This window comes from Protopterus annectens, chromosome 10.part0, assembly GCF_019279795.1.
Source record: "Protopterus annectens isolate FY-2018-M chromosome 10.part0, PAN1.0, whole genome shotgun sequence".
Taxonomy (NCBI): domain Eukaryota; kingdom Metazoa; phylum Chordata; order Ceratodontiformes; family Protopteridae; genus Protopterus; species Protopterus annectens.
Genome location: NC_056744.1, coordinates 319,499,722 through 319,571,810, shown reverse-complemented (window position 1 = coordinate 319,571,810; position 72,089 = coordinate 319,499,722). Strand labels below are relative to the sequence as shown.

Sequence of the window (72,089 nt, the reverse complement as noted above, 5' to 3'; positions counted from 1 at the left end):
GCTCATGAAAAGATCTTCCATGTGATATATTTGCATTATTTGTGGGTTCAAAGATATACATACCTGAATCATAAAGTAAGTAAACCCTATATTTTTTGTAATCTAGTTTCTTTAGACTGCATACCTCTGTTCTCTAACACCCTCCAGTTTTCCAATTTTGATTCTGTTCCCCTCTCAATGACTCAGAACTTCTCACCTCTGGTGTTTTCCTCATCTTGGTCAATTCAATAAATATATTTGAAAACAAAGATGGTTATCAGTATGTCCACCCTAATCTCTGTTATATTTTCTAACAGTGGGTTTTTTTCCATTTCTGCAACCAGTTTGTTCCACTCTCAGTGTGTTATATGCAAGACTTTATAAGCTACCGTTAATTACTCATTGTTATCATCAAAATCTGAACAACTTAAAATGAGTTAAAACACATTATGTATTTACTAACCCCTGCACTCTCCATCAATACTAGCACAGTCCAGTATATCGCTTTTTAACAAGTTATTATTACAGCTTTTGCTTCAGTCACTGCTGTATTGTCTCTGATCTTTCATACTTTTGCTTCCATACTTTTCTTACTTTATAGCAAATATTTAGTTGGACTGGGTGGGTGGCAGATGGTATAATGGTTAAGGTGTCTATCTCACAGTCAAGAGGTACAAGGTTTGATTCTCACTAAAAGCCTCCACAAGGGCAACTAGCATAGTACTTACCCATGAACTTATATGACTCATTCTTCATGAAGAAAGAAAGAAAAATAAAACAAAATGAGCATTTATCTTTGTTCAAAGTGAAAACTTTCTAGGGGAGGTTGCATAATGGTTAAAGTGTTTACCACACAGTTAAGAAGTACAGGGTTTGAATCTCACCAAGAGAAAATTAACTAGACTTAAAATGATCCACAAGAACAAGCAGCCTGGTACTTCCCTATAAAACTACAACTTCTTCTTCATAAAAAAAATGAAAGAAAAAAAAAATATAACAAAATCAGCACTATCCTTTGTTCAAAGTAAAAACTTGCCAGAATTCACTCAGCCCAAACCTTTCTCAACCCTACAATGATGTCATCTACCAAAATGTTGTTGTGTCTTACGGCTTTTCCTGGTTAGGGGTCGCCACAGCGGAACTCCAGTCCGCTAATGATTGGCAGTAGATTTTTACGTGCCGAGTTGCCAGCTCTGACGCACAACCTTCAACAAAGGCACGCCTATTCATGCATGTCTCCACACGCTTTAGCTGAGAATCGAACAGGACAAAGTCTTACTGGGAGGTGACAACGCTACTGCAGCACCACCACCAAATCTATGTCATAAATTAGGGATACTGCACAGAGATAAGGGTGCAGTGCGTAATAAACCCTAACCAGTAAAACAACAAATGCACAGATGTGAGACATGAAAGCGCTTAATGTTGTATGTTTTATTAAAAAGGAAGAGTTGTTTTTACAGCCTTTTGGGTGCATTTTTGTTTGTTTTACTGATACTGCTCAGAGATGACAAATGAAGTCTCTGAGAGATCACAAAACCATTACCTAGAAGACGGCATTATTTGTGATTGTGAAGAACCTGATTCCCTTCTGTCAAAAACTGCTGTGATTTGTGTTATCCCATCTTAGTAGGCACACAGTAACAAGGTCCACTCTTCATTTGCATCACATCTCGCTACTTAATTCCCTTCATGGACTTGTCTTTCCCAGCATTTCTTTCTTTAACATCTGTCAGTGTCTAGGAGGTTTTCACGGTTTTCTTTTTCTGAGGGTTTTTGTTGTTGCTCCCTAAATGTTGCATCTTCCCACAATCCCTCTGACATTGCACCAGCTACAACATTAGCACTTTAATGTGTCCCTTGCTGATACTGTAATTTGAACATCTTTCCATTCTATTTTATCATTCTATTTATCAAATAAATAAATGTCTGCAGCCAGAAGTTCTTTCTATTGTCTGGAAACAGAAAAAATTACAGGTTTCAAATGTAAAAGTGTTTAACTGTTTTATGACTTCCAGTTCTAGGCAAACTTCTGAGAGATAAGTAACCTCTCTTAGTGATAGATAGGAATATAGTAAGATTAGTAGATGTTTTGTGTATTTGAGACTGTCCTGCAATGTTGTAATTCTATTTCTCAGTATAAAGCAGTAATACTGTAACCTAGTAAATTATCTAACCTATCTCTCCTGCGAAGTCTCATATTGTACTCTTGTGTATATACATTCTGAAAGATATTTTAAGCAAATGTTTCCTTTTATCGCATAATTCTGTATATGTTTTCTTTAACTTGTTAAGTAGTAGTTAGTGGAGCTTTTCTCCTCGGGCCTCCACTGAAAATGGACATGTATCCAGTTGGACTAGCCCGGTTAACAAATGTAAAATAAAAAATAAATAAATATTTTTATGTCCTTGGCACTGAATCCCCATGCTTATCCATGGGAACTTTGATATTCCAAAAGTGTTAATGAGAGTCCTGGAACAGCAAGACTAAATGAGTGAAAATGCAGACTTGCACATACTAAGTCCAAGATTGCTCATTCTTGGAGTATTTCCTTTCCCCTGAGGTAGGGCAATATTGGAGTTAGTATATATAAGTTGTGGATGCGAGATTTGCCCCCACTGCAAAATACAACTTTAAAGGATGCCAGTAATGTTCAGCATTCACTGTTCTCCTGCATTTTCATACATTTTTGACAACATTGGATCCCGCACTTATAAGTCAGAGAATTATAATTGGCAGCCCCATACCACACCTCCCTGTTTTATTACCCCACTAAAGTGCACACATCTTTGATCACATGCTTACTTGTAGTGACCAGTTAGTGTCTTATTCTTATTTCCATAATGTATCAGAAGAAAAATTAATGCTCTTGCACAAAATATTGAATTGTCCTCTTGATAGCAGAATCGTGAAAATGTGTCAGACTTTTTCTAATATTTCTCCTGAGATTATTTCTGCTTCTTCTAGTGTTTAACTGGAAAGAACAAGTGACTATTCTAAAGTATTTATTCATTAATTTTCCAATAACTCCATTAATTCAGTGCAAGGTTGCAGAAGCGTCAGAACCTGTTCCAGCACTCAGTGGGTGCAACACACAGATATTCATGCTGAACAAGGGTAGATCCATGGCAGAATGCTAATACACAGACACACACACACACACACACACACACACACACACACACACACACACACACACACACACACACACAGACACACACACACACACACACACACACACACACACAGAGTTACAGGCACACAGTTATACATACACACACACATATATAAGCATGCACACAAATGCACACACGCACAGGGGCTCACACAGACACTTACAGACACACACACACACACACACACACACACACACAATGCAGACACAGACTTACATACACACACACGCATGCACACAGACACACATGCATACATACACACAGGCGCATGCACACAGACACAGACATACATAAACATACAAGTGTGCACACACATGCACACACACTCACAAGCTTGTGCATGCACACACAAATGCACATTTACAGACATACACAGATGCACATACACACACACACACACACACACTCTCTCTCACACACACACACACACACACACACACACACACACACACACACACACGCACAGACACAGACACACAGATGCACACGACAGATGCACTTGCACATACACACACACACACACACACACACACACACACACACACACACACACACACACACACACACACATACGCACATGTATGAGAGGATTGCCAGTTCACCTACAGCATGCCTTTGTGACATGTGTGAAAAGCACAAAAGTGGAGTGCTTATTTTAAAATTCAATGATAGAAACTGAAGTAAAAGTCTAGCCTTTTCTCCTGTTAAACCATGGAAACAAGAGAGAATAAGTTGTTTTAGTCTGGCATTCAAATAAGTGATCTCCATATTATGTCATAGCAGTTGCCCTGGGATATGTTTTTAACTGAATTTTATTTATTGTCTGTTAGTATAAAGTTATTCTCTCAGGTTTCCATCCACTCACTCTATTACAGTTACTTTCAACAGATACCACTCTATTTAGATTATGAAAATAAAACTGGTAGCTTTGAATTTCTGTTGTAGCGTGACATTTTTCCTCTGGGCCTATACTAATATACTTTTGCATTTAAAGACAAATTATAGAAATGGAGACATGCTCGACTGAAATGAATGAGCATGAAATATCATAGTTTGTTTGTTATAATTACCACAGAGAAATAATTATATAACTTGAAAGATCCTTTTATTCAAGAAACTGCATTTATTTTATTTATTTAACTGTAATAATAATATTTATTAATGCCCAGACTTTAACCTCCCCTATTTAAATAAATCCTCATATGTATATCCTTTACCAATACTGGCCTCATCTAAATCAGCACCAAATTAAGCATTACTTGTAAACATGCATCCCTTGGCAAAATTATTTGAAAAGATAAGTCACTCATAGATCACTGGTCTGTTGAGCATACTATTTTTTTATATCTTAACCAATACAGTTTTAAAACCTTTTGTCATACTCTGGTCACCAGCTACCTACTGCAGATATCTACGAAAACATGAAGAGAAGTTTATTAACTAATGTTATTGTTGGTGTATTAAACAAGACATGTGAGTCTGTAAATTATCCTAGGTTGCCAGTGAAACTGGAAGGTCTGTCTTTCAATGGCAAAATAGTTGCTGACTTACAGTTAACTAATGGATAGGACCATTAATGTCTTATCCAGAAATATCAAACCAGAAACATGCACCGTTAAAGCAAAGTCCCCCAGAGCTTGGTATTAAATCCCAATCTGGATTCATTATTTATTAATGACTTATGATTGGATCAGGCAGAATTGACAGTCACCATGTGTGCTGATGACCTTGTTTTCATGAGGTTAGGGGAGGAGCTAGAACCACATTACAGGTCCAAAAGAATTTGAAAAATAATGTAACTGAGTTACATCATCAGTTATGTTCCAGCAAACTGGCAGTAATACTAAAAATGGCTCCCATACATCTTGTGGAATTAATACTCGACAATAGTCAGTCAAACCTTCCATTCAAAACACATTTTTTAAAAAGCATTTTTTGCAGGGGTCAAGGTCCACTGTGCCATCCGTGTAGAGGGCACGCCTCCCATACACTCCCAAACTTATGTGCACCAATCCAGCAATCACACAGATATGGAGAAAAGGGAAAACAGACACCATGTTATGACTGGAGGTGTATAAATAGAAATCACATTGAAACTAATCTTAAATCGCAGACAGTCATTGAGTAGCATGAAGTCTATAAGTCTAAGTCAACATGTTGAATGCTTTTCCATTTGGAACTCATATTTAATGTGAATGAAATACATTTTTTTTTATTTTTATTTCTTCTCAGTCTTGTTCATCTACAATAATGTGCTTGCCCTAACAACTTAGGAATGTGTTTTTGTCTTGCTGACTACCAAAGAAAAGGAAATGCCTTTTGAATTGTGTAGGATTTGTAGACTTTGCTGACTTTTCTTGTTAATTTTACAAAATCAAATGAAAGACCAGGAAATGTCTTTGAGGTGTAATTGTTGCAGTGTCTGACAGACTTAATGGCCTGAACATCCCTAAAACACACAATGGCTAGAATCAAGACAAGGAAGCAGACTTGGAAATCTATTGCCAATTTCTGTTGCTGCAAAGCTGATGGGATTAAGCTTTTGTTCCTGAGAAACTTTATTATGACACATAGGAAACATTGTCTAACTACTCGGTTTCTATGGTCAAAAACAAGAACACGATGTCATGTGATGACCACTGGGGGCTGTGGAAAAACATTGTATATAACGTGTGCCATGCTAGGAAGAAGATGATAACCTGATTTGTATGAGTGGTGTTTCCATCTGAAAAAGGTATCTCCTTGAGGATTATTTCTTTATCTAACCGATGACAGGGACAGTATGTCTGCTGAGAGAGCTAACCACATGACTTAGTATTTGAATCTTATTTTTTCTGCATGCATTGTATATATTTTATTATCTATTATTTTATTTCTCGTTTTTTTCTCCTAGCCTTTTGAGTTTCCAATTGCATGATGGGAATGGACCCCATTCATAATTTAGAATATGATTAAAGTTCATGAAATTAGTATTATGTAAATCTTCGATCTTAGTCAAAATTTCTCTTCTCAACACCCACAATGTGCCCAGAACTGACTCCTGCAATTTGTGCAGAGTTGCATGTATCAGTAGCATATCTAAATATGACTGCAAATTCTTTTTTAAGAGATGTATTGCTCTTACTACCATTGTAACTACCGGGGTATCTTTCTTCGACACTGCTCACATTTCTACCCTCAAATCCTGAAATGACTTTGCTTCTCTCTGTACATAAGGCACTGTAATCACTGGATGTAACAATTTCAATGATCAATGCTACTTGTGTCTTCTTTTCACTTTTCATGGACTATGATATCTGGTTTTCTCGCATCTGATTTCTGAATTGCTGGTAATGTGTGATCCCATATAATATAAACATCATTTTGTATAATGACTTGTGGCTCATTTTCCCAATGCTTCTCAGCTATTTCAATATTATAATGTTAGCACAATCCCCAATGCAACAGTCTTGCCACTTCTCAGTATGGAGAACATCGATGTCTGTGCTGTGACATAAACCTGGTTCAAGGCTCCTGAGAGCACCCCAGCACTAGCAGGTTTCACCTCATATCATGCGTTCCGGCCCCAAAATCCGGACAACACCAAGAAAGGAGGGGGGGTGTCCATATTCATAAAGGACACCCACACCTCAAGGTTGGTGGCAACGCACGATGCATCAGAGACCATCCAGGTGCAATTAACCATAGGCAAGACTGCTCTGCAATTTGTAGCATGTTACAGGCCACCCTCTCAAACTCAGGAACCTCACATGGCCTTCCTGAAAACAATGGAGGGATAAATGTATCTCCAAACACCATCATACTAGGTGACTTCAACTACCCTAATATAGACTGGGAACACTACTCAAGCCCAAACACTCTAGCCCAAAGGTTCCTGGAGTTCATAAACTCAAATGCCATGGAACAACTAGTCACCATCCCCACAAGAGGAGAAAACATACTTGATCTCATCATCACGAACATGGGATCAAAATGTTCAACACCAGAAGTATACCCCTCACTGGTGAGATCAGATCATAAACTAATCTCGCTGGAGGTCCTCATCCCGCCCCCACCTGAAATAAAAAAGACAACAGTGAAAAACTTCTCAAAAGCCAACTTCACACTTCTAAAAACTAATGTGGTCTCCTTTAAGGCCCCTGAGCCAGTGGTAAACATTACTCAAACCACTGAATCACTTACAAATGCCTTCTACCAGCACCTACAGGACTGCATGGATCAGGCAATCCCAAACAAAACTAAGACTCTTTGTACCAAAGGCAAGCGTCCAGTCTGGTGGACCCCAGCCATAAACAAGCTCTACAACAAAAGGAGGAAGCTACTACAAGATAGAGCAAAATCCTTGAAAGGTAAGACACCTTTGATCATTATAAGTAAAAAACTAAGAGCTCTCATAAAATCATCCAAGGCAAATTTTGAGAGAAAAATCGCCAAGGACTCAAAAGACAATCATAAGGCCTTCTTTAGCTATGTTAGAAACCTAGGAGGAAACTCCCAGATATGCTCAGAATTAGTTCAAAATGATGTGAAGATTACTGAACCTACACACATTGCCAACATACTGGCTGACAGGTTCAGTGCAAACTTCTCCCCCCCCCCAATAGGAGAGATATCTATACCAGAGGATTGTAGCCCCCCAAACATCTCCAACACCCAGGTGAGAACTGCAAAGCAAAAAAACACAGCATCCATGGGACCGGATGGTGTCCCCGGCTGTGTGCTCCACGAACTCAATGAGGAATTAAACCCGCAGTTAGGACAGCTGTTTAATCTTAGCCTCACCTCAGGATACATACCCAAGGAGTGGCGCATGGCGACTGTGGTCCCACTTCACAAGGGCGGTGCCTCCACCGACCCTGGAAATTACCGTCCCATTAGCTTGACAAGCCTTATCTGCAAAGCCATGGAGAGGATCATAATGGAACTCATAAATAAAGACATAGGGAACTTGCAGACTTTGGATCCAACCCAGTTTGGCTTTGTCAAAGGCAGATCATGCCTTTTAAACTTGGTTGACTTTTTCGAGACAGTCACCAAGGCCATTGATGAGGGAAAGGCAGTCCATACAGCCTACCTTGACCTGGCAAAGGCCTTCGACACAATACCCCACTCAGGTATCATCGAAAAACTCATCAGCTTGAATGTAAACCCATACATCACAAGATGGGTTGCAAACTGGCTAAGTGACAGAACCCACAGGGTCAGAGTTGCTGGAGCCATGTCAGACTCAAAGCCTGTCACAAGTAGTGTCCCACAGGGATCAGTCCTGGGTCCACTCTTGTTCGGCATCTACTTTTCTGAAGTACAAGCAAACACAGGAGGGTTATGGCTGACAAAGTTTGCAGATGACTGCAAACTGGGCGCCATAGTCGAAAACACATCTGACACAGATATCCTTCAGAAGGGCCTCAGAGAAACGGATAACTGGTGCCAGAGCCATGGCCTAAAGTTAAATGCCAAGAAATGCATAGTCATACCCTTTGGGAAAAACAAGGTTACCCCTAGCTACCATATAGGTGGCAATCCACTGATCACAGAAGAAGTCATCAGGGATCTGGGGACCCAGGTTGACAGTAGCCTTCGCTTGACACTCATGTTGCTAAAGTAGTTAGGAAAACCTTCTACATTGCCCACCTGATCATGAAGGGATTCACATCTAGATCAAGGGAGGTCATCGTCCCCCTGTACTCATCACTCATTAGACCTATGATTGAGTACAATGCCCCATTCAGAATGTATCTGACCCGACACCTGCAGCAGCTGGAAAGGCCCCAAAAGTTCCTCACCAAAAGGATAAAGGGTCTCAAAAATATGTCTTATGCTGCCCAACTGAAAGAACTCCAGCTCTATTCAGTCTCATACCGCTTGCTCAGAGGTGACCTGTGCCTGACATATAAGGCCATGTCAAACCCTGATTTGATGAATATGCTTCACCTCAAAAAAATCTAGATCCCTCAGAACCACAAGGGCAGGAGACTTAAACCTTGACACGGTTATTAATAGAACGTGCTGGAGGGACAGATTCATCACCCAGAGACTCCCTATGCTGTGTAACAAAATCCCGGTACATGTGAGGCAGAGCACCTCGCTGGCCTTGTTCAAGAGGAATCTTGACCAATGGATGGGGGATCGCAGATATACTCCAGGGATTACTTCAGTGTCACTGCTTGACAGAGGCACAGCAAAATAATAGGCATAGTTTTATTCAAACTAAAGGGGTGGCGAAAGCCAAATAACTATGGGCTAGGCTTATAAATGCCCTTGGGCAGATAGCCTAGTACGAACCTATGAACCTATGAACCTATGATTATGCCTATCAGTATACAGGTCTTCTGCCATTAGTATATCACAACCAAAAACAAAATGCGTAACTGTTTCCAATTCTGTTTTATAAAACCTGCATTTTTCTGTTTTTGCCACATGTTCAATGGACTTTGTAAATCAATGTGTATGTAGTCCACTGTTCTGGACCATGCATTAAACTTTCATGTTATGGTTTAAATTCACCTGTCCTTAACCATTCCTGCGTCAGATCCTGATTGACATATACACATATGGGTCTACCTGATTACGCCGAATGCTGAGAAGAATGACAATGAGATAACCGACACTGGAAGATTGACAACAGAAAAGACGACAGTTGAGAATCCCAATGCTGAGAATACCAACATGTTAAGGTAAGTGTGCGATAGGGACGGACATTAGGTTTAGGGGTGTGTTAAGTGAGTTAGGGTTAGGGTGTGGGTAAGGTAAGTGTGCGATAGCGACAGTCTTAAAAGTTGGGGCTGATTAAGTGAGTTAGGATTAGGGTGCGGGTAAGGTAAGTGTGTGATAGTGACAGACCTTAGGGTTAGGGTTTGGGTTAAGGTTAGTGCATATATAGTTGTGTATGTAAGGTTTAGTGTAGGTTTGTAAGGTTTTTGGTGTGCTTGTGTTGTGTATGTGTTTTTCAGGAAAGTTATTTGTTTGGTTGATTGTCGGGATTGTGGTTTGTCGGGCATGTGAAGTTTCGTGTTTTTGAACTTTCGGTTTTGTCTTGTCTGTTATTTTGTTGTCGGTGTTTTGTCGCTTGGTGTTATGAGGTAGACCCATATATATATATATATATATATATATATATATATATATATATATATATATATATATATATATATATACATATATATTTATATACATTTTGCACATTTCTTGCCTTCTCATCTGATCCTTCTCCATATATTTATTCAGTTGCTGCCTGATTTTTATTAACTTCTGGTTTGATTTCTATTCATGCTTGACACTGATATGTTTCTGCCAAACTAAGCCAGTAGCCATCTTAGACTTATTCTCCTCATGTTAAAACTTTCACTACATTTGGGTCTTGTGAGGTCAGTAGATATGGATGCAGTCCCATAACTACAGATCTATACATGCAATCAATTTTGAGAAGGCATATGCCTCCTTCACAATGAGGGATATATAGTCCTGGTATGCACACACTGGTTTTTATATGCCATTTGATAAGTGTGAAGCATTTTTCTTGTTTTTCTGCCCATCTGATCCAGTACCTTTTGGGGTCCGTCAATCACACCAGAACTGTAACTTAAAACAGGAAGAGCAAATTGATTTATAGCTTGGACTTTGTTCCTAGATGTTAGGGCTGTTTTCAATATTAGCTTTAGTCTTCTGAAGCATTCCTTACTGAGTTTTATTGACATTTGTTTTATTACAGATCTTTTATCAATTCCCAAATATTTATACACTCCTTCAGCTCATGTTCCTTGATACCACATTCCTGTCCCAGGTTGATGTTTTCTTCCTGCTGGATTTTTCCTGCTTTATAGGCTGCTTTCACACATTTATTAAGACCAAATGACATTCTTATATAATCTGAGAAAGTTTTAACCACTTGCAGTTGTACTTTCAACTCCTCATCTGATGAACTATACAATTTTAAGTCATCCACAAAATGAAGATGAGAAGTGTTTACACTTGTATCTTTTCTGGGAGCCAAATTACAGCCAAGACCTAATCTGCTAACTAGAAAGCTTAATGGGTTTCAAAGAATCACCCTGCAATATCTTCTTCTTCTTCTTCTTCTTTCAGCTGCTCCTGTTAGGGGTCGCCACAGCAGATCAACTGTTTCCATTTCTTCCTGTCCTCTGCATCTTGCTCTGTCACACCAACCACCTGCATGCCCTCTCTCACCACATCCATAAACCTTATCTTAGGCCTTCCTCTTTTCCTGTTACCTGGCAGCTTCATCCTTAGCAACTTTTTCCCAATATACTCTGCATCCCTCCTCAGCACATGTCCAAACCAACGTAATCTTGCCTCTCTGGCTTTGTCTCCAAACCTTCCAACCTGGGCTGACCCTCTAATATACTTATTACTAATCCTGTCCATCCTCATCACACCCAGTGCAAATCTTAACATCTTCATCTCTGCCATGTCAAGCTCTGACTCCTGCCTTTTTGTCAATGCCACTGTCTCCAACCCGTATAACACAGCTGGTCTCACTACCCTCTTGTAGACCTTCCCTTTCACTCTTACTGGTACTTGTCTGTCACAAATCACTCCTGACACTCTTCTCCACCCACTACATCCTGCCTGTACTCTCTTCTTCACCTCTCTTCCACACTCACCATTCCTCTGAACTATTGACCCCAAGTACTTAAACTCATTCAGCTTTGCCACCTCTACTCCCTGCATCCTCACCATTCCTCTATCCTCCCTCTCATTCAGACACATATATTCTGTCTTAGTCCTTCTGACCTTAATTCCTCTTCTCTCTAGAGCATATCTCCACCTCTCCAGGGTCTCCTCCACCTGTTCCCTACTCTCACTACAGATCACAATGTCATCTGCAAATATCATAGTCCACAGGGACTCCTGTCTGATCTCGTCTGTCAACCTGTCCATCACCATTGCAAATAAGAAAGGTTTCAGAGCTGATGCTTGATGTAATCCCACCTCCACCTTAAACGCATCTGTCACTCCCACCGCAGAACTCACCGCTGTCACACTACCCTCATACATATCCTGTACCACTCTTACATACTTCTGTGACACTCCCAACTTCCTCATACAATACCACAACTCCTCTCTAGGCACCCTGTCATATGCTTTCTCTAAATCCACAAAGACACAATGCAACTCCTTCTGACATTCTCTGTACTTCTCCATCAACACTCAGAGCAAACATCGCATCTGTAGTGCTCTTCCCTGGCATGAAACCATACTGCTGATCACTAATCATCACCTCCTTTCTTAACCTAGCTTCCACTACTCTTTCCCATAATTTCATGCTGTGACTGATCAGTTTAATCCCTCTGTAGTTACTATAGCACTGCACATCACCCTTATTCTTAAAAATCGGTACCAAAACACTTTTTCTCCATTCCTCAGGCATCCTCTCACTTTCCAAGATTTCATTAAACAATCTAGTTAAAAACTCCACTGCCATTTCACCTAAACACCTATCCCCCTTTGAATTTTTATCCCTAAGATAATAATTTGCCTTTTGTCAAGACTTAATTGTAAAGTGGTTTGCCACGGTTTCATAGTCACTTTAATGTAATTGATCACTGTAGGGTGTATCTTATACATCTGTAAGCACTCCTTTATCCATGAATGTGGGATTTACATTGTCAGAAGGCAAGTTATTGGTCTATAATTTTTAGGAAGGCTTGCAGGTTCACCGTTCACTCTTAAGGAGGAGTATCATTTGTCCTGTTGTTAACCAGGTTTGTTTCTGCTCTGGATGTTCATATAAGTAGTTCTTACTCAAGGCTAAATCTTTGTGCAAAGATGTTTATACTTTAAGTCAGAGGTTAGGTACTCCATCTGGGCCTGGAGTTTTCCAGTTAGGAGTTTTTCTTAATTTTATTTCAATTTATCTGGCCATTACTTCATCCCATTTCATATCCTGTACATTTGAACTTCTTACTATTTCTTTTATTTCTATCCATTCACCATCTTTGTTAGGTTCCACAAGGTTTTCTTAGATATTTCTCCAAAATGTATCCATTTTTTTGTTGGTGTTTCTATTCCTTTTTGCTTTATTTCTCAGTTCTCTATGACATTTTTTGGGAGTTATCATTGAAATCCTTATTTTGTACTTTTCCTTTATACTTTTTATGACATTTTTTGGTGTTATCATTGAAATGCTTATTTTGTACTTTTCCTTTATACTTTTTATTACATTTTTTGGTGTTATCATTGAAATGCTTATTTTGTACTTTTCCTTTATACTTTTTATGACTTTTTGGGGGGTTATCATTGAAATGTTTATTTTGTACTTTTCCTTTATACTTTTTATGACATTTTTGGGGTTATCATTGAAATGCTTATTTTGTACTTTTCCTTTATACTTTTTATTACATTTTTGGGGTTATCATTGAAATGCTTATTTTGTACTTTTCCTTTTTATTACATTTTTGGGGTTATCATTGTAATGTTTATTTTGTACTTTTCCTTTATACTTTTTATGAAATTTTTGGGGTTATCATGGAAATGCTTATTTTATGCTTTTCCTTTATACTTTTTATGACTTTTTGGGGGGTTATCATTGAAATGCTTATTTTGTACTTTTCCTTTATACTTTTTATTACATTTTTGGGGTTATCATTGTAATGTTTATTTTGTACTTTTCCTTTATACTTTTTATGAAATTTTTGGGGTTATCATGGAAATGCTTATTTTATGCTTTTCCTTTATACTTTGTATGACTTTTTGGGGGGTTATCATTGAAATGCATATTTTGTACTTTTCCTTTATACTTTTTATGACATTTTTTGGGGTTATCATTGAAATGCTTATTTTGTACTTTTTCTTTATACTTTTCTCTATTTGACGCATCCATGATTGCATTTTATTTCTTGTCTTCCTTTCCCTTATTGCTCTGCATTTTTGTGGTAGGACTTTATCTGTTATTAATTTAGCTGTACAGTAATATATCCTGTTTACTTCTATTATATCACATGAATTTCTGTTAATAGTCTTGTTTACTGTGTTTATCTATTTTGTCAGACTTTTAAAATGTTGCATCTTATTGACTTTCTGTAATCTATTTATTTCATTAATCTTAATATGGCTATCCATTTCTATCAAATAAAGTAACTCTTCTATCAGATTATTTTTTTCTAAACTGAGGGCACATTCTTTGCTCTCTGTTTTCTGCTGGCATTTTACAGAAAGCTCCAGAATATCTTTCTGTGACACATCTTCTTCAGCTGTATCCTGTTTCATCCATTGCTCTTTTATATGGGAACTCATTGGCCTATCACTCCACAATATTGACTGTGTCAGAGTTGCCACTGTTCCCTGCTCCTTCCCTTACTGTGCAGCTCCAAATGTACTTTTGTACCGGTTTCCTACTGAAGGCTTCAGAGCATCTTCATGTGGCAAGTGATCCAATGCTTCCCATTCCACCTGTTTCTCCTTAATTTAGGGACTCATTACTCCATCATGCTGTGACATTACCCATGTTGGATTTTCTACACTAAATCCTTCACTTTATAGGCAATCCATTACTTCAGTTTCTATTTCTTTAACATCTCCATCTCTAATCCTCTTTTCTACTTCCCTTCTTTGTTTTCTTATTTTTGCTTAGGGAAATTTTCTATATCTGGGTGCCTTTGCCTGCAATTCTCTTCAAATATCTTTGGAGCAGCTTTTCCCTTGTATTTATTAGTTTGGTTTTCTGCTTTGCATAAATATTGTACCATATTAGATTGCTTTTTCTTTCTCATGTCCATGTTTCTTTTTTATACCTTTCAAAAATCTCTAGGTTACCAAGAATATCCTTTGATTGGCATATAAAAAGTTGGGATGAGAATGGGACTGGTTTTCCTAATTTTGAACTATATTCTAAGTCTACTATTATAAATATAGTGAGCCTTTGGCTAAATTCTTCATGTAGCTCAAATTGGACACTCTTGCATGAAACAATTTTAATTTCAAGTTCTATTCCAGAAATAAATTTAAATGTTCCATTAGACATTAATAAAATATATTGGGCCTTAAAAGATTATTGTATGAATACCAGAAATATATATGCATATACCCCTGGCATTACTTATATTCTCAATATATTTATGAACATTATGAATTTGGTCAAGCATTTATTATTTTGATGTTTCTTATAGATTATAATACTGGATGTCTAGATTATTTTGATATAAGTATAATAACTGATCTTGGAGAAAATGATTTAAAATTCTAGTTTCAATTTTTTAGATGGGAATAAAGTATATACTGCTGATCAACATTTGGCTGGATGTAATAAAAACAAAAGTAGTTGGTTAAGAATATAAACATTTAGGGAATTCATTAATAATAATATACAAATTCTACTAAATATGAACACTAAATCCATACCAAAAGTATAGAAATTTTTCTTCAGGATCAATAATGATGTGTTCAAAAATAAATCTTATGTATCAAAAATCTATAATATTTTAAAGTCTGAATTTGTAGGCTTTGATGTATCTCATTGGGATTATTCAACAAAAATTAACAATGAAACTTTTCAGAATCTAATAAACAGTTACATTTGAAATCTGTAAGTAACTCCACCTCATCTCTTTATTAGAGAATTTTTACTTGGAAGTTTTTATACAGAAGTTTTTTTTTATAACACCACATAGAGTAGCCCTATTTTATAAGAAAGAAAATTTAAAATGCTAGAGGTATAATGGCAGTATGGAGGTAAATAGGTATAATATGATTTTGGAGTGCCAAATCATTATTCCATTTCGGCTAGAATTTAAAACTTTACTAAAGCCTTATAGTCAGATAATTGTAATATTACAGATTCTTTGATTTTATTTAATGTTCCAGTTCCAGATCAAGTGTCTCTGCTATGATCCATCTTGGCTATTGCCAGAAAGGTCATCACAATGAATTGAAAAAATGAAAACATCTTCTCTTTTTCAGAGTTTATTTATCTAGCAAAAAGTGTATATAACAAGAAATTGCAAACTATGTATAACATAACTTCGAATATTACACATAAACAACTATATTGGCAAAAACTTAGAGATTTATTGGAAACATTTTAATGGTTTTGTTTAGAGTAAATATTTGCTTTGGATTCAGTATATAGTTCTATTTTTTTAATTGATGACTTTGTTTTTTAATTTTTTTATTCATGTTGATTTAAAATGCAATAAAAAGTTTTAAAAAATCTTTAGGTTTTGTTCTTTATATTTTTAAAGTTCCTGGGATATTTCTTTTTCCAAACAACCCAAAGTTTCTTTGTCTATGTAACATTTTCCTGGATCTGCTGTATTAATGAACACAACTTTGCATTTGAAGCTGTTGACAGTTTTTTCTTATGCAAGTATTTTTCTTTTTTCGCTTAATCTTTTTGAATATCTTCTATTCAGAAATTCTGGACTTTTTGTATAATAGTAATAAAACATCATTTCTTTTTTATCCTCAGTAGTCTACTCTATTATCTTTATGTTTTTGTTTTTTTGGCCTGTCAGATTTTGTGGATTTTGTGGACTACTACTTTCTACAACAGGGGGGCATCATCCCCTCCTGGGCCTGGCCTGGTCCCATTGTAGGAATGTTTCTGTACTTTGAGGATTCTACACTGTCATATTTTCCAGTTCTGCCACAAGTGCACATACCAGGATTGGGCACTTTTTTATCCTGGAAGTTGTGCACCCAGCTGTTTTTTTTTTAACCTATCTCTATCCATGATATATGGTATATAAAATACAGTCTATATAACAGTGTTGTCTTGGTTTGATTTTGTGAAGACAAGGTCCACAACAGGAAGGTATTCATCAAGACTTGCAAATGAATTCAGTTCCAGCAATATTATTTGCCTTTTCTTGATTATTTTATCATCTCTTAGTTCAGACCCAAAATTTTATTTTTATTTGTATTTTATTTCCTGTATGTGCATTCCTGTGTATCTTTTAATCTATGTTTGCATTATTTTCTTTATTATTTAAGTAAAGTTCATTTATTCACCTTTAAGATGACATGGCTGGCATCCATTTTACATTATGAGTGATCCCAGTATCACAATGTCAAATAAAAAACATCTGACAAAATATAGCAATCACACTATCAAACTTTTAAACAACTACTGCTCACCTTAGTAATGCATGTTAAGACTAACCCTAAAAAGTGCATCTATGATCTCTAGAACACCACAGATGTCAAGTAAAGGAAGGACTCTTAAAATACTTGTCTGTCTTAATAATCCTAGAGTCAGTCCTATAGTCACACTCACCAGCCTGGACAGGAATGCCAGGATCTGTGATGTTACAAGGCCCTTAGATCCCTTAAGACAGACAAGTATGATGACCTAGTGGTGGCCTATGTGAGAGTGAATGACCTGAGGTGGTCCAACCAGAGGAACATGCAGAGAGACATGATGGAATGTACTATGTATGTGTTAAGTTCAGGAAAGACACGGGTCCTGAGTAGTATTTTGTTTTCACCAAGAATGATGCCTAGATACACAGACAAGATAATTGGCTTTAACAATTGGCTAAGTAGTTACTTTCATTCTAAGGGTATGCAGCATGTGCTAGCATGGGGTGATATGGTAGATAAGACTTCCTGTTTTGCCAGGGATGGCTGACACTCATCATACCAGTGTTTCCAAATACTGGCTAAAAGACACAGACAGAACCCTCCTTCTAGACATTGCTACACAGAAAACTCAAACTGGTGTCAGAGCCATGGACTAAAACTAAATGCCAAGAAATGCATAATAGTATCCTATGGGAAGTCATCCATCCCTGGTAACTATCATATTGACAACACACCCCTTAGAGTTGACCCAGTAGTCAGGGACTTAGGGACACACATAGATAATAATCTAGCCTTTGATCATCACGTGTCTACAGTGGTGAGGAAATCATTTTATATTGTGCAACTTAAAAACAAAGGTATGACATTTAATTCCAAGGAAATATTGTTCCACTGTATTCAGCATTCATCAGACCTATTATTGAGTACAATGCCCCTTTTGGTATGTACCTATCCAGACATATCCAACAACTGGAACATCCACAGAAATTCCTCACTAAAAGAATACAGGGGATAAGTAATACATCCTATGCAGACCACCTCAAGACCTTGTCCCTGTATTCTGTCTCCTACTGGCTTTTGAGGAGAGATCTATGCCTGGCATACAGGGCTTTGTCAGATCACACTCTGATGAACCTCCTGCATATCCACAAAACAAACACTACCAGAATTATCCATTCCAAAGACTTAAACCTTGCCTGTGATATAAATAGGACCTGCTGGAGAGATAGGTATGTATCGCAGAGACTACCCCATCTATGGAACAGGCTCCCCATCCATATGAAGCAGAGTTCCTCCCTAATCCAATTCAAGTGCAACTTGGACAATTGGATGGGAAATTCATCCCTGGTTAGGGATCTATGTTTCTGATGCAAACAGGTAACCTGTAAATGGTTCATCTCCCAGGCCCATGCTTACACTTATCAAGGGTATCAGAACTCGTCAGAGATTTGGAATGCATGACTAGGCTTATAAAGGCCCTTGTGGTCATTAGCCTAGTAAACAACTAAGAACCTATGAACCAGATTTGGGCAACATCATGATGGCACTATTCAGTGCTAAATAGAAAGATAGCAGAACTTGAGGCCCTCCTGTAACTTGAAAACATTCATATTTGTGTAGTTACTGAGATGTGGTTTCAGTGAATGACAGCATTTCCTCTTTAGCTGGGTTTAGCACACATCACGCTTTCACACCCTTGGGTGACTGCATGGGAGTATGTATATTTGTTAGAAACACAATTAGTCACATTAATTACCCCCGACTCTAACTTGTAGCTCCTGGAGATCAGAATAATCTTAACAAGTCCACCTATTACTTCATTGCCAGCTACAGATCCCCATCAATGTCACTCAACAGTAACACAATTGATCTCAATACCATTGAGACATTACATGTGTAAACAAACAACTTTTTACTAGGAGATGTCAGTTGCCCAAGCATTGATTGGTACACTTATACCTATAAAATAGTTATGGTCAGTGTTTCCTAGACTTTGCACTGGAGCAAATTTTAAAACTACCCAATAAGGTTATCATATTCTCGACCGTCTCCTTATCAGTCCAGCTGCCAACTGTACACTACCTCACATCTCCTCATCCCTGGTTAACTCTAACCACAGACTGGTCATCTTCTCAGTCAGGTCTAGTGTACCACCTAACCACCAAACAAGACCATCTTTAGGGACTTCTCCAAGGCAAACCTACTTCAGTTTGTAAAAGAACCTTGCAAAATTCCCAACAATCCTTTGGAAATGGACCCAAATGAGAGGGTGGTTACATTGTTCTTGGATTTCTACCAGCAGTTGAATAGTTCCCATAAGCCCTAAACATAATGGTAAATTCAGGAATAAGCCTCCCTGCTGGAACTCCTGTATTAATAAGTTTCACAATAAAAGAAGGAAAGTAATAGAAAGTTGGTAGAAATCCCAATCCCCTACATCAAGTCTACAGTGAAATATGCCAGTAAGGAGGTTAAAACACTACAAGAAAACATAAAGTAAAGTATGAACGTAAGGAAAGCATAAAGTAAAGTATGAACGTAAGGAAAACATAAAGTAAAGTATGAACTTAAGGAAAGCATAAAGTAAAGTATGAACTTAAGGAAAACATAAAGTAAAGTATGAACTTAAGGAAAGCATAAAGTAAAGTATGAACTTAAGGAAAGCATAAAGTAAAGTATGAACATAAGGAAAACATAAAGTAAAGTATGAACACAAGGAAAACATAAAGTAAAGTATGAACTTAAGGAAAGCATAAAGTAAAGTATGAACATAAGGAAAGCATAAAGTAAAGTATGAACTTAAGGAAAACATAAAGTAAAGTATGAACTTAAGGAAAACATAAAGTAAAGTATGAACGTAAGGAAAACATAAAGTAAAGTATGAACGTAAGGAAAACATAAAGTAAAGTATGAACATAAGGAAAACATAAAGTAAAGTATGAACTTAAGGAAAACATAAAGTAAAGTATGAATGTAAGGAAAACATAAAGTAAAGTATGAACTTAAGGAAAACATAAAGTAAAGTATGAACATAAGGAAAACATAAAGTAAAGTATGAACTTAAGGAAAACATAAAGTAAAGTATGAATGTAAAGAAAACATAAAGTAAAGTATGAACTTAAGGAAAGCATAAAGTAAAGCATGAACATAAGGAAAACAAAGTAAAGTATGAACTTAAGGTTGCTACAGATTTCAAAGGAAACTAAAAATATTTTTTCAGTTATGTCAACAAATTAAAGAATAATGTCTGAGCCCATCCATAATAATAGCACCCATTTTGACCCCAAACATATAACTAATATATTACCAGACAAATTCAGTGCCAACTTTACCCCTCCTACCCACATTGCTGTCCCCACTGTCCCTGAGAATTTAGCTCCCCTGATACCACTCTCCCTGAGAATTTAGTTCCCCTGATATCACTTTGGATCAAATCTTAGACTCCCTCTCATAGGCTAAAAATAATACTTCATGGGAAGTGAAAAGATCCCAGGCTGCATTATATGCATTGTCTGAACCTCTGCTTAACTGTTCTACCTCAGCCTGCCTACAAGGTTTGTTCCTGATGGTTGGAGAACAACCACTGTGACTCTCTACACAAGAGTAGCCCCTCAACAAACCCAGGTAATTATAGACCCCTCAGCCTCACCAGCCTTATATGCAAAGCCATGGAACATATCATAGCAGAACTCAATTATGCAGACATAAGCAACCTAAGTGACCAATATCCCAGTCAGTTTGGTCTTGTGAAGGGCAGGGTCTGTCTCCTGAACCTAGTAACCATCCTTGAAAAAGTTACAGGGGCTGTGGACAGCAGTCATTTTAAGCACACTGCTTATCTTGACCTGGCCAAGGCTTTTGACACTATCCCCCAGGCTTATATTATTAAAAAAATAGGCAAGCTTAATGTAAACCCCTACATTGTCCCCTGGATTGCAAATTAGATGTCTGATAGATCTCAAGTTGGGAAAGCTGCCAGTTCCCTTTCTGAATTTGAAACTGTAACCAGTGGGGTGCCCCAAGAATCAGTTCTGTGCCCTCTCATGTTTAGCGTTTATTTTGCAAATATCCCAGAAGAGTGGTTGGCCAAGTTTTTGATGACTGCAAACTACATAGTGTTACATGCTCATCCACTGATACAAAACAACTCCAGCATGGGCTGGCATATGCATATACATGGTGGATCAAAAATGGTCTCAAACTAAATGAACAACAAAGTGCAGCATAGTAGCATCTGTCAGAAAAGTTGCACCCCCTTCATATGCTATAAAAGTTACTCCTCTGTAGACAGGTATACTCATATGAGATCTAGGTACATATGTGGATGATTCACTCTCATTCGTTTATCATGTCTCCACAAGGAAATCCTTCTAACTGGCCCAGCATATTTCCAAATGAATGTCTTCAAGACCCAAAGAAATTATCCTACCGCTGTACTCTTTTATTATCAGGCCCGTCGTTACATGCAATGCCATCCCTGGTATGTACAAATCCAAACATATCACTCAATTGGAAAAGCCCAAAAGATCTCTAACCAAGAAACTTAACGGCCTTAAAACTTTCAACTACCTTGATAGATAATCGTGACTCTCATTAAATGCAGTAGAACTACAAGCTGCTGAACCAACTTAGAATGAGATATAAAGCTGCTAATTTTCTTACCTTGGAATCTTAAAGTGCTATATGGTTAAACCTTTTTAATACACAAAACTGAATGCATTCTTTTGTTTACTGCCCTAACTGCTTAGACAACATTAGTATCCCCCAGACTTGAGTTAATAATGTTTATCAAATTATTTCTCTTGCTAAACCCTGGAGTCACCATGGCCTCCCCAGTCAAAGCCTATGACACATTGTTTCTGACCAGCGTTAATTTGAAGTTCCCTATTAGCACAGCCTTGAGTGGAGTTTTGCTTGAGTGCTGTCTGTGTGGAAAGGTGGATGCTAGATTGTGGAAGGTGTCTGTGTGGAAAGGTGGAAGCTAGATTGTGGAAGGTGTCTGTGTGGGAAGGTGGAAGCTAGATTGTGGAAGGTGTCTGTGTGGAAAGGTGGAAGCTAGATTGTGGAAGGTGTCTGTGTGGAAAGGTGGAAGCTAGATTGTGGAAGGTGTCTGTATGGGAAGGTGGAAGCTAGATTGTGGAAGGTAAGTGGTTGTTATGAAATCTAATTCTGAAAGTTTTGGATGTACTGAACGTTTCGGTATTTGAGTGGGAATATGTGTGTGAGTGTTTGCTAGTTGGGGTTAGGGTATGGGTTAAGGAACGGTGATAGATTTACTCTGTGCATTGTGATGCTGCTGTGTTGTGTGTGTGTGTGTGTGTGTGTGTGTGTGTGTGTGTGTGTGTGTGTGTGTGTGTGTGTGTGTGTCTGAGATGTTAATGTTGAACTTTTGGATATACCGGAAGTTTCAGCATTAAGTGATGGGAGTATGTGTTTGTTGGGAGGGTGGTTCATGTTTGCTGGGGGGTAGGGTTAAAGTAATATCTAGGGTAAGGGATGGGATTTTGTTGTGCAAGCTTGGTTTTGTATGTGGTGTATGCTTGAGTGTCCTTTATAGTGGTAGGTTCCAGAAAGTTTCTTCTAAGGTATGGTGTACAGTTGGAAATGGGGGCAGGATTAGGGTTAGGGCTATTAGGGATTAGTAAGGTGGCACAGAGGAGGAGGAAAATGTCAAGGCAAGCAGCATAACCAAAGGGCTGTAGTACAATTAACACATATAAATACTGAATACTGCACCTGGGCTCTGTATTATAACACAGACAAACACAGAATGCTGCACCTGTGCTCTGTATTATAACACATACAACACTGAGTGCTGCACATGTGCTCTGTATTATAACACAGACAAACACAGAATGCTGCACCTGTGCTCTGTATTATAACACATACAACACTGAGTGCTGCACATGTGCTCTGTACTATAACACATACAACCACAGAATGCTGCATGTGTGCTCTGTATTATAACACATACAAACACTGAATCCTACAGGTGTGCTCTGTATTATAACACATACAAACACTGAATACTGCACATGTGCTCTGTATTATAACACATACAAACACTGAATGCGGCATGTATGCTCTGTATTATAACACAGACAAACACAGAATGCTGCATGTGTGCTCTGTATTATAACACATACAAACACTGAATGCTGCACATGTGCTCTGTATTATAACACATACAAACACTGAGTGTTGCACATGTGCACTGTATTATAACACATACAATCACTGAATGCTGCAGTTGTGCTCTGTATTATAACACATACAAACACTGAATGCTGCACGTGTGCTCTGTATTATAACACATACAAACACAGAATGCTGCACGTGTGCTCTGTATTATAACACATACAAACACTGAATGCTACAGGTGTGCTCTGTATTATAACACAGAAAATACAGAATGCTGCACATGTGCTCTGTATTATAACACAAACACAGAATGCTGCACGTGTGCTCTGTATTATAACACATACAACAATGAATGCTGCACGTGTGCTCTGTATTATAACACATACAAACACTGAATCCTACAGGTGTGCTCTGTATTATAACACAGACAAACACTGAGTGCTGCACATGTGCTCTGTATTATAACACAAACACTGAGTGCTGCACGTGTGCTCTGTATTATAACACAGACAAACACTGAATGCTGCACGTGTGCTCTGTATTATAACACATACAAACACTGAATCCTACAGGTGTGCTCTGTATTATAACACATACAAACACTGAATGCTGCACCTGTGCTCTGTATTATAACACAGACAAACACAGAATGCTGCACGTGTGCTCTGTATTATAACACATACAAACACTGAATGCTGCACGTGTGCTCTGTATTATAACACAGACAAACACAGAATGCTGCAGATGTGCTCTGTATTATAACACATACAAACACTGAATGCTGCACGTGTGCTCTGTATTATAACACATACAAACACTGAATCCTACAGGTGTGCTCTGTATTATAACACATACAAACACTGAATGCTGCACCTGTGCTCTGTATTATAACACATACAAACACTGAATGCTGCACGTGTGCTCTGTATTATAACACATACATCACTGAATCCTACAGGTGTGCTCTGTATTATAACACAGACAAACACAGAATGCTGCACGTGTGCTCTGTATTATAACACATACAACACTGAGTGCTGCACATGTGCTCTGTATTATAACACAGACAAACACAGAATGCTGCACCTGTGCTCTGTATTATAACACATACAACACTGAGTGCTGCACATGTGCTCTGTATTATAACACATACAAACACTGAATGCTGCACGTGTGCTCTGTATTATAACACATACAAACACAGAATGCTGTACGTGTGCTCTGTATTATAACACATACAAACACTGAATCCTACAGGTGTGCTCTGTATTATAACACATACAAACACTAAATGCTGCACGTGTGCTCTGTATTATAACACATACAAATACTAAATGCTGCACCTTTGCTCTGTCTTATAACACATACAAACACTGAATGCTACAGGTCTGATCTGTATTATAACACATACAAGCACTGAATGCTACAGGTGTGCTCTGTATTATAACACATACAAACACTGAATCCTACAGGTGTGCTCTGTATTATAACACATACAAACACAGAATGCTGCATGTGTGCTCTGTATTATAACACATACAAACACTGAATGCTACAGGTGTGCTCTGTATTATAACACATACAAACACTGAATGCTGCACGTGTGCTCTGTATTATAGCACATGCAAACACCGAATGCTGTACATGTGCTCTGTATTATAACACATACAAACACTGAATGCGGCATGTATGCTCTGTATTATAACACATAAAAACACTGAATGCTGCACGTGTGCTCTGTATTATAACACATACAAACACTGAGTGTTGCACATGTGCTCTGTATTATAAGGCATACAAATACTGAATGCTGCATGTGTGCTCTGTATTATAACACATACAAACACTGAATGCTGCACGTGTGCTCTGTATTATAACACATACAAACACTGAATGCTGCACGTGTGCTCTGTATTATAACACAGACAAACACAGAATGCTGCATGTGTGCTCTGTATTATAAGACATACAAACACTGAATCCTACAGGTGTGCTCTGTATTTTAACACATACAAACACTAAATGCTGCACGTGTGCTCTGTATTATAACACATACAAATACTAAATGCTGCACCTGTGCTCTGTCTTATAACACATACAAACACTGAATGCTACAGGTCTGATCTGTATTATAACACATACAAACACTGAATGCTACAGGTGTGCTCTGTATTATAACACATACAAACACTGAATCCTTCAGGTGTGCTCTGTATTATAACACATACAAACACAGAATGCTGCACGTGTGCTCTGTATTATAACACATACAAACACTGAATGCTACAGGTGTGCTCTGTATTATAACACATACAAACACTGAATGCTGCATGTGTGCTCTGTATTATAGCACATGCAAACACTGAATGCTGCATGTGTGCTCTGTATTATAACACATACAAACCCTGAGTGTTGCACATGTGCTCTGTATTATAAGGCATACAAATACTGAATGCTGCATGTGTGCTCTGTATTATAACACATACAAACACTGAATCCTACAGGTGTGCTCTGTATTATAACACATACAAACACTGAATGCTGCACATATGCTCTGTATTATAAGACATACAAATACTTAATGCTGCATGTGTGCTCTGTATTATAACACATACAAACACTGAATGCTACAGGTGTGCTCTGTATTATAACACATACAAATACTAAATGCTGCACATGTGCTCTGTATTATAACACATACAAACACTAAATGCTGCATGTGTGCTCTGTATTATAACACATGCAAACACTGAATGCTGCATGTGTGCTCTGTATTATAACACATACATGCACTGAATGCTGCACGTGTACTCTGTATTATTCATTAAAGGCCATTTCTACAAAATCCATTATGTCAAGTCCAGATGGCTGAAGTGGCCTTTGTATGAGGTCATTGCATCTCTTTCTAAAGAACTACGGACCTTAACTGAGTTCTATGGCACAGCAGGCTAAAGCTCTGATTGTACCCCAAATACCTCATGTTTGGCTATAAGCACAAGTGATGAAGGGACAGGGATGGGAGGATGGGAGGAATGGGGCTGATGCCAGCTCACCCATCATGGGGGAGAAGCTTGACGCACTGCATCTACAACTGCCACAATATAAAAAGTAAAGCCCTGCAGCCCCACACTGCAACTTGAGTGCCACATAAGCAAGACATAAAGCATGGATGGGCATGTGCATGTGCCCAACTCCTGCCTCCACAATGGGCAAGAGGGGTCACACCCCACTGGAGAAATGAATGGGATAACTGGTGCAAGTAAGATAGCGACTAGATATCTTGCAGCCAATAAAAAAAAAGAAGAAGAGATGACTTTAGAGTTTGTTACATTTAAAATGTTGGGTGTTCAGGGGGCTCCCTCTGCATGGGGACCATAGAAATATATTTATGTTTTTACCAGTTCTGTTTAGGTAATTTAGTCTTACTCAAGTGGTCTTTGTAGAAATAGTCTGATAAGAAACAAAATGCATTGATTGTGTTTTTGGAAGGAAATCAGACAGATCAAACTTTATAAAAGTAATTTTATTTATATTTCAGAAAATCTAAGATGGATACAAATATAACAGTTTTAGATAAAATAAAATATATAAAAGTGCAAAAGCATCATTAATGCACGGAGACATATCGCTGAGAAAGGCTGTATAACAGCCGCATTGTTACAATGTTACCAGACAACGCTGTCCCTGAGGACATACATTCAGTTCTAAAGGCTGCTCCATCCTTGGTCAGCACAGACACACCCCTTTTCATATGTTCATAGCTGCACCCTGCTGCCCTGAGGCAGTACTGTTATACTACCCTGGTGATGATCACTGCACATCCCTGACCTCCCATATGAAGCTAACATTAACATCACAAAATAGTCAAGTATGTCACACAGAGGATTGCACAGCATGATTCACTTTTAATGTACTGCCATGAAAGAATCGCTTCACACAGCATGATGTTATCCTGAAGTGGTAATATGAGGCAGTTTTAAGAACACCTTAATGATGGCAGACTAATATCCAGAAGCCAGCTGGAGTTAGCTCTCAAAAATTCCCCCAAACATGATGTTATCAGTTTTCATGTATATGGGAGATTTAGCACCACAAGATGCTGTTTGATATCCGGCCAGGAACCTTTATATAACTGACAGCATCCTTTCCATATGTGCCCTGCTCTGTGCCATACAATATTCCAACATTCCATGACTCCTGGCTTCTGTTAGCGTTCTGCATATATTAATGGATACAGCTAAATAATTTGCTCTAAAGTTTGTACAAACCAAAGAATGTGTTTTTCTCATCAAAGTTCACCATTTGAACATTAGATACATTGACATATATCATGTCCAAAGCAGTCAGTCTGAATACTGCTCCAAGATAGCTATTTCTGTACCATGGTCTTTGGCTGGGGATACAGTACCTTAAATAGGATGACTCCATCATACTGAGGTCTTTGGGGTAACGTGGGGTCCTCCTGAAGACTGTGTGAACTAGTGGTGGTGATGTGTCTGAACAGGACTGTGCACGGAAGAACACTTTGGAATAAACAAAATAATATGCTGTCTCATTAATCAGCAGGCCTCCATTTCTGTATTCAATCCCAAAAGTGAAGGCATCACCATAAAAATGTTCCCAAAGCAGTGGGTTTGATGGACATATTTTTCCTACAAAAAAGATGAAGAAGTAACATTATTATTTGTTTCTAGAATATACAATAAGCATTCAGAAGCAAACTACATCTTTCAAACTGTCCTCAGTAGGGAATATCCATAGTAAATTAATAATACAATTAGGAAAAATATTGTCCAAGTCTCTTAACAAAAATATATCAGCAGGCACATATGACTGTCATGCAGATTCATCCATATCTATAATGTCTTTGTGTTGGCACTAGATGTTCATTTTCAGTAGCGACTATGAACAGCTGTCACTGTTGGCTGATATCAAGCATGCATGTGAAAAGTTGATGTGGATTTTAATAAAACTGGCGCAAACATTTCATGCATTAAGTGTACACTAATATCCGAAGGTGCATTGACTTAGCTTCCTGACTTTTTTGCCCTAGTTTTGATCTTTAATGCCTGATAACCATCAACTCTCTTGGTGATCTGTAAATAGTCCGTTCATTTCCTGCAGGGTGAGGCCTTTCCTCAGTACATTTGTTCCCTGCAAGACAAGAGGCAATCACTCAGGCTGTCATCCAGGTATCCATCAGGGTTTTTTGCTTTAAGGCACTAACTCCACAGCAGTTGCATTATCACAGGGGCCTACTAGCCTCTCTCCTAATGTGAATATGATTTCACTCACATGATACAGAAGGCTTCTCTCACAGACCTAATCCTACATCCCCAGTCATAGCTACGCTCAGTGCTTAGCAAGCCTCCAGTTTCAGTGTGATGTGCCTACCAGAGGAACCACTCCTCCCATCTGGCCCCCACCTGAGACAGCAGCAACAGCTGCTCACTCCCAGTTCTCATCTGGCTTTTCTAGTATCCAAGCCACTGTTCAAACTTGGGTTATCTCAGTCGTAGTCAGGGCTCTATTCTTCTAGAATCTTTATGGCCTTCTTGCCTTTCTGTCTAGAACATACACAAAGCAACACGTACTTCATAGGTGATTACTAAGCTAACAATGCCGGGGACATTTATAAGTCTAGCCATGCTTTCCAAAGGTGAGAATCAAACCCTGTACCTTGTGTCTGTATGGTAAACATCTTAGCCATTATACCAACCCCAACTCTATTATTTATTTAGTGTTTATTTCATTGCTTATTGATATTTGATTGCTGGGAAAGTCCAACTGGCTAGAAGCCCATTTTCAGTGAAGGCCTAGGGAGAAAAGCTCCAAATTATTACAAACCATTTTAAGAACAATAATTTTACAATCTTCAAAAATAAAACAAAAACATTTGCAGTTTAAATAATTATAACAAATTAGACATAACATAAAAACATTTGTTAAGAATCAATATAAGGTGTACGACAATCATTTAATATTTAAAGAAATGTTAGACAGTTTGCAGAGAAATTAAAGGTAAGTTCATCTAATACAAATAGGAATTGAAATATGAAGAGAGGGAAAAACAGACATGGTATATTTAGAGAGAAAGTCAGGGAAGAGAATTAGATCAGTAAGGAAGTAAGTGAAGAGGGGAGAGTAAGGGGGTATAAGGAATGAAAAGGTATTTGTTCACATTTAGGGATATAGTTGATGCCAGAATGCTATTATGCCAAACAACAAACATTCCTGTTTATTTTCTAAATATATGCTATTTTTATAATTATTTAGGAAAATAACTGCATATATCTACAGGGAAATGGAAGCGCGATAACTCAGTGATTTACGATCACTACTTTACAGCTCTAGGGTGTGATCAGTTCTGGCTTTACTTCTCTGTAGATTTTCGCTGGATATTTCAGTTGCGTCTCACAATACAAAAATACTGTGGCTGGCTAGTGACTCTAAAATGTCTAGAGATACTGCATTTTCCTTTACTGTGTCTGACCGCTTGTGCCACAAATGGGTTCAAGACAGACTATGTATGTATGTATGTATTTACTTTTATTTTATTTTAATTTTATGTTTTTTTTTATTTAGTTTGGACTAATCCATTATTGACCCATTTCAGTGGCAACCAGGGAGTGGCATTAGAACATTGAAAAGGCAGTAGAACATCATAACTAGCAGAGCTTATACTACACAAGTGTAGCTGCAATACAACGTGGAAAAAAGTACATAAACTGCTTGAAAGAACAGTCCTAACACACTCCAGGAGCTAATCTGCTGCTCTATAAAAATCAGATTGTTGTCATCTCCACTAAAGCTGACAGAATTTAAATTCAGAGAAAACATAGATTTACAAAATATTATTTGCTGAATTTACAAATACTGGTTTAAACTAAAGGCCACTGCTAATAACATTTAACACTGTTTGTTGCTGTGTCCCATCCTATATGTGCTCTTTGATATGTATATGGCTATTAACAGCATGTGATTAAACCAGCTCAGTGGCTTAGAGGGATACTATATTCCATTCATTTTTGTGGTTTGCAAGCTACAAGTGTTGCATGGGGAAGTGAGTATGGAATGGTTCACAGTGTCTCACCTAACTCAGGTGGGAGAGGCCATGATTGTGCCTGGGTCGGACTGAGATCTGTGCTTGACAATAGGCACATATAGCAATGCAAGTGAGAGCAGCATGTGTGGAAGTGCGCATGCATCTCCAGATAGAAGCACTAAGATAGCTGTGCCAAGGTTGCTAGGGCACTAAGATAGCTGTGTCAAGGTTGCTAGGGCACGAAGATAGCTGTGTCAAGGTTGCTAGGGCACAAAGATAGCTGTGTCAGGGTTGCTAGGGCACTAAGATAGCTGTGCCAAGGTTGCTAGGGCACGAAGATAGCTGTGCCAAGGTTGCTAGGGCACTAAGATAGCTGTGTCAGGGTTGTTCGGGTACTAAGATAGCTGTGTCAGGGTTGCTAGGGCACTAAGATAGCTGTGTCAAGGTTGCTAGGGCACTAAGATAGCTGTGTCAAGGTTGCTAGGGCTAAAGATTAAAAAAAAAAAAAAAAAAAAAAACAAGAGAAAAACCCAGTTTCTCACTATGGATAATAGCACGATTGCTGGCTCCTGACTCCTGATTCTTGCAATGAGGGACCCAAATGGTCCACAGGGATCTTAATGAGGGACCCAAATGGTCCATAGGGATCTTACCCCTGGAAAAAAATTGGTTAGAAACTGGGTTTTGGGGAAGATAGATGAGTAAGGAATTTGATTTAACAAATAAGCATGGATCAGAAATTTTTAGGTTCATTTCCAACTAGGAACTGTGATCTTTTCCAGTGATATAATACACTTGTTTATAAGACATTCTTATTCTGGATGAGTATTTTTACATTATAATACAATGTCTTTGATGACCTGTGCATAGTACAATATTCTAAAATGATGCCTAGCATGATTTGTATAAAATATGTAATTGTTAAATGCTGCTTTTGATGATAGCTCTGTATTATGATATTATAAAATGGAGCACATGGTGACCTGTGAGAATTATAACTTCATGAAATGCTGTTGCCAATAATTTGTCTGTCTGTCAGTAGTGCATGTTATGATGTTATACAGTCACCTTTGTTCTTGAAGTATCCATCTGAAAGTCACGGTGGCAACCCTATTGCACTGTCCCAGCAGGATAATCTGAGGCTCAGATCTGCTTCAGCTGCTATGACCATTCCTCACCATCGCTAATGTCTCTTAACGTCACACTCAGACCCCTTTTGTTGCACTATCATCATCTCACTCATTGATTCATTTATCAGCATATGTTAAGTGGGACAGATCATGGATCCACATGGACCCAAGCACTGCCTGATTGAACAATATAAAATAATGACAATATAATACGCATAGATCACTAGAGGTATCACATTTTTACCTTCACTTCTAACTAAACACCTGTCCCCCTCAGTGACTCTGTGGAAGCTGCACACCCTTCCATTCATAACTTTCATTCCTCCTTTAAGTCTAAGACAAAGTACTAATGTATGTTGCTTATACACACAGCATTCCCACAACTGTATTGTTTTTGACTTCTTCATGTCCTGTTAGCTTCATCTGATTACAAGATACAGTGTGACACAGAATCAAACTCAGTATTAGAATTCTGCATTCCTATGTTCACATATTTGTCGTTGAAATTTCAGTAGTTTTTGTGTTATTGTACTTTTTTGTGCCTTTCTTCTGGTTGTATGCCCTCACACACACTGTGCATTACCATCTTTACACCTCTGTATGTCTGAAGTTTTGTTCTCCTGGACTCCCTGCAGACATGCTTTAGCTCAGTTTGGTTAATCTGACCACTGAAAAAGTAAATAAATAAATAATATATTTTAATTTGACATCCCAGATGACTTTTTTATACCCAGTCAATAAATACTAAATAAATAAATATTATAATCTATCAAATCTGTTGCCATGGTCTGTACTCATACCGGATTCACTTTATAACCTCAAAATGCTGAAATATCGAATTTCAGTATCTCGAGACTATAAAACCGAATCCACAAAACACCGACAAAAAAACCCGCGAAACCACATAACCGAAAACACCGCACACACTACACTAAACATACAACACAACACCCACATCACAATATAAACAAAAAAATAACACATACACAACTCACACAAGCCCCCCTGCATCCCCCACACCCTCCCCTACTTATATATACTAACTCCAAAATCGCACAAACACAACACAAAAGCTCTCTCACACACGCACATTCTCCAATCCCTCACACACACTCTAACTCCCACTCAAAACCCTTACAAAACACTCACTTACCTGACATAACACCTACATCCACACACGGCACCGCTCACCACCAAAACACAAACCCAGACATTACGTAGCGCAACTTCATAACCGCGAATTCAACATATATTCGAGTTATATGAAATTCGCGATTATGAACGTTCGCTATTTCTAACATTCGACTTTATAGCTTCAAGATACTGAAATTCGACATTTCAGTATTTCGATGTTATAAAGTGAACCCACTCATACCATGTTGTAAGGCCTGGAATTCCATCAGGTCAATACCCCCCCTTCAGTCATTTAAAACCACTCTGAAAGACTTCACAACCAAAAGCTGTCTCTGTTTGTGCTCAGCTCGATGACAAATGATATCCTAAGTATGAGCACATACCTGTTCATACCTTACACCTCCGTCACTCACTGTCTGACTTCAGTTAGTTTCTATTCTCTGCCTCATACCTGTTCCTACCTTACATCTCCTTCACTCACTGTCTGACTCCAGTTAGTTTCTATCCTCTGTCTCGTATCTGTTCCTACCTTACACCTCCTTCACTCACTGTCTGATTAGTTTCTATCCTCTGCCTCATACCTATTCCTACTTTACACCTCCGTCACTCACTTTCTGACTTCAGTTAGTTTTTATCCTCTGCCTCGTTCCTGTTCCTACCTTAAAACTCCGTCACTCACTGTCTGACTCCAGTTAGTTTCTATCCTCTGCGTTGTACCTGTTCCTACCTTACACCTCCTTCACTCACTCTCTGACTTCAGTTAGTTTCTAACCTCTGCCTCGTACCTGTTCCTGCCTTACACCTCTGTCACTCACTGTCTGACTTCAGTTAGTTTCTATCCTCTGCCTCGTACCTGTTCCTACCTTACACCTCCATCACTCACTGTCTGACTTCAGTTAGTTTCTATCCTCTGCCTCGTACCTGTTCCTACCTTACACCTCTATCACTCACTGTCTGACTTCAGTTAGTTTCTATCCTCTGCCTCGTACCTGTTCCTACCTTAAACCTCCATCACTCACTGTCTGACTTTAGTTAGTTTCTATCCTCTGCCTCGTACCTGTTCCTACGTTACACCTCCTTCACTCACTGTCTGACTTCAGTTAGTTTCTATCCTCTGCCCCTGTTTATTTTCCTCCCCTCACTTCATATCGGAATCCCTGTATGTATTATACTAACTTAACTTTAACTTCTAAAAACTGGCAAAAATTTCTCCATTAATTAAACCATCAGCATAAAAAGTTGTATCAATTTTTAACCAATGTTGTCACATCATATCTAGTTTGGTATAATTATTTAAACTGCAAATGTTTTTGTATTATTTTTGAATAATGTAAAATTATAGTTCTTAAAATGTTTTTACTATACTTTGGATATTTTTTTTCCTGGGGCACATATCCAGTTGAATTTTCCTTGTAATCAAATGTCAATAAATAAAGAAATAATATGTCTTGTCAGATAATGCATTACCAGTATATTAACATCTAGCAGGAGTTGCTTGTAATAGCCTGACATCACAAGTGACTCAGTAAATTTCTGCCCCTTCCCACCTCATCTCATGATATTACATCATATCTGCCCTGCTTCTGGTGATATTGCATCATATCTGCCCTGCATCTAGTGATATTGCATCATATCTGCCCTGCATCTGGTGATATTGCATCATATCTGCCCTGCATCTAGTGATATTGCATCATATCTGCCCTGCATCTGGTGATATTGCATCATATCTGCCCTGCATCTAGTGATATTGCATCATATCTGCCCTGCATATTGTGATACTTAATCACATCTGCTGATACTACATCACATCTGCCCTGCATCTGGTGATACTGCATCATATCTGCTCTGCATCTGGTGATATTGCATCATATCTGCCCTGCATCTGCTGATACTGCATCATATCTGCCCTGCATCTGGTGATACTACATCATATCTGCCCTGCATCTGGTGATATTGCATCATATCTGCTCTGCATCTGCTTATACTGCATATCTGCCCTGCATCTGCTGATATTGCATCATATCTGCCCTGCATGTTTAGTAAGAATCGACAAGAACCATGGCTGAGCTTTCACAGCCAGCACTGACTAGTGATTAAAGTTACAACAAATATCTGTGCACATCAATAGCTGTATGTCACACACTATACATGTAAATTACCTACATATATGCATCTAGCTTTGTACCTCATGCTTTGTACTGTCTCTGTGTATTGCATGCCTGTATATTATGTACCAGTATATGATTTATCTGCGCATGTCGTACCTGTTTATAAGGTATGCATATTAAACAGCATTACAGTATATATCACATATCTGTATATCTGTAATAGCACAGCCTTCTGCTGAATATTAAGTAGGATCATAGGTCATAGGATCATAGGAGATTACAAAGCTATTGACCTGGAGGTCATTTTAAACCGAGCCATTTCATCCCAGCTATTGACCTGGAGGTCATTTTAAACCGAGCCATTTCATCCCAAAGTAATACCATAGAAATGCAAGTCAATACCCAGGATTGTATTTCATAATTCATCTTTGGAAAATATCATATTACACCACTGCACAAAGGGGGTACCTCTGTAGAACTTAGTAATTATCGACTTATAGCTATACTATTCCCCCATCAAATCTTCTAGAGAAGGTTGTCCACATGCAATTGATGAAGTACCTCTTAGAAAACAAATTACTATCCACTCAGCAACATGGTTTCAGACCCTTCCATAGCCCCACCACTGCACTTACATCATTCACTAATACCGTCAATAACCACAGAAACAATAGACTGATAGTATCTGCAACTCTCTTAGACTTATCTAAAGCCTTTGACATGGTCAACCAAAAAAAACTGCTTCATACACTAACCACCCTAAGTCACAACTTCTCTACTATTTCTTGGTTTAACAGCTACCTAAATGGTAGGCAACAAGCTGTAAAATGGCAAAATCAGCTCTCTCCCTTACTGCCTGTCTCCCTAGTGGTACCCCAAGGCTCCTTCCTGGGTCCTCTACTCTTCACCCTATTTACTAATCAACTACCATCCACCATACCCAAAGCCTCAATAGTCAAATATGCAGATGATACCACCATTATCTATGCAGCCAATTCCCTTGACCACCTCTTCTCCCTAACACAAGAATGCTTTTCCCTGGCAGAAACATGGATCACGAATGAAAACCTCATTCTAAACCCAGCCAAAACTAAATTACTCCTCTTCAGTTCTCACAGATCTCCGCCCTCTTCATCTAATTTTTCAATCTCCCCACCATTACAACTAGCAGTCACTCCAAACTGCTAGGCCTAGAAATTGACAATAGCCTTAAATTTGACATTCATATCTCCCAGACCAGTCCTCAGAAAAATGGGCCTACTCTATTGCAACAATCAGTTTGTCACCAGTCACTCTAAGGTTACCACAGCCGGGACACACCTCCTACTACTTTACACCTCCCCCATGCTTACCAATCTCTGAAAAACTGAGCTCAACAAACTAGATAGCTGCTGCAATAAAATAGCCAGATTTGCCACAGGATCACCTTCTAGAAACCACCATTGTGAAAGCCTAAAAAACTCAACTGGCTAGATCTCCCCTTGATGCTTCGTCAACCAACTAGCACTTGATCACAAAGTACTACATCATCCAGGCAACACACCAGCCCTGCAGCATCTACTCCAGCCTTACACCACTTCCAGATCCCTGAGATCAAGTACTCAACACCTCCTTAAGGTAACAAACTTTAAAAATGAGGTAGGTAGATCCATTTATAGCCACTTCATCTCTAAAATCTGGAACTCCCTTCCAGCCCACATAATAAATAACAACTCCACCACCCAATTCAAAAAACTACTCAAAACACACTTCCTGAATCACAGCTTATGTACCTGTACTACCCCTGAGTAGTAACTCGTATGTCTCTGTTTCTAGCAACTAGAGTAACAGCTTATCTACTGCTTTTGTAATGTCTGCCTGGGGTAATAGTATCACGGAACACTGTAAAGAAACCTAAAGGACATAGTATGTCTCTCATGTGTAGAAATGAGTTATGAAGTTATCTACTCTATCTTCCTGCTATATTTGCTGTTAAACACCTCTATAACATGTATATATTAATGTAGCCTGTGAATGTTGACAAATACACTCTTTGGTTAACTCACTATCTTATATGTACTATACTTCTATATGAAGTATAAAGATTGTGTGCTCTATATATTGTCTAATGAACCTTTTGGTTAACATGTCCTTCTCTTGTTAATGATTTTACTGCTCTGGAGCTTTTCTCCCCGGGCCTCCACTGAAAATGGATATATAGCCAGTTGGACTCTCTTGGTTAACAAATGTAAAATAAATAAATAAATAAATAAATAATGACTGCCTATGCCCAGGAGGGTTGTGGGCGCTATCCCCAGTAAGAATTTACAGTGTCCTATCCACTCGTACAGGTTCCTCTTGAACAGTGTCATAGAGGAGGTCTGTTTCACATGAATTGGTAGCCTGTTCCAAAGACGTGGCAGTGGCTGCGAGATAAATGTGTCCGTCCAGCATGTCCTATTTAAGTCACAGGCCATACTCAAGTCCTGGGAACTGGTAGCCCTAGACCCATTTGATTTACGGATATGCAGCAAGTTCATCAGGTTTGGGTCTTGGATTGATTGCTCCATATGCCAGGCATAAGTCTCCCCTAAGAAGTCTATGCGAGATGGAGTATAGTGACAGGGACTTTAGTGGGTCTGTGTAAGGCACATGCTAGAGCCCCTTGATCTTCTTTGTTAGAAACCTCTGAGGTCTCTTTAATTGCTGCAAGTGCTTAGTACAGTACATGCCGAATGGGGCATTATATTCAATTATGGACTGGATAAGTGCCGAGTATAGCGGGGGTTATAACTTCTTTTGCTCTTGAGATGATGCCTTTACTAATTAAGTGTTTTTACATGGAAAGCTTTCCTTACGATGGCAGGCACTCAGTGGTCGAAGTTAAGGTCGCAGTCAGCCTGTGATCCCAGGTCCCTTACCACTTTATGTGTACTTAGGGTATTGTTGCTGATTTGACAGTGTGAAGGGACATTGTTTGTGCTGAAGGGAATGATGATACATTTCTTTGCATTCAGTTTGAGACCCTGACTAATATACCAGGTGTTGGTCTGTGTGAGACCCTCCTGGAGTATACTGACATCATCTGGGAATTCACTGATTGCACCTAGTTTGCAGTGGTCTGCCAACGTGGTTGGCCGCAACCCCTTAGTTTTGACCCGAACTTCTGAAAAGTATATACCAAACAGTAGGGGCCTAGCACTGACCCCTATGACACACTGCTGGTAACAGATCTGCTGGTTGATGTGGAGTTACCCACTTTGATAGTGTGTGCTTGGTTTATGAGCCAGTTGGCAACCCATCTTACAATGAAGGGGTTTACATTCAGTTTACTAAGTTTATCGGTAATGCTTGAATGTGGGATTGTGTCAAAAGCCTTTGTCGAGTCAAAGTATGCTGTATGCACAGATTTGCCATCATCAATGTCCTTGGTCACACTTTCAAAGAAATCCACCAGGTTTAACAGTCAGGATCTGCATGAAGCCAAATTGGGTAGGATCCAGGGTTTGGAGGTCACCTATGTCTTTATTTATGAGGTCCACAATGATACATTCCATGGCCTTACAGATGAGGCTGGTCAGTCTTATGGGTCTGTAATTCCCTGGGCCTGTTGCTAGGCCACCTTTGTGGTGGGAAATAACTGTAGCTGTTCTCCATTCCACAGGAACAAAGCCTGTGGTTAGGCTATGACTGAAAAGGGTAGTTAGTGGTGATGCTAGTTCATGTTTTAGCATGTTTAGAAGACAGCCTGGGTTGTCATCTGGTCCAATAGAGGCTGTGTTTTTTGCCTTGGACAGGGCATTGAGGACCTGCTCTTCAGATATGTAGGGTGAGGGGGGAGCATGGGGGAGGGTTTGTTGTAAGACAGGAGGGAGAAAGGGAGTGGCACTTTCACCAAACATATCTGCTAGCAGGTTTGCTATCTCTGTGTGGTCAGTGTGTGTGATACCACTGGACACCAGTTCTGCACAAGCTTGGGTCCTACCCTTTAGGTTTTATACATAGCTGTAAAAGGCCTTATTGTTATCCTTGGCAGTACTTGCTAGGGTTCTCTCAAGGGAACTCTTGGAGGATTTGACAAGTTGTTTTATTTGCCTGTTGAGGCTGAGGAGGGTGCTTTTCCATTGGTAGGACCTTGCCTTTGTTTTCTTGGACAGCAACTTTTTGCATTTATTGTAGCATTTGCTGATGCTGGATGCCCACCATGGGAGCTTGTTTTTACTTGGGGCTCTGGCTTTGATTCTTTCTGGTACAGCCGTGTTTATACACTTATGCAAGTGATTGTACAGGGCTTTAGTGTAAGCTTCAGCATAGTTACTACTTTCAGCTTGGGGTGGGGCTTGGAATGCATTTATACCATCACCTAAGAGAGTATACTTTGCCTTGCTGAATTTTTTCTAGTCTGATTTCACCCTTTATGAGTTCTGGTGTTAGTGTCAGTGTGACACCCGTGCCCTGGCCCAGCAATCAAGGAGCCTCAAGCCTCACCACTAACACCAGTGAGGGGCATCTCATATAGGAGGAAAAGATAACAAATACACACAGTAAAGTGCAATTTCCCTTAAGAGCACACAGAGGTCACAGTCAGTCCAGGGCTGGTCACTCCCTTGCTCTCCAGGTCCCCAGTAAGACTCCCCATTAGCACAGCTATAGAGTCCAGATCTCAGCCTATTGGGCAAGCTAAAACCTCCAGCACCCTCTCTGTTCAACCAGTGCTTCATGTCCCTGCCCAAGTAGTGACACACACACACACACACACACACACACACACACACACACACACACACACACACACACACACACACACACACATACACTTTGAGAAGAGTTTATACAACCACACAGACACTCCTGGGGAAGGCTGGCACAGGTTCTCCAGCTGTGCCCCTTTTTCCCAGATTATATGGTAGTACCAGCTGCCATCACCCACTAATATTTATCAGCTACTCAAAGGCCCTTAAAAGGGTGTCCAATTATTACAGTGCAATATTATTATCCAATTGGTAGTATATAGCCCAGGGCTAAAGCTATTGGAGTGGCTTTGTACAATTTTACCAAAGGCATGCAAGTACTCTAAAGAGCTTAAATTATCTCTGCAAAACAGCCACAGTTGAAAGGGTTTAGAAATATTTAATAACAGTCAAAACACAAGACAATACTTTTTACTACACAGTGCGAGTCAAGAGTTCAGAGATCACAGAAAAATACTTAAAATAATTCAGTAGTACAGTTCTGACATCACAGAAAAACACTTAGTCTAATCTTTCTAGTTTCAAGCTATTTCTAAGAGAAAACACAAAGTGTAAGATAAATTTACATATAGAGCAACATAGTGCTGATGGGCTGGATGGTCAAGACAAAAATGCTTAATGCTCTCTGATTCTCTGTGTTTTTAAAATCACATTCCTGTTTCACATTACATCATTCTTCATACTTCCCTGGATTCCCAGGCTAACATAAACTACATTTACATTCTTCACCTCTGAGCAGAAACCAGAGCAATAAAGGACATTTATGCATGCAAATTCTGGCCATTAACTCTGGATTTAAAACAATAGGCAGGATGCCTCACTCTAGACTTACTGGCTCCGAGTTTTAACATCAAAGGGTCACAACATGCTTTACTTGGTCAGTAGAGTGCACTGTTGTTACATTTTTTTCAGTTCCACATGTAACACTATTTTTACCATTTAAGACAACAAGCCTGTGCTTTACATTAATATTTACAGATGACAGAATTATCTCCAAAATTCTATCTGGCTAGGCTGGCAGCCTTCATCTATCTTCACCCAATCTTCACACTCGTGTTTCCAATGCTTCTCGGCTACTTCAGTATTGTAATGTTCACACAATTCCCCATGCAACAGTGTTGCTAAATTATTAGGCCTTTCAGTATACAGGCTGTCTGCCATTAGTGTATCACACCCAGCTATAAGATGTGCTACTGTTTCCAGTTTTGTTTTACAGAACCTGCACTTGTCTGTTTCTCCCACATGTTCAATGGACTTTGTAAACCAATGTGCACGCAGTCCACTATCTTAGGTTGCCAATATTAACCTTTCATCTTTTGATTTAAATTTACCTCTCCTTCATAATTCCTGCGTCAAATCCTGAGTAACATGAGGTTGTTCCAGGTCTTTATACTTGCCACTTTATTTATGCTTTTTCCATATTTCTTTCCTTCTCATCTGATCCTTCTCCTTATATACTTTCTTTTGTTTGTTTTGGCACATTCAGTTGTTGCCTGATTTTTTGTCTTCTTCTGATTTGATTTCCATTCCTGCTTGACACTGATATGCTTCTGCTAAACTAAGCAGGGAAGTCATCTTAGATTTGCTCTCTTCATGTTTTAAAACTTTCACTGTGTTTGGATCTGTTGAGGTCAGCAGATAAGTATGCAGTCCTATGATTGCAGACCTACACATGTAATCAATTTCAAGGACATCTATACATCCTTCAGAATGAGGAATATATAATCTGGTATGCACTGATTTTTATATATCATTTGATAAGTGTGAAGCATTTTTTTTGTTTTCCTGTCCAACTGATCCAATTCCTTTTGGGACCAGTCAACTGGCTCTGTATTAAATCAGTGGGTATGTCATGAGAAATTCAGAAAGCAGCATTTGATTATGCTAAAGATTTAAAAAGCCAAAATGGTAACCATTTGAAATGTTGGGTCCCACTAGAAAAAGTCACAAAACACGGAGACTGAAAGGGATAAAGAATGGACTTGTATATAATAAGTCTGAGACGCCATTTCTCAGAATATTATCTTTTCTGCAAGATATGGTGATCTCGGAGCTGGTATATATACATTCAAGAGGTGTGAGAGGCTTGGCCCCATATGGGTGGTACAAGGGGGGCTTTCGCCCTGCAAAAACAAGTTTAAAGGAAAAGAGTCATTTTTGAGATTTTTTTCTACTCCAGTGGATTTGGTCTTTTTTGGCTTGTCAGCACTCAGCATTTCAAGTGCAAACATTTCATTTGGGAACCTGAAAAAAACATATCATCCCCCAAACATGCACACCAACCCTTTCCTATATGACATGAAACTTGCTTTTGCTGACTTAAACTGTGCAGCTATAAAGACAATGCTAGATACCACCTGTCCAAGTAGTTCTCACATCTGAATATTTGTCGATGATTTGGATATGAATCCAATGCATGTGGACATCACAGCTATAGAGCCTGAATCCTATACTCACATCAGTAACCAGTCTGTGCCAATTCCAAATATTTATTCCCCATCAACAACCTCAAGCACTGGACTGTTGCACTCAGGTTTGAAAGCACAGAGTTATTATAAGCCTGGCAAATGGGCAACCTACCTGAAGCTTGTAATTGGGCTTGCCATAGGACAGTCTACAAGGGGCTTCTTATCGGAATATGACATAAGAACTTGTCACAGCAGCAGCCCATAAGGGGCATATCACAGCAGCACCCTGACAAAAACCTGTCATGGAGGCACCCTACCAGGGACCTGCCACAGGATACCTTTGCCTAGGAGACAACCTGCCATGAGCCTGCCACAGGTGTACCCTGATAGGGGCCTGTCACAGGAAACCCTGTCATGAGGGCACCCTGTCATGAACAGGAGCATCTTATTGGAAGTCATTTACTGGGATATTTGACCCAATGTAATGCAATCTAAAATAAAAAGAACAGAAAGCAAAAGTCCCAAGAAAGAATACATGAACAGCAGTCCTAAGAGGTTAATGAATCTCTGTAAATGGTTGTAAATCTGCTCTAACAAAGCAAATCTTAAGTAAAACACCCTTCAGTATGCTGAGAATAAACTTCACAGTTAAACACACAGTAAGAAACACAACAGTTTATGAAAAGAGGCATAGGGGCTGAATACAACATACCTGTTAAGTGTGCAATTCTCTGAGTTTCCTTTTTTTCAACTGTGATATTCCGAAGTCCTAAACAGTGAAAGAACAAAATTGTTTTGCTACATCCCCTTAAGTTTTCAATATCAATGTAAAATAAGACAGATTTTGCCTGCTGTTTGACAAGATATGAGCAAAGCAGTAAAATGAACTTTTAAGTGAAATATAGTCATTATAGATGTTAAAGACATTTAGACAAGGGTTAGAATCCATTCCAGTTTGCGTACTGTGTTGCCGCAATTATGTTATTTTTCCTTCGGGTTAATATGAAGAATAAGAAATGATGGTAATATGAGTGTCACACTGAAATAAACTTTGTGAGGCCTTGATCTTATGGGCTTGCCTATTGTTTCCAGCCTTTATTGTGTGTTCATATAATTTTATATGTGCCCCTGGCTAGATCAAAGGTCACTGGTCTTACAGTGAAGCTGTTTTACCTTAAGCAGGGTAACCCATCTATTGACCTGCTTACAGTGAAGCTGTTTTACCTTAAGCAGGGCAATAGATGGGTTACCATGTTATGAACCTTACAGCCGGCAGACCTGCCTATTGCAATTAGTGAATGCTGGTAAGTAAATTGGGTTATAAAACTATGTTATACGGAACCTTCACATGGTCTAAGCTTGTATACTTTTGTTTGCACAGTCTGATGTCATCTGACAGATAATGAGGTTGCATTTTGTTGTAAGAGAGGCCGGTAGTTAATGATTAACTTTCTATAGAGATCCTTGGAAATAGGTTCCAGAAAAGGTAGCCATCGTAAAAAAAAGTAACCTAAAATTACTAAACATTAGTAAGCTCTGATATATTAACCACGTTATGATACATATATGAACTATTTTGTATTAAAAAAAATATGTCAGGGAGAGGAGATTTTCTAAGAAGTATTAAGACAAAATACAAAGACATAAATGCAGGAATATCCGGAAAGAAAAAAAAAAATATTTATTTATTTATTTATTTATTGAACATTTGCTTACCGGGAAAGCCCGACTGGGACAGAGTTTTTCTAAGAAGTATTAAGGTAAAATTCAAAGACACAAATGCAGGAATATCTGGAAAGAAAAGGAAACTTATTTATTTAACATTTGTTTACTGGGACAGAGATTTGGAACGTGGGGGGAAACCGGAGCACCTGGAGGAAACCCAAACGAATCCAGGGAGGACATGCAGACTCTGAAGAGAAGGACCCCAGCCATGGATTGGACTGGAGAACCTCTTGCTGTGAGGCGACAATGATAACCACTGCACCGCTGTGCCACCCAATGATAAGAATGGCTAAGGTTCTTTGGGTTGCTCTTTATGTAAGTAACACTGTAATTATATAAGTACCAAAGCATGGTAAATATTACATACTGTAAATACATAAATGCAGCTAAGAACAAACAAATATTTTGTAACATGTTAGCAGGTTTTGTCAGGCAAATATGTACCAGTAAAAGAATGTAGTGAAATGTGTACTAAAATGACTGCACTTTACATGCATGTTTGTAGTAATATTTAATATTATTGCCAATTATAATCCTGATGATAAAGTTGCAAAAGCTGTTTTGAATAATAATGAATCTTTTAATGTCACAGTTTCAGGTTTTCCTTAATAACTACATGCACAAAATAACACAACAGTATGTACTAAGCATGATTCATATCTATCAGCAAGGGATTGTGAAGAATTCCAACCAACCTACTGTTTTAGTAGATCAATTGCTTATTTAACATTGTGGTTTCCCTCCTGCATCATCAAATATGTTCATTTTTGATATAAATTATTCCATTTCCAAGACATAGTTGATAATGTGTCTTAATAAAACATAAGACTTTCATGTTGCTGTAATTAGCATACAAATATAGCAGTGTATACACAAATGTAGGTAGTGAGACATTGTGGGATCTGTTTTTCATGATGTCATGGCAAAAATCTTCAGCTTAAAAGAAAAAGGAAATTAGAGGGTAATTTTTATCAACAAAATAAGTTGCAAAAATAGCACATTGTTGCAACAAAAACTGTATAATTTGGTAATTTATATGGTACGGAGATTGCATCAAAAAGGGCCTATATTATAACCTCGAATGATTAAAAGAGCGAACACTCTTTAATCGTCCCCTTAAAACTGAAAGCACTAAATCCTGAACACACACACGGAACAACGTTTTTTTTCCCAGGGAAAAAAAATCACTGGTCCGTTTTCGGGACTTTGCCATTTCCAATACTTCACCGCAGTTATAGCATGTCATATTTCAGTCACAAGGTGTTACTGTGTATATCATATACAGGTGCGGACTGCCCTGCAGGTGTTTTAGCATGTCATTGCTCAGTGACAAGGTGTTAACACATGTCACATACAGGTAGATACTACATGGCAGTTGTTATAGCATGTCCTGCTTCAGTCACAAGGTGTTAGTGTGCATATTACATACAGGTAAGACTGCATGCCTGGTGGTACATCGCAAAGTTCCAATATATTATTATTCTATATTCTATATTTCAGTAAATCTAAAGTCATATAATACATTGGCTACACTTATTTAAAGCAAAATGCAAAGATGTCTCAAACTGTGACTTTTTCGAGGACTGAGGGACTAAAGCAAAAGTAAATATGAGACATCAAGTACAAATGGAGCAAATGGTCAGGGGCCTGATATAGAATGATAAGAATAATGAAGAAAAGAGATAGCAAGCAAAAGCCTCTCGGACCTGCAGATGTAATAGTGGGATACACCAAGTACATGAACAGAAGGGGAGGTCGGATCTGCAGATGTAATGGTGGGATACACCAAGTACATGAACAGAAGGGGTAGTCGGATCTGCAGATGTAATGGTGGGATACTCCAAGTACATGAACAGAAGGGGTGGTCGGATCTGCAGATGTAATAGTGGGATACACCAAGTACATGAACAGAAGGGGTGTTCGGATCTGCAGATGTAATGGTGGGATACACCAAGTACATGAACAGAAGGGGTGGTTGGATCTGCAGATGTAATGGTGGGATACACCAAGTACATGAACAGAAGGGGTGGTCAGATCTGCAGATGTAATAGTGGGATACACCAAGTACATGAACAGAAGGGGTGGTCGGATCTGCAGATGTATTAGTGGGATACACCAAGTACATGGACAGAAGGGGTGGTCGGATCTGCAGATGTAATAGTGGGATACACCAAGTACATGAACAGAAGGGGTGGTCGGATCTGCAGATGTAATGATGGGATACACCAAGTACATGAACAGAAGGGGTGGTCGGATCTGCAGATGTAATAGTGGGATACACCAAGTACATGAACAGAAGGGGTGGTCGAATCTGCAGATGTAATAGTGGGATACACCAAGTATATGAACAGAAGGGGTGGTCGGATCTGCAGATGTAATGGTGGGATACACCAAGTACATGAACAGAAGGGGTGGCAGAAGGGAACTGCTAAAGGAAATACCAATTTGAACAGATGACTAAGTAAGAAAAAGAGAGGAAAAAGAGAATTCAAAATGTTTCAGAAAAACATCTACAAACCTAACCAAAGATTTTTATTCAGGGTGGATCACTGAAAGAACTAGAGTGTGATTACAAGGGATACGGAAAACAGACATGGGAGCAGAAACAAACCCCAAAGTGTTAGTAGATGCACAGGGAAAGGAGACTTAATGATCATAATGAGTATTAATAAGATTTAGATGGTTACAATCACACCACCAGAGGTGTGAACCTTGACCAAACCTGCTCCTCACTCCCTGCAAGATGGTAGCAACAGACAGACAAGGTGCTAAAGATTATGTGGGGGTCTAAGGCAACCAGTTTTTGTGAGACCCTTCGAAGCTATGTGTTCCCAAGGGGAAATATGAAGTGCCATCAAAACATCATATTTGTAGCTGCAGTGCACTCACTGTCCTGTCAGATGTGAGAATCTGTAAGTATGTCATTTAGAAATAAGATGATGTAAATAAGGGGTGTTGCCTCTGTCTACATAGGGTGTGGCCTGCTGCTCTAAATGAAGGGTGTGGTATTTGTTTGCATAGGGTGTGGTCTACTGCTCCAATTGAAGAGCTGGTCTGTGTCAACTTGGGGTGTAACCTATCTGAATCTTAGAAAACCACTCAGTAGACATCACAGAGGAAGCTTAAAGTCAACTAAATTCAGCATAGCATAAGTGAATTGTTTGGCAATACTTTTAAAACACATGGCTTTAAACCTAGCTGGGTTGATGAGGTCACTAAAAAAAACAGCATATGCATGTCCACAGCTAGTGGGGTTTGGCATTATTGCTCTGAATTTACCCATAAAGACATAAAAAGTATAAAGTCATGGGCATTTAGAAGCTGTGTAGCTGAAACGCTTAATGTCCTTAAGAACTCATTTGCATATATATCCCATGAGCCTTCATTATAGGCGGTTTAATGTATCACACAGTGAAAACTGTAGCATGTCTGTTTTTTTCTTGCAGTTTTACTGTACTAAGGAAATTAAACATACAAGAAATCTTGAGAATACCAAATAATAAATAAGAATACAGATGCTGGGGATTAAGTGACACAGCAAACACTCTGCAATGGACATTGGAATCTCAGCACTCTGTATAGGTTAAGGGAGTTGCTGACCTTCAAACACCGGACATTTTCTTGTTGTGGCATGTTAGCTATCTCAGAGTGATGTAAAATGTGACAATGTAATTTGGACCCACATGATATACTATGATATGTTAAGGCAAATTTCCACAGCAGGAAGATAGACGTAGGGAGAGAGGTGCCACCTTTCTGTTACTTAGAAGTACTACACCCTCCTCATTGTATTATAGCCAGTTTCTGGAAAAAATATCAGAAATGAAATACACATAATAGGAATATTTATAAAGTAGCAAACAAAAATGATGCAAAGGGTACAGGAGACCTTGGAGGTAAGACTGAAAGGTTCCAGTATGTTGGCTATAGCAAGAAAAGTGCAATAACAATAAGGCAGAGGCATGCAGCAGTGTGAACACAGTGAAAGAACATATTATATCAAATTAGACCAAGCATAAATAACTGGGCAGGGGAGTTCAAGTTGTGGGATAAAGGATGGGTGTAACACACATGAGGTGGATTCCTCCAGTGAAAGGCTGGAACACGTCACTCAAAATGATGGAGTAAAAACACAAGCAGGCTTCAAGCAACTACAAGCAGGACACGAGGAAATATTAGTCGCGACTAAGTTGGAGAGAGCAGGTATAGCTCAGAGCAGACACAGTATGACACATTCAGGTCAAGTATTAGTTGCTAGGAAAATACAGATCACAACAGATATTTTGTAACTAGAAATAGCTACATGATACATATTCCTCAGTAGTCAATTCTAGCCCTCTTTAAATTATCAATTGTATGTGAAGCTTGTCACAGTATGTAAAATGGAAACGAGAAAACTGGGTACGCACTGACATTTATTTCATTCAAAATAGCTCCAATATCCGAGGAACAACTTTTCTGAGAATTTTCTTTGTTTTTTTTTTTTATCCCCATAACCACTTAAGGACTATGTCTGCACATAGACCCTTTTGCTTTTCTGTCATGCATACTTCTGCTGAGATAAGAGTTGGCAGCCAGGTGGTTGCCATTATGTTCGAAGCTGGGAATGTGATTTAATGCAAGCATTGACTCACAGTTCCACATGTTGACTGCATACAGCCTCACACACAAACACACACACACACACACACACACACACACACACACACACACACACACACACACACACACACACACACACACACACACACACACGCACGCACGCATGCACACACACACACACACACACCCCACATAATAAAACAGGAAAGCAGATAACTGAGTACTCATTCATACTCTCTCTGGTTTCACACTCTTCTCCAGACTCTAAATTAACCCAGAGCTTAGCTTCTATTCTGACACTTGAATGTCATACAGGTTAGTCACACAACTGGTCTGAGAATTTAGTGTGACTCACACATTGCAATTCATTTTGGAACTTCTGCATTAAGACCATTTAATATGACTTAACATAGTCTAAGAAGTGAGGTTAGAACATATCAGTAAGAATTGTACTCATTTCATCTCCTTCTGCTTCGTGTAGGAAGTACAGACATCTGAGGTTACCACATCCTTGGGCTTAGGTAACCCTTTCTGCAGTTCCCGCTTTTAATGGCATTCAAGGTGAGTAGCAGGTGTGGGGAAAAGTAACCTTCAGCAAGAATCAACTGTGATAAGAGACAGCAGCTAGGCAGCACTATATGGGGTAGGGGGTAGGTGTAAGTTAGACCGAATCAAGTATGATGAGAGGGATGATGTGAGGAGATGTAACTTCAGTTAGTACCAGGTGTGGGGGCATGTAAGCCTCAGGTAGTACCAGGTGTGGGGGCATGTAAGTCTCAGGTAGTACCAGGTGTGGGGGCATATAAGTCTCAGGTAGTACCAGGTGTGGGGGCATGTAATTCTCAGGTAGTACCAGGTGTGGGGACATGTAAGTCTCAGGTAGTACCAGGTGTGGGGACATGTAAGTCTCAGGTAGTACCAGGTGTGGGGGCATGTAAGCCTCAGGTAGTACCAGGTGTGGGGGCATGTAAGTCTCAGGTAGTACCAGGTGTGGGGGCATGTAATTCTCAGGTAGTACCAGGTGTGGGGACATGTAAGTCTCAGGTAGTACCAGGTGTGGGGTCATGTAAGCCTCAGGTAGTACCAGGTGTGGGGGCATGTAAGTCTCAGGTAGTACCAGGTGTAGGGGCATGTAAGCCTCAGGTAGTACCAGGTGTGTGGACATGTAAGTCTTAGATAGCAGCAGGTGTAAAGAGAGAGAACTCTCAACTGGCATCAGGTGTGGGGAGATGTAACTTTTGGACAGTATCAGTGTCGGGAGTTTTAACACTCAGGTTGAAGCAGATGAAATGAGAGATAACTTTCAGCTAAAAGTGGCTGTTGGAAAAGATAACTTGTGTAGTACAAAACATTTGAAGATGTAACTCTTAGCTAGTACCAGCTGCAGGAAGAGATAAATACTGCTGTAATTGTACACTCCTTAAGTAAGAATATATAGCACATTCCTATAGTTAATTTGCTGATTTCTAGCTCAAGTTGAAAGTCTACTTTCTGAGACTCAATATACCTTTTTATAAATCATAGCAATTCTACAAGTTTGAGGTTTGTTTTAACATGAAGAGCATTCTTTACTCTAATTTACAGAAAATACTCCACATACAGTGTTATTAAACTTCATATCATTAAATCCTAGTGTTGAAGTCTGCACTTTTAGTTAAGTTTCCATGCATCATAGCTAAGAAATAATTTATCTGGCCCTATATTCACTTAACTGCTTTTGCTTGTGTTAATCTTAGTGTTTTATCTTTAGTCTAAAATAAACCTGTTACAGTGTTGCTTATAAATCATGTCAGATAAATACTGTTATACGGAGAAACAGGCTCTGACCTGAGTCCTTACATGCCCGATACCCACTATGCCATCACAACATCATCTACATATTGAGCTGTCCATAGCTGTCCAGCTGTAGCACCTGTCCTGCCATTCTTTATGTGCCCATCACCAATCTATTCTGCATGCCACATATCATACAATGCCTTCAGGACAAATAAACTTCCTATCCCACAGGCATGTCAAATATTCCCCTTCCCATGCACACAAGCATGGTTATTGTCACACAAAACTGCAAAAGCCATATTAGCCCAGATCTCGTTCTGTTTTCTCTAACTCCAACAATGCACCATGATTCATACCTTCCTTGTAAATTGACTATCTTACCTTTCAGCAATATTTATTCATATTCCTCAGAAATTTCCATGGGCTCAATAATTCTAGCACCATTCCCATGTTCTAGCACCATTCCCATGTTCTAGCACCATTCCCATGTTCTAGCACCATTCCCATGAATTATAATGTCTAAATTTTGAACACTGCATGAGGAAACAGATGAGACTCGACAGAAGAACAGTGTAGTAGTCTGAAACACTGCTAGATCCCAAACACACCCTCTTGAGTGATTTACCTGTGAACACTGTAGAAAGTTATACCTTCCAGGATTGTAGCCCAAAATGTTGGATTTGTGAACAAGTTCACCTACTACTCCCCCGTCCCAACACAGATGACTTTTTTTAGAAATTACAATGTACTGAAATTTATTTCATTAGGATCATTTGGTTGAATTTGGTCTGGATGAATACTACACTAAATGAAAGGTTATTTGGTCAAATGTTTTTCTGCAATATTTATAGAGATTAGAGGCTTTCCAGCTGAAGATGGTTTTGTTATAATTAGCTTTATGATGAGGTTTAGGTTTAGGGTGAGGATTAATATTAGGGTAAAGCTTAGTTTTATGCAGCACTGAGATCTTAATTTTGGGTGTGTTGATTTTACAAATCAATTTCTACTGCATTTTGCATTTTCACAAAACTTTTTTTTAACTAATTAGCATTCAGAGTTCAGACTTTTATTGATATGGATTTGGTGGTTAAAAGGATGTAGTGGCCAACTATATGTTAAAAATACATTTTGTTCTTTTAGTTGACTATGTTATTTTTGTAGAAGAAATGTGGAAGTGAAAACACACATGATTTGCAATTTATTTGCATGGGAGGTACTAAAAATATGTATTGTAAATTTACACCTTCAACACAAACACTACCACTCTCAAACTAAAGGTCTTTCAAGTGAGTAATTGGTATTAACAGCCATACATTAGCATTTAAGAGACAGTTACTTTCCTTTCTGACTCATGTAGTCTTTGTATTCCATTTATTTGTTTCATTTCATAAATGCAACAGGCCTGATGCTGCAAACCTTATCCATTATATCTGTATTTAGCATTTTAGGGAACACATACATTTGATAAACGTGTTGCCCCTACATTGGTAATATCTAAATCACTCCTTGTAAAGTACTTCAGTGAAGTATTTGCATAAACAGTATTGTTTTATTCAACATAGTACTGGATACAGATTATTAGGAAACAGGTATAGTTGTTAATGGTGTCATAAATATATATGTGTTTCTTTTTTAACCAAATATTTCTGTTTTGTATGTTTATTATGTACTGTGGTGGGAAGAATACATTCCCTGACCTACAGAAACTGATTTCTGCATACATCTTCCCCTTCATACCCGTGACTGAAGCTCATTTTCCTATCAATGTTTGTCTTCTAAGTCCTTTGCTTACAGTCTGTGTATGACAAACATGTAGAGCTCTGTGCTGTAAACGACTCTGAAACTCATAATATTATGTGTATAATGCTATACATACTGGCCTTACTAACATATACTTGGATGAACTGAAAATGAATTTGAAATATCATGATTACATCTAGCAGGTATGCTGTCAAGCATTGCATTTCACTGCTTTATTTTTCACAGCGAGTATGTCAACGTCTTCATTATACTGATTTACTGACATATAGCATATATAAATATATATAAATATATATATATATATATATATATATATATATATATATATATATAGGTGTGTGTGTGTGTGTGTGTGTGTGGGAGTGCAGTGTGCATGTCTGTGTGTGGGAGTGTGGTGTATGTGTGTGTGCGTGTGTGCGTGTGTGTGTGTGTGTGTGTGTGTGTGTGTGTGTGTGTGTGTGTGTGTGTGTGTGTGTGTGTGTGTGTGTGTGAGTGCAGTGTGCACATTTGTGTGTGTGTGTGCACAGGTGTGTGTGTGTGTGTTTGTGTGTGTGTGTGTGTGTGTGTGTGTGTGTGTGTGTGTGTGTGTGTGTGTGTGTGCACGTGTGTGTATGTGTGTGCATGTGTGTTTGTGTGTACGTGCATGTTTTTGTGTGTGTGTGTGTGTGTGTGTGTGTGTGTGTGTGTGTGTGTGTGTGTGTGTGTGTGTGTGTGTGTAGAAGGTATAATAAGGACATTGAGTTTGCTTGGATCCTCATATTAAAAGTTTTTTTCACAGTATATATGGAAGCTTATGCATTGATACAAATTCTAACCGTAACACATAAAATGCATTCCTTTCTATAACTCATTCAATTAAGTAACACTTTACAGTGTATAACAAAGGCACTCTGTAAAATCCAAATTCTTTTGTCTACTCCAGCCTCTGTACTGGCAATTTCCTATTTATTACTCTGTAAATTAAATTTGGTGTTTTGTTTCATGGACTGCATTACCTTAGGCATAAAAGTCTGTTGTATCCTAGACTATTATCCAACTCAACACCATAATCCATTACTTTGTAAAACATTAATACACAAAGTATGCATTAACTGAGCAAATTTGTGTTAAAGTACTCTATAACCTCTGCATGGTTAATTCTATTCTCTCAGTGTTTCTGTATAACTAACTTACTTATAAAAAGTTCAGATGCCTAGAACGTTGGTGGCGGGCACAGAAATATGTAAAAAAAAAAAAGTTTTTTTTTTCTACAAGCCAAAACAGCAAGCACCTTTTTAAGCACTTGGAATTATGTTTGGACACAATTTGAGTTATATTTCAACTATTTTATTTATGCTTTTCTATTTAGTTATTGCTAATGAAAATCCTTAAACCTGAATGTATAAGTTATTGTTGAAAAAAATGTAATATAAATTTAAGAATTAATCTCTCCTGAGTAAAATAAACTCAAATCTAAACTAAAATTACTTTCTGTATCATCACACTGTACTGCTGTAGTAATAAAGTGCAAGCTATTCCCATGAGAACTATTGTTATGTCATAAGCAGAACCTTATCGAGCTGGAAAGGTATAGCACAAGACAATGAATCAGGACAAATTAAACAGTAATAAAGCAAAGTATTTCATTTGTTGTGGATACTTCTGGTAGTTCATTTTAAGATGTTAATAACATTTCAGCAAGCTATGAATTTGCAGTATGCACATCAGTACACTTCTGTAATGATCATAGCTCTAAAATGTAAATTATTTTCTGCGTTTTTTTCTATACTGCAGTTTAAAGACAGTTTGCAGTACAGTGCTAAACATATTAGTGTCATCTGTAAACAGCAAGTTATACAGTAAGTTTAAATTCCAATCTGAGATCAGTGCTAACAAAGTCCAAGTGCATTGGTAAGCCTTTCTGATTATATTTTTTTTTTTTACCAAGTGGAGGAAATAGTCCATGGTCTGTAGACTTAAGCCCCTTCTATTTCTTTTCATCTGACTGTGCACTTGACCCGATCCTTCCCTGACCCTTTCATGTGCTTGTCTTTCTGAAGGTCCTCATCCTTTATTATTAACTCTTTTAACCTTGTCTGTCACATTCTTTATGTTTTTTTGCCTGTGATGACCTTTTGTATCATTCTTGTTCAAGTGTTAACCCCAATGCCCCTGTTCTTGTGATTTTTATCTCTGTCTTCCATCCATCATGAATGTTACCAACACAGTTACATCACTTTTTTTCTTACTTCACCCTGTTCTTTGTATTTCCTGGACGGACATTCTTCCATCTGTCCAGCTTTTCCATCTTTTCAGCCTATCGTCCTTTCCCATGCTTCTATCCATTAATTTGTCCTTTCATGTCTCTAGTCCTTTGTTTTTCTCTGTCTTCGTACCAATTTAATTCTGTCCCATCTGTCTCTCCCATGTCATTTACATGTCATATGCATACACAACATTCTGATTTCTGACAATGTAAAATGTTAAAATACATCTCAGCATTAGCACCTAAATGTTCAAATGTAACTCTTTAAATGTTATTTGAATAGTAATACTCACCAATAAGTTTCTCAAATGCAGGTGAGGATTTCCCCATCGATGTAAACTGTTATAAAAAACAAATTATACATTCTGTAATAAAATCTAATTATGAAATTGGATAAAAAACATGTAGAAGATTCTTGCATCACAACAAACTACCAAAACTATGTACCTCCTTCAGTTGGTTCAGTTCTTTCTGTATTTCCAGAATGTAATAACATCCCAGCGCAACTCCAACCAAGGCCAGCAGAAGAAGAAAGAAGATAAGTGTGGCGAGCCACGAGCTGCAGACTTTTCGTTTTTTCTTCGGTACACCAGCAGGTGCTGGCCATGCTGTGGTGCAGACACGCGGGGGAACAGGAGGAGGTACAGTGGAATTGTGACTCCCTTCTACCCAAAATACAGGAGGATAAAAGTAATTCAGGTTGGACTGCATGTCCAGGAAGCTAATGGTTATACAGGTGGACTTCAGATGTTCTCCAACTTTATAGTCCAATGCACGTGTGTCAGTTAATTGATGTTCTTCTGAAATGGTATATGATTTCCATCTGCATGATCTTTATAAGTGACTGCACTCTGTTCCGAGTAGAAACCAATTCACCCCCACCTTATTACAGGAGGTGTAGCTAACAACATTTTCCACTTTCTAGCTCGCACGGTTACAGATTACTTCCTTGAAGCTGCTACACTGACAACAGCAAAGAAAAAGGTAAGAAATAATCTGTCTGCAAATAAGAAAGCGGCATATAATGTATGACTCAGAATGTGCAGTTCGAGTTTAATATTAGTGGAGCTTGGTCACTGCACAGGAAAACCACAAGACAGAAGGACAGAGAAAAAGACATCTGATAAGGAGGCACTGCTGTGTCCCTGTAGCTGAGGAAAACTGCAAACTACAACAGGCAGACCGCATTTCTCTGGGGTTACTTTTCATTTTTAAGTGTTTCTAGGAGACATAAATGAATTATAGACAATTCTGTGCTTCCCAATGGCCAGACATTACATTCACTAAGAAAGACAATTCCCTGTTTAATTTACTGAGCAATATAATATACTTTCCCATTTGCCTCAGCTGCTGAACCTGTCAGTAAATTATGTTAGTATTATGAGTTACAACTGGGAGTATAGCTTCAGAAGAATATCTGAATTGTGAAGGGTTAATCAGATTGTGTGGGGGAGATACAAAGTAGTGTGAACCTGCTGTCTTACTGTGAAAGGAGCACAGTCTTACTGTTAACAGAATAAGCATAGCATTAAAAGATGGAAATAGCATGCAAGAGATGATGATGCCTGTCGCAAGATATCACTGCATCCCACATCATAAGGGTACCACATTTCCTTACAGGCAATAGTGACAGTATTACTCTCATCCAGGGATGAGGCAGGGCTGCTGTATTTCTTGTTAACCCAGGAAGTAAAAGCAACAAAGTACTTTGCTAACCCAAAGGTAAGAGTGAGGGTTCTATATCTCCCTGCAGTCAAAAGTGAGGTGGTGCCATGTTTCCTCAGAGTATGACTACAGTCTCCCTCAAGGGGTAAGAATTAGGCTACTTTGTCTCCTCAGGTGTTAGAGTAAAGTGGTTGTTGTCTCCCTAATACTGTCACCCCAAGTATAAGAATGAGGGGTGGTGTGTTTTGCTCAGAGCTAAACAGAGGCTGCTACACCTTCTGTATGGTATGAATCCATCCATACATCCTTCCATCCATCCATCCTCCATCTCTTTTCCCATTTTGAACAAGGGGTTGAAGTGCCACTTCTACAGTGACAATCATCTCAAGCCAAGGTTTACACCTCCAGGTGGCTAGCCCTGCCATGTTAATTCATTTGTACCACTCACTTGCACACACTCACACCTACAGCCAATTTAGAGTGTCTAATCCACCTACTACATGTTTTTTGGAATGTGAGAGGAAACCAGAGCATATGGAGGAAACCTATGTGACCACAGGGAGGACATGCAGACTCCACACAGAAGGCACCCAAGCTGAGAATTAAACCAGAGAACCTGTTGCTGTGAGGTGACAATGCTAACCAGTGCATCACTGCAGCCACCCCTGTATGGTATGAATAAGGATACAATATTTCTCCATTGAAAAAAGTGACAATTGTGCCAATCCAAGCAAACTAATAATGGGGATGTTGAGTTCCACAGCAGGAAATGTTAGTGGCAGTTTTCTCCAAATTTAAACATGAGAGTCCTATGTTTCCATGGAAAATGCACTTTTAATTTCTTTGTGTATCCACACTTTAAAGGACATTATAAATAAAGAGAGTAAGAAGTTCAGGGAGTGAGACTTGATTATAGTGAAAAATTACCTGGAATGTCGTTACCCATTTTGTTTCTAATAAATAACCAAAAAAGCGAGAGACTGATAACATTTACAAGAGGTAACTGTTTCAGCTGTAAGAACTAATAAGATAACAGATATGTTACTGCAAATGACCTACAAGGGGACCCTCCTTGACTTGGGCTCATCCTTTCTTCTGCTTCACTTTGTTTTCTCTTTTGCTTCTATGTTAGGTGACATGCATGCAGTGTGCTGATGGACACTGTCATATAACACACCTTACAAGAACAACTTGTACAGCTTCTGAACCTGAAAACCTATCTGTAACTACTGAATAAGCACCCATCCTGCAAATCAGAAAAGAAATAGTGAAGATTTATCACTTTTGTTGTTTACAAAAATATGTAACTATTTATTTGCATGACCTACAAGGAGTTTCAAACACAGTCACCAGAAGGAGAGGCTTTCCAAAAATAGGGTGACAGGAGGATATTTCTGAACCACTAAAGAGGGTCCTCTTGAAGATCAACATATACTATAGCTATGAATTTTTTATATCTAACATCAGGGACAGTCCTTAGTGAGGTCTGACTGGGTTAAAACTACAGTAAAGTCCACTGAGGTGGAAGAAAGTAGATGAAGGAGAATTAAAATGTGAAGGTTTAGGAGAAGGAGTCTTGATGCACCAACGTGCTAAAGGAAGCCCAGTTCCTGAATCATGGCCCAAGCAACAGTGAATTCCTGATGTCTGGTTGTGAAGTGGGTGTGGTTGTGATCTGCCTGAACTGGAACATTTCTGAATCCAAAATTGAAAACATCCATGCTGCCAGACTGAACTGTGACCACTTAGTTTGACCTTTGACAACAACATTTTCCAGTAAGTGATGCACACAGAATTGCAAAAAAATGCAGTTTGCAATCCACTTTGACATGCTTTGATTGACTACTACATCCCCTATCAAATCACAGTAAAGCTGATCTGTGTCTCTAAATCCATGCATTCACTTCAGGAAGAATCAGAGCAGGCAATGCATATCCAAGGTGTAAAGAGTTCTATCACCCCAGATTTCTGCCCCTAGAGAAAAGACATTGATTACAGTCAGCTGGTTTAATGATACTTATACCATATTCTAGAGGAAAGTTAGATGGAGGCAGAGGGAGGATAATTCTTGAGAAATATAAGCTATGAGCCCATGCACATTAGGTACTGTAGCTCCATTGTGAAATATAAGCTATGAGCCCATGCACATTAGGTACCGTAGCTCCATTGTGACATATAAGATATGAGCCCATGCACATTAGGTACTGTAGCTCCATTGTGAAATATAAGCTATGAGCCCATGCACATTAGGTACCGTAGCTCCATTGTGACATATAAGATATGAGCCCATGCACATTAAGTGCTGTAGCTCCCTTGTGAAATATAAGCTATGAGCCCATGCACATTAGGTACTGTAGCTCCATTGTGAAATATAAGCTATGAGCCCATGCACATTAGGTACCGTAGCTCCATTGTGACATATAAGATATGAGCCCATGCACATTAAGTGCTGTAGCTCCCTTGTGAAATATAAGCTATGAGCCCATGCACATTAGGTACTGTAGCTCCAAGACCATGCTGGCAGAGATGATGGCTACCAGCAAAGCTGTTTTCCAAGTGAAACTTAAAAATCACTAATCTTCTAGGTTCAAATGGTGGACAGGTAAGCATATAATTCATGAAAGCTAATTCCATGGGAAGAAAGGGATTTTCTAAGATGGATGGAGATGCAGAACACATTTAAAAAAATTTCTTCTGACTATTGCTGGGCCACAACTCTGCCTGCTTTAAAATTATCACGTGCAAAAGAGCTGACACACGCACCTTGTTCATGCAATAACAAAAACAATATGTGTTTCACAATGGGAAGTCAGAACAGCCTGCAAACTCACTTACCACTCTGCAGAGCTGGAGAATCTCTTCCACTTGGCATAGTGCATCTGTCAGGTAAAGCCATCCAGGAAATATTAGTCACCTTTTAAACCCCTGCCAGGAAAATCACCAGGATCAGGAGGTCTACAGCAAGAACCATGTCCTGAGATGGAGTTCATCACTACTGGAACAGTAGGCGCCTAATTAATTAAAAATGGGAGTGTTTTCTGTATCACCAACACCAAGGAATCTGCAGTCCTGAAACCGTACCTCTCCTGCCACCAGAAAGTGAAAAGGATTAGTTCAGTCTTTCAGTCTTTCATCTCTAAACTTTGTGACAATGACTATGGAATTGAAGGAATGCATGGAAGGCTTACATGCATCTTCCTTGTCATGGGATGGAAACCTCTCCACCATAAACTCACCTTTGTCTGCTGAATGGAGCATAGCATGGGAGAGCATTGAGCAAAACAGGCTAGAGCTGTATTCTTTTAAGTGACAAATATGTCAACCTGTAGGGTTCCCCAAGTCTTAACGATTCACTCCAGGCACAGCTTCAGTATTCAGAAGTCCATAAAAAGACATGAGGAGCAGCTGCGGGAGCCGAACACCAGGATCAGTTCATAGGAATGGAGCAGCTGCGGGAGCTGAACACCAGGATCAGTTCATAGGAATGCATCAACTGCAGCCAGATGCTCACTGACTTTAAATACACAGTAAAACTATGTACCCCCTCATTTGTTTAGGTGTAACATGACAGACTGCCTGTCTGACTACAGCAGCAAAAGGACTACAACTTTTCTTTCCCGAATACGGAAGACCAGGAAAATCGTGCAGAGTACCAAATGGTTCACATGAATCCCACTCTCCAGGAAGACCACTATTTTTTAAATCAGGGGGATTTGTAATGAGAGAATTACTGTGCCAATGAAGTGTTTGAGGTCAGTGTGAATTGTTCACCAATCTGGGGCCACACATCTGTGCATTTATGGTGGCCCTGCAGCTGTTGATACTACACCACTGACTGCAACACTGATAGTCAGAGACATGCAAACAGTATCATTAATATCAAACCCAGAATGGTTGAAATCTGGAATTTGTGATGTGCCCTCATACAGGAAGCCAAAGACATGGCCCCTTATGCCCTCTCCATGGGCATTAATGACTGAGATTAAACAGTGTTTAACTTATCATTACTGAAGGCAACTCTCATAAAACAGATCAAAAAAGACTCCTCCTATTATATGGTTACCCTAGGGACTGCAGCCATAGAATACCTATTCCAGAGATTCTGTCAGTGGGCCACTAGACATCAGTCATCCAGGTAAACGAACATGTGAAATTCCTTCTCCTGTAAGGCCACAAGTACCATAGCCAACATCTTATTAAACACTTTGGTTGAAGAGACAGAAAGCAGCACTTCATAATGAATATGGTATCTGCTCTGAGAAAATCAAATAAACTTCCTGTGTGAATCCAAGACACTGATGTACCAGAGGCCATCTGCCATGTCTAGTGTCACCATCCAATTAAAGTTTTGATTTACCAGACGTGCTTAGTGCCACCACCAAGGTCCAGGAGAGGAAGGGAGAGGTCCCAGTAAAGGAGAACTTGTTCTTGTTTTTGTGGGGGAGTTGCTAGGTCTAGAAGAAGTGGAGAAGCTGAAGGGTTCATAAGATTCATTCACCATGGTAAGGATTTGTTTCCAGTTCAAGAGGTCATCTACTATGTTCTGTGAAAGCTGGCCAAATAAGACCTCTCATTCAAATGGGGTAATGGGAGTAGACTGCCTGAGTGCCTCCTTAAAACCAGACAGCCTCAAGCAGGCCACCTTATTCCCACGTCTGAAGGATTTATTTATTTTATGAATTCAGAGTTACTGAAAAGCATTTTATAAAAAAGAGAAATAATAAAATGTTTAAAATGTAACATTGAACATGTAATAAAACTGTACAGCAAACAGTAATAAAAATAAAATGTTAAATAATTAAAAACTTTATATTAAAAAAAATTCTTGAAAAGTTCAACATTTGGAAGACTGAATAACTTTGTCTGCTAGATGCCCAGTAGCTTCTCCTAAAAGTAAGATAACACAGAGACCTCCTAAGGGAAAATTCTAACTTGCATGTTCAAATCATGGATGATAGCTGATTCCAGAGGACCCTAGCAAGATATGCAAAAGAAATCATGTATTTTACTTTGTCCATTTGTTGACTGAGTAAGGTCACTGGACAACGTGTCCCTTTTCTGGGGAAACCTGGGAGCACTACATAATTATTTGACCTCCTCAGTGTCACAGAGCAGGCAAATGAAGTTGGGCAGAATCAAACCCTGTACCATACAAACAAGCAGCAACTCATTAACTTATAGCCTTACTCCTGTGTGATAACTGCACCTCATTAACTTATAGCCTTACTCCTGCGTGATAACTGCACCTCATTAACTTATAGCCTTACTCCTGTGTGATAACTGCCAGGCACCTTCCAGAAGATTCCAATGTAGGCCCCAGAAACACCAAGATGACATGACTGAGTTAAATGGAACTAACGTTTCAAAGGTTCTTTCAGGTAAACAGGATGCCGTTTGGGCAGGGCCTGGTATTTAGTGCAACCATCTTATTGAATAGCTAGTTGTAACTGAAAACCAACACAAACTGTTACACAGGGTGATGTGGTACATCTCAGGAATGCCACTTATCAATCTAGCCACCAATTTCTGCACCCAGTGCAAGCAGCTGAAATTTTCATCCTGTAACCCAAGGTTGACAAAACTGAAGTTGTCAAGGCAGGATAAACTCAGGGTATGAGCACTGTCCCAAAATCTAAAGATGGAATATACCACTTAATCTGTGCAATATTTTTCAGATGAAAATATCATGTCTAGATAAAGGTGACCACTTTATCTCAATGGAAGCCTACAATAAAGTGCAATGCCCAGAATGATCACATTACAACTGATTCACCCTATAAGTAATTGATGGGGATTGGAGTGGGGCAATAGATCGATACACAGTGGTGTGCACTAGTATGGCTACAGTCTTCAATGGCTTAAGCCTGAGACATTTACTGGTCATTCAGTCAAGTATAGCATCCAAGCAGTCCTCCAGGGATGTAAAGTCCAAGACATAATCTAGAGAAGAGGAGAAGTGCAGCTGAATGTCGTCAGCAAAGGCTTAGTAAAACCTATCTCGCCAAGCAATGACGTCCCTAAGCTGCAACATGTACATCGTAAGTAATACTGGAGCCAAGAGAGGTCTGCTGCCATTGCCGCCAAGAAAGGCCTGGTGTCCACTGCCGGAAAGCAGGTAAGAACCACAAGGTTTCCAAACTGAAAACTAGCACCACCCAGAAACTCAGAAAGTAAGAAGTGAAATAATTAAGGATGGTTCTCAATAATCCACAGTGGTCCATGGTGTCAGATACCAGTAAAAGATCAAACAGGACCAAGATGGAATATTAATGTTCATGTTTCACCTCCAGGAGGTTATTTTCCCGATACTCTGTTTGAACCTAAACCCAGAATGACAATGATCCAATAAAAATCATGAGACATCACATGTGAATACAGCTACAACTATACCACTTTTTCAATTACCTTCCCAAGGAATAGAAGGTTCCAGACAGGACAATATTTCTCCAAAATTCCTACACCTAAAGATATCTTCTTGAAACTCAGGGTAAATAAAACTTATAATAACATGATTAGAAAAGCCATGATCTATAGAAATGTGCGAAAAATTTGGATAATAATAGGAACTAGCAAGTCACGCCAAGATCTTAACAGCCACATAGAATGAAGATATCGTGTGCACATGGAATGCCGCTTAGCTAAAATACCATACATGAGAGTATCACAACTGATATAATCAAATTCAGTCTGCCACAAGGCTGAGCCATCCATGCCCAGCAATGTACAGTGCTCAGTGGCTATATCCTCAGTCCACCACAAGGCTGAGCCATCCATGCCCAGCAATGTGCAGTGCTCAGTGGCTGTATCCTCAGTCCACCACAAGGCTGAGCAATCCATGCCCAGCAATGTGCAGTGCTCAGTGGCTGTATCCTCAGTCCACCACAAGGCTGAGCCATCCACGCCCAGCAATGTGCAGTGCTCAGTGGCTGTATCCTAGCAGATAAATGCCAGAGTTTGGAAATGTTTTCTGCAAACAATCAAACGGCTTCCTCACAGCACTGGTAGGAAAAAAAAAACTTACTGAGAGGGCTTACGGGTTTTGCTGTCCAGCCTGCTAACTGCCAGTAAGAGTGTAGCCAGATGACTTAGTGTAGCAGAGATCCCTTTATATGAAGGAATTCTTTGTAGAAAGTATAACACTTATCCACAGCAAGTTTGCACTCCAAAAAGCAGAGTCATCTCTATCCCCTTCTATGAGTTGCTGTAGGGGCTCAGCTCATGGTCATATCATGACTCATGTCAAATGACAGTTCTAAGGTGCACAGTAACAGGAGCGACTACAGGCCCAGCATCCTAGCCATGGCTGGATTACATGCCATCATCAGTGCGTCTAGATCACCTGTACTAACATAAGTAATGTGGAGGTAATCAAGAAGTGTCAATAAAGGTTATTACCTGACCCATCATCAGTGCGTCTAGATCACCTGTACTAACATAAGTAATGTGGAGGTAATCAAGAATTGTCAATAAAGGTTATTACCTGACAAACAGAAAGGCATTACATCTCAGAAAGACAAGTACAAGGGAGTCGAAATGTGATTGATGCGATACATCAAGAGTTAGGTTCTCCTACCAAACTCGTAGTCCAATATCAAGCTTGAAGACTAACTCTAAAGAGTGTCAACATTTATGGCTTGCAGCAAAAACAGACTGAGCAAAGCTGAAGCTTTTCATTAAACTAAACAGCTACTTGGAAAACTCACTGGTCTCTTCGTTTACACAAGCAGTAAAATACTATATGATCAAAAGCTTAGGCAGAAAACTTTCAAGATAACATTGTGGATGGTGCATGAACAGAATTCAGTAACTGCTCCATAGATGCTAGAAACTCCAGCTTCACCTTAGGGAACTCCAGACCTGATGAATAAGACATTTCCACTCCCCATACGATGTCCCCTCCACATCATGCTGTGAATAAGTTTATTGTATTTAATTTTATTAATGGTTATTTACTGTCAGTGGCACACTGATTACTATGGATGAATTTCAGGCACAGAGCCAGATAATACAGTCACAAAGAATAGATGGCTAAGAACAACCAAGACCAAAGTTACATCCATTAGCATGAAATGATACATGTTTGGCCAAAAACGTTATACACAATATTTACAGTAATGGTTTTCTAGTATGAGAGTATAACGATTATATTTGGAGGAGAAGGTAAAGGAAATAGACAGCAGTAGGTACTGAAAAGGTTAGGTAGTATGTCCCACCTGACAGCTCATGCATTTAGACATGTTTGAAGAGGTGCTTTTTGACTGATGCCTACATTTTAGGCTTATTAGGCTTATGCTATCTCTTAACCCCAATTCCACTATCCTGATTGAGATACTCTGGGTCCACCTGCACTATGCTGTAGCTGTTTTTGTAACCGTGTGTTCACTCACCTAGCCCATTTGTTTAAACTTGGACAGGTTGTTAGTTCAACAACGGAGTGGATAACCTGCTTGCCTAGTACATGTTAAATTAGCATGCAAACACTTGTTCTTGCATATCATGACCAATAACTCTGTGGATAGCCCAACTCCTTATTAGTACTGTGTTTATAGCCTACAATGACTATTGTAAGCTGCACCACCCATGTGGAATGAGACCAAGCATTCTGTCTTGAGTTTTTTACTCTAATTACAGTCTTGCAATCGAACATTTGTTCCTGCAAGTATATGACTGTGAATTTGACCAATTTAAAGTTTTCAGCACTTTTACATCCGAAACGGCTATTTGCAACCACGCCACCCATGTGGAGCAAGTCAGAACAGTCTGTTGGGTCTTACATTATTTACAGCCATGCAGGCTAATAACCCTTCCTAAAGGCACATGATTGTTGTGACTGTGAATGTGATACTTTTAAAGTGATTAGTGCTTGTACAGCTGAAACGGCTATTTACAACTACGCCACCCACGTGGAGCTAATCTGAATGCCCTGGGAAACCCTATTATAGGCTCACAGCCAGGTACGACTAGAATGGAATATGCTTCACCTGAGAAGCTAGACTGAGTGTGCTGTGGTCGCTTATTCTTCCTAAGTACAGCCTGTAACGGCGGTTTGTAGTAGTACCACCATTGTAACGGCGGTTTGTAGTAGTACCACCATTGTAACGGCGGTTTGTAGTAGTACCAGCATTGTGGCTCCTGTTTGAATGTGCCTAAACTCATATATTTCCTTTATTTGTTCACTTTACAAACGTAGCATTTACTAGCTACCTATATATTAAAATTTAAAACTGGTAACTACTTGTTCCTCACTATATCTGGTAATGGTATTTTTACTGGGACCTGGCACATGATAAAGCTGCTCTATTTAAGCAGCTTCCAGTGAATACTGTCCTCAAGATTTTTATGGGAATTCATGCTGCACCGCTTGCCAGACAGATATCCCTAGGGAGTGGGGACCTCCACATTTAATGCTTAGCTCGCACCTACGGGCCATTAGTGGGATAGCATATATCATATCTTGCCTGGACTGCTTAAATGTGACCTTATTCACTGTAGTTTTTATTCCTTTGCAACTATCTTGAATGCTATTCCTTTGATTTGTTAGAGACATGCTTAGAATGCCTAAATGTATGTATCTACCTCATATTTAAATGTGAATGTTTGAAATGTTGTATTTGTTACTGCTAGCTTATACTGCTTATATATATGCTGAATGCTAACTGTTCTCTTCTGTACATTTGTCTCCCTTTCTCCCCAAAGTACCCAGCTCAACATTCTCCTGCTCCTAATATAACCACTACCTACCCGGTGAGATAACAATTCCTATCCAAAGTCCAGTGGCCTCATCTACCAGCTTCTTTTCTCTGCACCCTCTATCAAGGAAGAAAGAAAGTATGTTATGGACTAAGTCCACCTTGTAAATCAGACCCCTGTATACTACTTACATCAGGGCTCCAAAGTTTGCAATGAGCTTGAGCAGCCAGCTTCCTTTACCCCTCCTCTCTATCTACCAAACAGCCAACACACCTCTTCCACTTACCTAAACTCTCTCTTACTTTAAATCTCTTCTACCACAGTTCTACACCAGTTAGCTCTCTTACACACTTACCTACAATACCAGATCTGCCCACTAGGTGGCACCCTTATCCCATACATCTTTCACTGCCTCTCTCTGTTCTACTTCTGTAACTTCACCAAATTTCTTATGTCCCTGACCTGATCCTCTTCATACTCACCTTTTGTCCTTTCAGTATTTTTCCCCTCTGGCTCTCCTTTTCATTAGACTCCTGTACTATCTCAGACCTTTCCCACGTAGGTCCTACCTTTCTAACCTGTAGCTAGCTGCATTGCTGAAAGTTTCCTCTCTAACTTCTATTCCTTTTGTCTCTACCCGCTCCGTTCGCCCTGAGGGCTCACTCCGCTCCCCTATCCTACCCCCAGTTCCCACCCACCCCCAGAGGTCCGACATTTAAACCTACCAAACCACACCCCTTCTCCATTCCACCTATCACAACCACATATTCATTAACCAATCTTACCTATTTTTCCTCCATTTTTCTACCACTCCCTATCTCTCCCACCACACCCTTTTCCCTTATATCACCACATCTCCTTTACCTCTGTGCCTAAACCAAGACCTTAATATCCACCAGTGCAATGAACAAACTACCCACTCTAGTCCTTCTACATACTTTACTCATACTCTCACTTCTTTCTTCTTTAATACTAGCATACCTGCTAACCTCCTATGAACACCCAGTTTATCCAAATCTTCCCTACCCTACTAAACAATCAACCTCTTCTATTCTAGCCTCTTACACTCACCATGTCAACTTTACATCCTCACCTAGCTATCTTCTACCAAAATACCATATGACAGCCCACATTAGATATGACTTCCCCAATTCCAGAAGACATCCATTTCTTCTAAGTAAATCTACTAACACTAGATATGTAATACTACTCCTCTCCCTAAAGGATGGAGATATTCACCCAAACCTAGGCCCAAACACCTCCACTATCACTCAACTCTTCAACCCAAACCCCTCTGCCATCCCCCTACTTAAATAAAACAACCAATTCACTCTTAATAGCTCACCTAAACACACGTAGCATTAATAACAAAATAACACAACTCCATGTTCTCTTGGAACTCTACTCATTTGATATTATTTGTATAACAGAGACTTGGCTAAAACCTTCAACTAAAGACAACAAAGTTATCCCACCTGGTTACAATATCTTACGTCTTGACCGAGTAGCCAAGAAAGGTGGTGGAGTAGCTGTCTTATTCAAATCTGTTTTTCAAATAACCACCTTCAACCAGAAACCACCTCAGGACTCTAATGCTGAGATTCTTATTACCAAACTTCAGTTTAACTCAGTCAAATCTATCTACATTATCTGCATCTATGTTCCTCCAGGAAATAACATTTGTACCATCGAAAACATCCTGTGTTGGTTATCTCAAAACCTACCACAAGAAACCATAATCCTAGGTGATTTTAACATAGATTGGAAGTCTTGCAGCAACAAACACCCTACTAGCCATATTAATCTCTATGGGTTTACTCAAACTATTACCTCCCCTACTAGAATAAACAAGACAAATAAAAAAGAAATCACCTTAGACTGGATACTCATTAACTACCAGCCCCACACTTATGAAGCCGATACACTCCCTGATGATGTAAGTGATCACTCACTAACCTACATTATCAGGCTCAAAGCCAATCCACCCTTTCAACCCATTACTAGAACAATTAGAACCAAGAAAAATTTCAATTTGGATCTATTCCAGAATGAACTTAAAGCATGTAATTGGTTCCCCTTAAAACACCTTTCTCTCGATGAAGCTGTTGATTACTTTAATGCTAAATTTCTAGCTATACTAAACCACCATGCTCCTACCCGCTCTATTAGAATAAGAACTAAATCTGCTCCTTGGCTCTCTAAAGAAACTAAGCAAAAAATCCACCTCAGAAACAAATTCTGGAATAAATCACGCTTAACTAAAAACCCTATCAATCACCAACACTACAAGCAACTGAGAAATGTGACTAAAAAAGCAATATTGCCCGATAAACAAAACAATTACCTACAGTCTCAGCAAACCCAACATAATAATCCACAGAAGTTCTGGCAAGTATTAAGCAATTACTACAGCCTGGTCAATCTATCACACTCAACCCAAAAGGCACTGACAAGGAGAATCCCAAGCAAACAGCTAATGCCTTTAATACCTTTTTCACCGAAGCAATTCAAACTCTTGCCAGTCAGCTCTCTAGTCATAACACAACTACACCCAATTCTAATTCAAACCCACCACATCCATTCTTCTTCCAACCTGTCCCAACAGCATATATTCTCTCCTTTATCCAAAAACTCAAACCATGTACTCCCTCTGCTGACTTACTACCTGAAGAATACTTACAGTTAGCAGCCAAATCCATAGCTTACCCTATCTCCATACTAATAAACAGAACCATCACTGAAGGATATGTTCCTAAACTTTGGAAAGTTTCCCATATTATTCCCCTTCACAAGGGTGGAAATTCCACTGAACTCTCCAACTATCGTCCCATAGCCCTGCTCTCGCCCCACAGCTCTGCTCTCCCCCTTATCTAAGATCATGGAAAGGTGTATCCACAAGCACCTGCTTGACCACCTTCTCCAAAATAACTTGCTTACCAATACCCAACATGGTTTCAGACCTTCCCATAGCACTACCACTGCCCTCCTTTCCTTTACGGACACCATCAACAAAAACCGTAACCTTAACATGCTTTCCTCTGCACTTTTCTTAGACCTGTCCAAGGCTTTTGACATGGTTAATCACCAAATACTCATACATATTCTTAAATCTCTGTCACTTGACACACTAGCTATAAAATGGTTCCAGTCCTACTTAAATAACAGACATCAAGCTGTACTCTGGAACTCCACTCTCTCTACCCATCTACCTGTTAACACTGGTGTCCCTCAAGGGTTCATACTGGGCCCCCTCCTGTTTACTTTATTCATCAATGACCTTCACCAAGTAGTTCCCCAAGCTACATGCATACAATACGCAGACGACTCCACACTTATTTGCTCATCCACATCTGTGTCTGAACTTCACTCCCTGACACAACACACATTTAACTCTGTTGAAAAATGGTTTACACAACGCTGTCTCTTACTTAACCCAAAAAAAACTAAACTCCTCCTTTTCACACCTACTAGCTAATCCCCCCAAATAGACTTCACTATATCATCTAAAAATAGTACACTTATATCCCAAGATCTTACTACCAAACTGCTAGGTATCACCATAGACAACAACCTTAACTTCAACACCCATATCAGCAAAAATTTGAAAACTATTAATAAAAAAATAGGCTCTCTTTACAGAATCAAACCCTTCCTCACTCCTGCAACTAGAATAACTATTGCCCACTCCCACCTAATCTCTACCCTTCTCTATGCCTCACCCATATTCACCAATCTCTCAAAAAATAACCTTAAGAAAATAGAACTCTCCTACAACAATATAGCCAGGTTTGCCACAGGTAACCCCTTCAGAATCCACCACTGTATTAATCTAAAGCAACTAGGGTGGCTTGAATTACAACAGCAGCTGAAATTTAATCAACTAGCGATCGCCCATAAGATACTTTATCAACCTGCCAAAACACCCATACTATCTACTCTTATTCACCCCTACCATAACCTGAAATCTCTTAGATCCTCACAAGATCTTCTTGTAAATATCAACAAAGCAAGCAATAGGGCAGGTGACTCTCTCTTTAATAATACTGTTGGAAAAACCTGGAACCTGCTTCCCTCCAAACTTTCTACACTCCCCTCTATAACTCTTTTTAAAAAGAACCTAAAGCTCTTCCTCAAAACACATCGGATGTGCCCATGTACGAACCCTGACTGACCAACTAGTTTTTGTTACTTGACTCAACCCTACCTTCTCAACCCAGTTTTTACTTCATCTTAACACCTAATGATCCACTTCTTCATCATGGTATTACTTACTACTGTATAAAAAAAAAATATTGACATGTTTTACTACTAGACGTATTACGTAACTACTACTTCTCTTAACTTTCTTTTTATCTACACATACTGTACATTATGCTATTTTTCTTTCGGAATACTTATTTGTAAATGTATTTCTACTAAGTTAAGTTTAATACTCTACATTTTTAAGCATTATTAATATGTGACCAGTTAAAGTTTGTTTATCTCCCGTACTATGAATGTATTTGCATTATAAACATGTACTACTTTTGATGAGAAATTATTTTAAACTGTTAGGAGCTTATCTCCCCGGGCCTCTACTGAAAATGGACATGTATCCAGCTAGACTAGCCCGGTCAACAAATGTAAAATAAAAATAAAAATAAATAATTTGACGCCATCTTTATTCTCTAGTCCTGCCCCAGGCTGCTGTGTATCCCTGGCTCCAGCATCTGCACCTAATCTTGGGCTCCTGCCTATCCTGCTCTAACCTCCTGAATGTACCCTACCGGATGTGCTTGATAGAATCCCTCAGAAAAGGAAACTAAATCAAAATAACTGAACTCCCATCTGCTCCCTGAGTGTCTTCCCCAGCAAGGAATATTAGGGAAACTTGGGCTCCTGCCTATCCTGCTCTAACCTCCTGAATGTACCCTACCAGATGTGCTTGATAGAATCCCTCAGAAAAGGAAACTAAATCAAAATAACTGAACTCCCATCTGCTCCCTGAGCGTCTTTCCCAGCAAGGAATATTAGAGAATCCCTCAGAAAAGGAAACTAAATCAAAATAACTGAACTCCCATCTGCTCCCTGAGTGTCTTTCCCAGCAAGGAATATTAGGGAAAGTATGTGTACTGCTCCTACATTTTGTGATAATTAAAGAAAGAACATAAGTCCTTCTAGGTCGCAGAGCTCTTCCCCGCCAGGTTAACCAGCAGCCTAAATTCCCCTTCTTTGCCACTTAATAACCCTATTCCCCCAGTTTATATTTATATCCCCATTCTAGGACTACGAGAGCCCACTCCCTCCAACCTGATATCTCCCTCAGGGGACTTTGCTACTTCAAACTGACTTGCCACTAGGTGACGCTCCTTTACCTGCTTACTGTCTCTACTAACTTCACCCACTCTTATCCTATCTCCCCTACACAGCCCTTGACATCTCTTCCTCTGCTCTCTCCCCCACTACTATCCCAGGGCTACCTATCCTCTTTTCACTCAGCAAACTCCCCTTCTCTATTCTCATAAAGCCTCTTACCTGCTTCTACTGTCTGCCATCCAGATATCTACCCACTACTCTACTTCTCTGTAAGTCTTTCATTCCCCCTACACATCTCTCCAAACTTACCTTCCAGTTCTCACACTCTACTGATTGTTTTCCTCACATTCTCTTTCCTTTGGCTCTACCCACTCCGTTCACCCTGCGGGCTCACTCTGCTCCCCTATTCTGCCCCCAAATCTCACCCACCCCCTGCACCTCTACACTTATCCTTCACATTCTGCTCCCACCCATTCAATTACCCAGTCTCAGTCCTCTCCTTATTACCCCTCCCACCTATATCAATTAACTACTCATAGTCCTCTTCTTTCACCACTCCCACTCCTACTCCTCCCTCTCCTTCATCCCTCTCCCTCTCTACAAAAATTCTCCTCCTCCCCTCTCTACAATTTTAATATAATTCTTTCTACTTCTTTACCACTCCTCCTCAAATAGCATGTTCTCTTTCACTTCACTTCTCCCTTCTTTTCTCCCCATTCCAAACATGCCCTCCCAAACACTCTATACTTTCCTGATCCCTTGCTCCCTTCTTCTACTGCTAACTCCTCCTTACCATGCCACCTCTTACTCGTCCAAAGCTCCCCCATACCTTCCTTCTAGTCAAATCACCCCTTGCACTAACCTGCAACCTTTTCTATTCTCTCACTTCCATTCCATATCCCCCTCTCTCATTCCTCCTAATCTACTGCATCTATTCCATCCCAAACTCTTCTCCACCTCAACAAACACTTTCACTCTTATACTACTGCTAGCCCCAAACAACTTCCTACTATACAAACCTAAAAGGCTAAAAGTTATCTCCAGTAATGTCCTAGCCTTATCGGGAGATATCCATCCTAACCCTGGCCCCCGTCTCATTACACACAACTCCTTCTCCCCACCCCTCTCTCTCCTACTACAAATAACCCTCTCCCCCCTTCCCCTTCTTCTCGTGCTTTCTCTCTTAATACTCTTAAGTTCTTCACTATCAACGCCCAGAGCCTTAACAAAGTACACCAAGTACAAGCATGGATTAACCACAACCAACCTGACATCTTAGCCATCTCCGAAACCTGGCTAAAACCCCATATTGCTGACTCTGAAATCTCACCTCCTGGTTTCTACATCCTCAGAAGCGACCAATTAAATAAAAAAGGTGGAGGCTCTGCTCTAATCTACTCTAATATTCTCTCCCTAATCCCTCTTCAAATCACCACCC

At 39.2% G+C, this 72,089-nt stretch overlaps 1 protein-coding gene across 1 annotated transcript; it reads right to left on the bottom strand.

Moving 5' to 3' along the window:
• Nucleotides 1-26,909: 26,909 nt before the first annotated feature.
• Nucleotides 26,910-54,979, bottom strand: FASLG (Fas ligand). The gene is made up of 4 exons (XM_044084852.1): nt 54,449-54,979; nt 54,295-54,340; nt 42,605-42,661; nt 26,910-27,989 (listed from the first exon to the last, which is right to left on the bottom strand). Exons 1-4 carry the CDS (start codon nt 54,710-54,712, stop codon nt 27,589-27,591), a joined length of 768 nt encoding a protein of 255 aa, XP_043940787.1. The 5' UTR covers nt 54,713-54,979; the 3' UTR covers nt 26,910-27,588.
• Nucleotides 54,980-72,089: the final 17,110 nt, after the last annotated feature.

What these genes read in the sequence shown, in the direction of transcription:
- FASLG (XM_044084852.1), bottom strand. Translation starts at nt 54,712, where the DNA reads ATGCAGTCCAACCTGAATTACTTTTATCCTCCTGTATTTTGGGTAGAA. An exon ending in AACTGAACCAACTGAAGGAG is followed by an intron (nt 54,341 to 54,448) that starts GTACATAGTTTT and finishes TTTTTATAACAG; the next exon opens with TTTACATCGATGGGGAAATC. An exon ending in TGCATTTGAGAAACTTATTG is followed by an intron (nt 42,662 to 54,294) that starts GTGAGTATTACT and finishes TTCACTGTTTAG; the next exon opens with GACTTCGGAATATCACAGTT.